The sequence below is a fragment of the Cibotium barometz genome, chromosome 11, assembly GCF_041138505.1.
Source record: "Cibotium barometz isolate CiBa-2024 chromosome 11, ASM4113850v1, whole genome shotgun sequence".
Taxonomy (NCBI): Eukaryota; Viridiplantae; Streptophyta; class Polypodiopsida; order Cyatheales; family Cibotiaceae; genus Cibotium; species Cibotium barometz.
The window spans coordinates 14,816,108-14,888,196 of record NC_141056.1 but is presented as its reverse complement, the minus strand read 5'-3'; the positions used below and the strand labels follow the sequence as shown (position 1 = coordinate 14,888,196).

The 72,089-nt window shown below is 41.6% G+C and overlaps 1 protein-coding gene across 5 annotated transcripts; it reads left to right on the top strand.

Annotated features, from left to right (window-relative positions):
- Positions 1-28,225: 28,225 nt before the first annotated feature.
- LOC147633807 (uncharacterized) lies at positions 28,226-54,367 on the top strand. Of its 5 annotated transcripts, none has more exons than XM_086804868.1 (7): positions 28,226-28,490; positions 36,011-36,143; positions 36,235-36,421; positions 36,533-37,149; positions 37,245-37,307; positions 53,170-53,583; positions 53,708-54,367. In XM_086804868.1, the coding sequence occupies exons 2-7, from the start codon at positions 36,012-36,014 to the stop codon at positions 53,843-53,845; spliced, it is 1,551 nt and encodes a 516-aa protein (XP_086660994.1). In that variant the 5' UTR covers positions 28,226-28,490; position 36,011; the 3' UTR covers positions 53,846-54,367. The 5 variants fall into 5 exon arrangements, with proteins under 5 accessions (XP_086660994.1, XP_086660991.1, XP_086660992.1 ...); XM_086804865.1 differs by having other exon boundaries at positions 36,008-36,143; XM_086804866.1 differs by having other exon boundaries at positions 36,005-36,143.
- Positions 54,368-72,089: the final 17,722 nt, after the last annotated feature.

The following is a 72,089-nucleotide window of genomic DNA, read 5'->3' as shown; positions in this document are numbered from 1 at the left end:
TGTGTTCTGCTCCAATGGCACTGAGATAGGTTTATAGCCTGTCATACCATACTTGGACAACATGTCCAAGCCATATTGCCTCTGCAGCAATAATAAAATGCCATGAGATGATCTCACCACCTCTGTGCCCAAGAAATACCACAGCTTACCCAAATCCTTCATCTCAAACTTTTACTTCAAAAGCCTCCTAACGTCATATATGTACTATCACCAGTGATAATCAAGTCATCCACGTAGATAACTAATAGCATGATCTCTCTATCTGTCTTTTCCACATAAAGTGAAAATTTGCATTGGATATCTGAAATCCAATGGTAACAAGATACCCCTTGATCTTGTTTGACCATGCTCTAGGTGCCTACTTTAAGCCACACAAGGCTTTGTGTAACCTAGGTGTGCATCACTCTCATAACCTGGTGGCTGCATCATGTAAACTTCTTCTTGTAGATCACCATGCAAGAAGGCATTCTTTACATCCATCTGATGTAAAGACCAACCCTTTGCTACAGCCATAGTAATGATAGCTGTCACGGTTGCCATTCTTGTAATCAGGCTGAATGTCTCTTCGTGTAGTCAATGCCATAAGTCTACGCATAGCCTTTGGCCACCAATCTTTCCTTATGCCTGCTCAGTGGACTATCAGTGTTATGCTTGACTTTATACACCCACTTACATCCAATTGCCTTCTTTTCCTTATGCTTGACTTTATACACCCACTTACATCCAATTGCCTTCTTTTCCTTAGGCAAAGGCACTAACTCCCATGTTGCATTTAAATCCAATGCTGCCATCTTCTCATTCATGGCATCTTCCCATTTCTTATTTCCAAGTGCCTGCTCAAAACAAGTGGGCTCCAATCGTAGACCTGCATACACTTAGATCACTGCCATGTGTCCTCAAAATAGCCCTTGTTCTCCTTACACAGATGGGATGCCAAGCTCCTCAAATCAAGGCTCTTCTCAGAGCCACTAGAGTCACCATCCACATATGACTGACCTCCTTACAGACCAGGCCACAAAAGGTTGATCTACATTTTTCTTCCCTTTGCGTGATGCATGTGTATCTACATCTATCCTTAACCTGCTTACATTGGATCCACTGCTAGAGGACTCTCCAGGTCGACGAAGAGTTAACTCCATACCTCGCCATGCTGTCCCATTTGGGCGTCTACCCCAGTGCATCATATTTCAAGGATCAATGATATAATCAGGTAAGAAAGGTTGTGTATGGTTTTGTCTAACTATGCTCATGAAGGTACAACGATGAGGGTATGTATATGTACAAGAGTATGAGATATTTTTTCATAGCAAAAAGTGATGCTCAATGGAAACCTTTATGGTTAGTATTGCTTACCTCTTATCCAAAGGCCCTTTCAATCTGCATTGTACATCGTAGATCCACCAAGGTATCCAAGGAGAAGCTAGAATGCTCGGCGTGAGTTATTATGGTTGCCACTTGATACATAGTACCGATGACAATAAAAGATCCATTATCGTCTAAGATGGTCTCACAAATCTGAAGCAATGCATGCTCCTCTCCATCTATGTGGCATTAATTAGAATGACATACACAAAAAAACGTAAGAATGACATACACACATGCAACATATGCATAACAACACACAAGCTCTTAATGAAGGGAAAATAATCTTTATCACTCACATGTGCAGAGATTCCATGGTGGGACAATGTCATCGGGGTAACCATAAACAGAACCTCCTGTGGGCAACAACCTCACTACAATACAATCACACGATGTGTTTGTATTGACACCTTTAATAGTAAAGGTCATGTCTCCCACGTTGGCCTTCAGTAACATATCAAAGACATGTTCTAGCTCTGGTGGACACTGTAGGTTCAAAAGTGTACGGCCTATCTTCAAAGGATTCCCAACACATGCCATCATCTTTGTAGAATGATGTCCTACCACACCACGTTGAGTAGAGTTATACATCAATTGTTATTACAAGATATAAAAGACACACCTTTACAAGTCACAATTGTTTATTACACTTGTTAACGCCGAGGCTTCTATAATGATATTCTCGTCCCAATTAACTTGCACTAGTCGTCTGCAACACAACACCATAATTAAACTGCAACATTAAAACCATAAAACGTTGTTGCCTATGAAATAGATAAAGGAAATAGTGTAGGATTTCTTACTCAAAGAAACCTTCCCCTTGTGTAGGGTTTGCAATCACTGCCAACCGCCTTGTAGCATATCCACTTTCTTTCATCTTTATAAAATGCCATTCTCCATTTCTCTTCAAACTCTTGTGTAGGAAAACTATCTACTAGGGGGTCAATATCTTGGGTGGCTGATGCGAGGTACTCATCATGTTATTCACGAATTACAACATTAGAGGATGATATGCAAATGTTTATTATATATTGCAAGCGTCTAAAGATTGAAGGTTTACTTGGAATACTATTTGGGAAAGTTCCAAAAGCTTGCAGTTATACCAAGATGAGCGGCCCTTTTTTTTCTGTGTCGAGCCATGCTTGTACATCCATGCCTTGTTCATCTCTCTAGTGCGCTTCATAATTGTTTCTTTGTTTGCTAATGATGCACACTTTTTCCATAAGGGAAAAAGAAACATAGCCCACTTCATTCATCCTATGGCAACAAAATTTAAGGTCATGATGAAAGATTGAAACATAGTACGTTGAATATTCCTAATTCAAAGAGTCTTAAAACACATATTCTCTTACCTGTTTAAGCGAGCGATCACTGTGAGAACCTCCCCCTCACTATCCTCATTGAATTCAATAAGGATAGCGTCAACACAAGGATGTCTTGATGCGACATTCTTGAATGCTACAGTTACATAGTGCAAATGTAATTAGTCCCAAAACTAAAGTCACATTTATTAATCTCCTCCATCCATGCCATAACTCAATGATTTCCGTCCCACAGATACAACATCTTGTTGCTCCTGAATTCTCACTCTGTGCCTTTGATTATATTCTCTAATTCCTCGTTTTTCAATCGCCAAATGTCATCCCATGTAATAACATCATCTTGAGTCATTTCTCTAATAGGATTATGGGATGAGGAGATGGAGTAAATGAACCTGCATCTATCATCAACATAGCCATTCGTATAAAATTCCCTTGCCAGCTTCTTGTACCTAAACTGCACTCTTCGTATAGAGGGGTTAGGCACACGTCTACACAAGGGAATAGGTGGCAAAGGAGTGAATTTCACCACCTGCAATGCACACACACACACACGTTATGCTTGGTAATCCAAAAGATACCTTATGTAAAATTTGATAAAAAGTGATTAATAATTACCATCACTTTGCTAAGACTGTCTTATAGGAGTTCTAATTGCAAAGCGAGTTGCATGAGTCACCATGAAACCCTCTTCATTCTCGCCTTCTTTTTCAATTCCCTCGTCCACCTCTCTTACTTCCTTAGTTTCTTTAATTGTTTTTGAAGAACCACCTTTCTTCAAAGACTTAGCAACTCGACTTGGATTCCTTCGAGGAGGACTCCAATCATCATCTTCCCCCCTTGCACTTTCTTTCTCTTCTTTGGTACTTGTCACTTCTTGGTTGGCTTGCTTGCTTGCCTGGCAGGTGTGCTCTCTTTACATGTTTTGCACGCTTTGGATGTGGGGTTTCCTTTGATGTGTTTGTAACAATCTAAACATATCAGCACATACAAGATAGATTGCTCTTTAAAAAAATTCACTAAAAAAGGACATAATTGAAAAGGTGGAGAGAGATAAAATAAGACTTACACAAAGTGAGGTCCCTATCTCCACTGCGCAATGAATTCACTAAAAAAGGGCATAATTGAAAAGGTGGAGAGAGATAAAATAAGACTTACACAAAGTGAGGTCCCTATCTCCACTGCGCAATGAATTCAGGGGTGCTAGTAGCGGAAGTAGCACTTCTTGCGCGGGGCAGGGTCCCACACTCGGGGCCTCACCCATGGATATTCGGACAAGAGACTAATCCATCGGTTCTTCCAAAACAGAACCCGGAAAAACTTCCCTTGCACGGAAAGCACAGGCGATTCCTCCAAGATAACTTTTCTCTAACGTAGTCAAAAGCCTTAACTAACTGAACTGATCTGACCGAACCCGTAAGTCCCATAGTCAGATCAGGGAAAAGATTGTACTTGGATCATAGAGACCAACGCTTTTTTCGTCATTGAGAGGCACAGCCGTTGATTCTTTTTCATAGAACAATTTTTGTCCGGGATTTACTTCATCTATTGAACCAGAACAGAATTGAGTCTCAATTTAGGGATCCATTAGTCCAGCCTAACCCCATCCTGTCCTATCGGTTAGCCAACCGCCCAACCACTGTAGTGATAGGATCCAATTAAGAATTTGGTTAGTTTGTCCCAAGTACTAGGGAAAAGAGTTCCAATTAAGAATTTGGTTAGGTTGTCCTAGGTACTAGGGAAAAGAGTTCCCAGGCCCCCTAGCCGGATATTCATGCAAACTTAAAACTAGTCACACCACTTACACACCCAATATGAAATTGCCTTTTTCACAGATTCAATAGTCTTTAAAACAATCATTTAATGAAACCATAGTATCACTGATCATAATCCTCTAATTATCCAGCTGAATCCTTATTTCGGTGTACCTATGGCATCATTGGCAACCATAACGCTCACCCCCTGTCCACTCAGGGGCCTTTTCGATAGTTCCTAGCTCATAGTAACTGGCAAGTATTCACTTTAACAAAAATGGAGTCTCCGTTGAAGATCAGCAAGATCAACCAACAGATCCATATAAAAGAGCCATGGACTCATTCGTTGAGGACTAGCAAGGTCAATCAACCAGATCCATGCCCGAATTCAGAAAACAACTCTTACTCCTTGTTCCAATATCTTTCTCGTCGACGTACGTGTGAGTATCTTCGGTGACCCAGAGCCCGAGCACCGTATGGTCAGCACCCTCTAGGATCCTTCTTCGTAGGTCACCTAGCACTTCACTCATAGGCCGCTTCCTTGGTCCCTCATCCACTGTACCGGAAGCTCACCATTTAAATCAAACCGAGGCTGGTCAAGACCTCGACCGACCTTGCTACGCGAGACGTCCTCCGTTGACTCTCCGTCACAACAGTTGTAACTTTAACAGATAGGTCTCCACGACCTCATTCACAAGACGGTCAAAATGCTTCCCCAGCATTCTTGACATAAAACAGTCATTTAAAAACAGATTTCACATACAAATACAGTTCCAACAATATTTCCATCTTTTCTCATCACTCCACATCCTTTCACATTAGTCCCCATCTTTTCTCATCTTTCCATAATTTTTTTTTCATCGATCCCTATCACATCACATCATTCTTACATCAAATCACATCCAATCGCATCATCCACACATCAATCCACATCATCCATACATCCTTCCACATCATTCACATCAATACACATCAATCTACATTATCCACACATCCATCCACATCTTCCATGCATCCATCCACATCAATCTACATGTCAATCCACATCATCCATACATCTATCCACATCAATTCACATTATCCACACATCAATCCACATCATCCATACATCCATTCACGTCAATCCACATTATCCACACATCCACCCACATCATCCATACATCCATCCATATCATCCACATCAATCCACATCATCCATACATCCATCCACATCAATCCACATTATCCACATATCAATCCACATCATCCATACATCCATTCACGTCAATCCACATTATCCACACATCAACCCACATCATCCGTACATCTATCCACATCATCCATACATCCATCCACATCAATCCACATTATCCACACATCAATCCACATCATCGATACATCCATTCACGTCAATCCACATTATCCACACATCAACCCACATCATCCATACATCCATTCACGTCAATCCACATTACCCACACATCAATCCACATCATCCCCATATATCCATCCACATCAATCCACATTATCCACACAAATCCACATTCATTTCATAAGTATTCCCATTCTCATCTTATCACATATTTTTTTATCTCATCACTTATTTCTTCATTTATCCTTCATTAGATCTCATCCACTTGCATCTACCCATACATCTCATCACTTCACATACATTAACATCTATCCAGTTTACATCGCATCTTATCACATCCATTTCACATCACATCTCATTCATTCACATCCCGATTCACATGCTAACACATTCATTCACGTCCCTTATCGTTCATTCACATCCCGATTCACATCACATAACATCCATTCACATGCTATCACATTCATTCACATCCTATATCATTCATTCACATCCCGATTCACATGCTGACACATTCATTCACATCCTATATCATTCATTTACATCTTGATTCACATGACATCACATCTCATCTATTCATTCACATTTATCTGATTCACATCACATCACATCCATTCACATCCCTTATCATTCATTCACATCCCGATTCACATCCTATATCATTCATTCACATCCCGATTCACATGCTAACACATTAATTCACAACCTATATCATTCATTTACATCCTGATACACATGACATCACATCTCTTCTATTCATTCACATTTATCTGATTCACATTTATCTGACTCACGTCACATTTATCTGACATCACATCTCTTCTATTCATTCACATTTATCTGATTCACGTCACATCTCATCACATCTATTTACCTCTCATTCTCATCACTTCTATTCTCATCACATCCATTCTCTATTCATTCTCATCTATCTGATTCATATCACATCTTATCACATCTATTTATAGAATGTAAGAGAATTCTTATTTTGATATAAAGATTCTTTATGCATCTATTTATGCATAAGAACAACTTCAATGGGAAATAACACTTTTATAAAAATCTGTTTATGCATAAATTCAATTTAAGGAGAATAATACTTTCGAAATAAAAATAAATCTTTTATGCATCTTTCTATGCATAAACTCAAAATTAATGAGAATAACTCTTTTGAAATAAAAATAAATTTCTTTATGCATCTTTCTATGCATAAAATCAAAATTGATGAGAATAACTCTTTTGAAATAAAAATAAAATTTCTTTATGCATCTTTCTATGCATAAAATCAAAATTGATGAGAATAACTCTTTTGAAATAAAAATAAATTTCTTTATGCATCTTTTTATGCATAAAATCAAAATTGATGAGAATAACTCTTTTGAAATAAAAATAAAATTCTTTATGTATCTTTCTATGAATAAAATCAAAATTGATGAGAATAACTCTTTTGAAATAAAAATAAATTTCTTTATGCATCTTTCTATGCATAAAATTAAAATTTGATGAAAGTAATGCTTTTATAATAAAAAAAATCTTTCATGCATCTATTTATGCATAAATTCAATTTTAATGAAAGTAACACTTTTATAATAAAAAAATCTTTTATGCATAAAAATCAATTTTGATGAAAGTAACACTTTTATAATCAAAATATTCCCAATATGCATCTTTCTATGCATAGAAATTAATTCTAATGAAAATAACACTTTTATAATTAAAAATATTTCTAATATGCATTTTTTATGCATAGAATAAAAATAACACTTTTAGAATACACAAGCGATGGGGATTACTCTTTTTGAATAATAAAAAGATAAAACTTACTTCACCAAACTTAAGAAAATTTTGCCATAACCTCCTTTGTATGGCTGACCATTTTTTAATTTTTTCACTCTAAAATTTACTAGAAATTATCCAAGATAATTTAAATCATTCTAATCTAATCAATTTTCACTTTATTAGAGTAAACAATATGAAAAGTTTAATTCCATCAATTTGATTACACATCTAGGATAAAGAAAGGCCGAATTCAATAATGAAGAGAAGGGGGAAAGCCTTTCCAGCAAGGCATAACATCCATTTTCATTTTAAAGAAAGTAAAAATCATTCGGCAATTTCAAGTACAGCTACGATCTTTGAGCATTTGGTCATTAAGGTCGGGAAAATAGAAGTGTTTGTAATTGAGACTGAGGAATCAATAGTACGCAATGAAAAATACCGAGTGACTATAGGAAAGAATCCATTATACACATGTCTTGATTTTCAAATCAAGGTAGGTGTTGGACGACCATATTGTGCATGTAAGCACCCTTACTTTGTATATTTGCATATCTTTGGGTTAGATGTGAACCATAATATGTTTATACATCAACTCACTCTAAAAAAGGAGGACCTAATGAGAATGTTCAGGAGCAGGAGAACAATGTAAAAAGGGTCTAATATTGTTGATGATATTGTACTGTAGTTTTGAAAAGATCCTTCATGTTGTAATAAATGTCCGATGTCACAATCCTCTAGCAAGGACTATTTACTTTTAGTTTTTTTAATGTTTTAGCAGGATAATTAATATAGATATATGTCAATGGCTTGAATATGTTCATTTCATTTATCTACTTTTTCAAAAAAAATGTGGATAGACATATGCATCTACTTTTCTAAATTTAGGAAAAAGCCATGCATGTACTTTTCTAAATTTAGGGAAAAACCATGCGTCTACTTTTCTAAATTTAGTGGGTAACCATGCAAAGTAGCTTTTTGCTTTTTTATTTGTGTATCTATAAATTTGACCCCTGCGTCTTACTCTAATCCTCACTTCCAAATCTTATTACCTCCCTCTTCCTCTCCCTCTTGTTGCCTCCCTCTCATTGTATTTCTCTCTCTCACTATCGTTCTCTTTCAACCCTCACGACCATCAACTACCTTTGTTCATCTCTAATGGATTCTTTTAATAACCCTATATATACTCTTAAGGAAACCCTAAAAAGGGTTTGCAAAGATTTATACAACAAAACAAGCAGAGATGCAACATAACATCTCACAATCACGGCACAGAGGCTCACAATCTTTGGACAAAGAACTCTGCCCACATAAACTGCTCTCTCAACTCTCATGTGTCCCTATTTGGTATTGTTCCGCTCCTTAGAGCCTGAGTAGACTCGACAAGTATCTCTATCTAGACAATGATCATTCTCTTCTACAGTCTCAGCCAAGTAGACTAGATCCACCATCACACATCTATCCCCTTATCCAACTAACCCCCCTTTTTCCATTACAACCACGGGTACTACCCGTTCATCAAGAAGGTATTACAAGTTTGTTACAAAACAAGAAGACCCAGTTTGTTGCACAACGGTCAATCCAGCAACGACCCTAAGCGGGGCCAAACGGGTTGGTTGGCTGCCAACACACCTGGTGATCACGGTGGACATTGCGCCAAATAGCGAAGCCCCCCCACAGTTGTGGTTCAAAAAAAAAATTGTTCTTGAATTGCAGCTTGGTCCGAATCCTCCTGTCCGGGTTCCTTTTACTACTTGTTTAGCTACATTCTTCTGGTAATTCCTCCGTTGCAATGTCCCCCTGAGATGAACTTGATAGGACAATTGGGGGAATACTGCGGCTCGTAAGCTCTCTTCATGTTGCTTACCCAGGTGTGCCCAATGTCAAGTCCTTTCATCAGCCTTCCGGAACTACACTTTGATGGGCCATGCCTCTGGATGCCTTGCCCTTGCCCTGTGTATTACTTCGACTGCATTCCTACGTGAAGGCGTTGGGCTCTGTCTGCTTAGGGGTGATGAGGTCTTCTTCAAACACAATCTATTCTCATTCCTTGGACCTTCTCTTCCCACCCTAACCCCATTTCCTCCCATAGGGTGGTGTTCTTGTAGGTTCAGGATTTGGTGTCTCCCTTTTCCTATTTGCTACTGGTTGACTCCATTGGCGAGGGGCTTTAGCAAGGTCGCTCTTTTAATGAAATGTTGCCTCCTCACCCGGATTTGCGAGTCATAAGAGACCGCTACTTCCATGTAACATTTTGGATCCAGGGGAGGGGCTTCTTCCTTGTGATGCCCCCACTTGAGAGCTGCCTTGTCCATGCCTTTCGTCTTCGACCCTTCCAACTAGTTCATGAATTTTACAATCTCCTCCCAGTTGAAAGGCCTCAGGGTGCTTGCCTATTGAGCTATCTGGGATTAAAGTATGCATACAATTTAGGGCAGTGCCCTTCCAGACACCCATGTTCTGTTGTCCCAACTCCTCCTAGACCCTTTTCTGCAGCTCTTCGTTAGCTCCCCTTTCCCTTTTGTCCTAGCCCTGGAAATCTTCCATCATCTTATCCTTGGCCCTAATTTCCTCTGCATGCACTCTCCTCATGGCATCCACGTGCTCCTGCGTCTCCCTCACCTCTTCTACGTGCGTCCTCCCCATGGTGTCTAGTTGTTTCTGTCTCTTTCAGAGGTCAGCATGGATTGTTGTGTCAAGGCGACATTCAGCTCATTGACAATCATTTTTCCTCCTCTTCCTCTTGTATTCCTAGCAAGGGTTGTAGCCTCTACCTCCTTCTTGAGGGTCTTTATGGCCAACCCATCCTGCCTCTAATGCTCTTTAAACTTCTCCACTAGGGCTTCCAGTTCTTCAATCTATGCCCGAAAAGCAACTTCATGATTCTCCTGCTCTTCCAAATTCTTTGTTGCAGCCCACACATGCTCCTTTAGCTCATTGTTGGGGATTAGGTCCATTGATGACCCTCTGTATATCACAAGCTCCTTCCCCTTCCCATCTGTTGGAACGACTATCTTCTTTTTGTTTCCTTTCAGGAGTGTGAATCTGTGTTTGCACACTTCCACCTTGTTTTTTAGCTACTCAATCTCCTTCTGCAATTTCGTTTCCTTGATTGCACTTCCCCCACTAGCTCTGACCTCCTTGCCCCTTCTCGGCTGGGTGCTACTACTTCTAAGACTCTTGTTAGTTCCGAGCCTATTAGCTAGGCTGGGTTTGACCGTCTGGAGCCTTCTTCAGGATTGTTATCTTGCGAGTGGTAAGGGATCATCTATTTACAAGAAGGTGTCGGGACTTGCATTATTGCTAACATTTTCTTTAAATATTTTCCCCACAGCTCCTTTAGTAGATCTTCAATGACCTGCCCTTCCCATTGCTCCTTCTTTTGAGATTCAAGCTCATATACCTCCAAAAATTCATCGGCGTCCAGGACAGCCAATCTAGCTTCGACCTTGACCAGATCAACTCTATCTCTATCAGCCCTCGCCTGCACCTCTTTGATGATTCTGATTTGATCATCTCTAATTAAGGCGATCTGGCCTTCTATTGCGTTCTGGCTCTCCCTAGCCCTCTGTCCAAATCCCCTTGTAGTTGCATGAAATCTTGCTCCCTCCTTGCCATGGCCTCCTTCATCCTTTCTATTTCCTCATCAAACTCCTTGTTAGCCTTCTGGAGGTCCCTGATCTGGAGTTACACCTCCCCTGGGCAGTCTGCCTCTCCTCCTGCACAACTCTTCTTGTAGGAATTCGTGTGAACTTTTCACCATCTAGATGATGGAATCTTTTTCCTTTATTGTAGCCTACAGTTTTGTCATCTCTCTCAATCCATTAATCATGCATCTCTACAAATAGCTAAGAGTTCCTTGCACCCAGTATGTGTCTATGGTGTTCGGAAAGTTCATAGCACTAGTACCACAGGGAGGTCAGCCTGCACTTGGTCCAGCTTTGCAAACTTGTGCTTGTTGTTGTTGCTGCTTCATGTTTGTTGTTGGTCTAGTTGGTGTGATTGGATGGACTTGCCAATATCGGCCAAGTCCTCCTTGACCTGTTTGGTGCTTTTTGTTTCGATCGCCCCGTTGCTCCCATCCTTGGCCATTCTTCCCTTTTTGCTAGACTTCTTTTTGCCAAACTTCAAGATTCTCTTCATCCTCAAGACTACTTTCTCCTTTCCCTGTCCGAAAGCTTGTCCTTGGGGTTTCTTAGCTTCTTCCTCTCTGGGCTTTGTCTCTTCTTTTTGTTCTGCCACTTGTTTTTGGCCCTCCTCCTTTTCGGTTCCTAATTGGGCATTGAATAGAGCTCTCAAGTACGGGCCAATCTTTGTTATGGTGTTTGGGTAGTTGCTATACGGATATCATCCTTTAGATTATTATATAGCACTTTGGCCCATGCCACTTTAGTTCCTTCCTATGCCGCTTTCACCATTCCATAGGCTTTTATTGACATGTAGTATGGCTTGTGGGTGAGCTTTATCATCTCCACCACGTGCGCATTTGCTTCTGTCAATCCTTATCTTCCGTGTCTGTTATTTTGAATTCCTTAGCCTTGCCCTCCAGCGGGCCAAACTCCTTAACCAGGTCATCGTTTCTCAGGAGCTGGCTTGACCTCACCTTTAGCCTGCAATTTGAATACTTCAGCCACATAAAGGGGGTTAAATGTCCTTTCTCACATGATGGGAGCATTATGATATTAGATTTCTATAACAACTGCTCCAGCTGCACCGCGGCCCTGAAGTTGTGTTGGAGCTCCTCCTAGGGCAGCTTCGCAAACTCCTTTAACCCCATCTTCTCCAACCCCACTGGTTGTGCTTACCTGCCTCCTTGTACAAGGTGGATGAAAGGAAGTCAAATTCCACCCTTTTCTCAGCATTGGTTGCACTGGGTTGAGAGACAAGCAAGGGTGGAAGTAGAGCTTAGAACCAGTGTAGCTTAGAGCGCAAGGTAGCAAGAACTTTTTGCACAGTGATTTTTGAATTAGGCTTTTGACGGAGAGGTAGCCGACCATTGTCGTGGTGCACACCTTCGACGAAATTGCTTGACATCTCCATGATTTTCCCAAATCGCTTTCACAATCTAACCATGAGTGCCTATGGCACCTTTTGTGAGATCATTAATGGCTGGGCCGGGAATATGTGAAGGTGACATGACACATGTCCCTTTCCATTCATGCACCCTCTTTTAGGGTGGAAACTTCAATTTTCCTGCCACCTCCATACTGTTGCTAGTTGGCTCCTCTATTTCTGTGCATATTGAAATCATATTTACATATGTACATCCTAATTTTGGATTTTGTTTTCTTCTATTTTTGTTTACTCCAGACTCCTATCCTGATTCCCAAAGAACTCGGACTCTTTCTCGTGGACACCTTCTAGATCCTGATTGGACGCTTCTTCTTGTTGGACAATCTCCAGATCTAGATCTGTATTTGGACACACTTTTCGTTCATGACATTACTTGTCTTGCTAGTTCTGGCATTTTTTCGTAATAAGGCTTCAGCCTGTACCCATTCACCAATTTCCTTAAGCTTTGTCCATCCAGACTTGCCAACTCAAATGTTCCTGTTCCCATTTTCCTGACAATTTTGAATGGGCCAGTCCATCTCATAAATTAATTTCCTTGGGGGTGGGGTCCCATTCTTGATGAGAACAGCAAGACTGCATCTCCTTCTTTAAAGATCCTGAATTTTGTGTTCATGTCCACCTAACTTCCTCCTTTTCTACACGATCTCGGTTTTGGTTGTCCATGCACTGTGCAGCCTCCTTTCATCTAGCTTAAGGAGTTGCTCGATCCTGTGCACCTCTGATTCTTTCAAAGAGAGCCTTTTTGCTATAGTTATCGGCGAGGCTCTGTGTTAGGAACTCCATGGGCACCACTGCCTCAGCCCATACACCATGTTGGAAGGTGTAAGTCATGTTGCATTCTTATATGCTGTCCATAATGCTCACAATGTTGAGTGTAGCGTTGTGTCCAAATCGGTCCTATTCTCATTCACTGTCTTGATCAGGATTCCCTTCAGGATTTTACTTGTGGATTATGTTATGCCCATCTTCTTGTGGGTAGTAGACTGTTGACTTTTTATGTATTATCATGTGTTTCTCTGTCAATTTCCTTATCACTTCATTATCATGTGTTGCTCTGTTAGTTTCATGATCAATTCATTAAGGAAATAGGTCCCTTGGTCACTGACTATCTTAATAGGGCATCCAAATCTTGTCATTGTCATGTGTTTCTCTGTCAATTTCCTTATCACTTCATTATCATGTGTTGCTCTGTTAGTTTCATGATCAATTCATTAAGGAAATAGGTCCCTTGGTCACAGACTATCTTAATAGGGCATCCAAATCTTGTCATTACGATTTCAAATAGAAACTTTGCTACTAATGATGCCTTACAGTCTTTCAGGGCCTTGGCCTCTACCCATTTGGTGCAGTAATCCATGGCCACCAGGATGTATTTGTTTCTTGTTCTTTGAGATGCTGGCTTTAATGGGTCCACAAAATCTAAACCCCATTTCTGGAATGGCTCTAGGAGCAACACTGGGGTGTGTGACATTCTATCTGCATCATTTGGTTGTCCCAGCCTCTAGTACATATTGCATTCCTTTGCAAACTTGTGGGGCACTGCCACATTTTCCACGAACCGATTAGCCTTAGGAATCTTGCAAGAGTTCTTTGGCATTCTTGGGAAGCTACAGCTTTACAACGACCTTGGCCGGATCCACAACTAGCCCTTTTGCAGACACTATATGCCCTAAGAGGAATCCACTTGTTTTACAGTAAAGGCACACTTGGCTAGATTCAAGCTCAGTTTGGCCTTCCTGCAATTCTCCATGCACATTGTGAGCTGTGTTATGTTGTCTTATTTCTTTCCGAACACACTAGAATCATCCACAAACACCCTCATGATGAAGGTGGTTAGATATTCATAGAATATTTCTTGAACCATCCTTTGGAATGTAGCAGGAGCATTTTTCATCCCCAATGTCATTACATTGGAGGAAAATGCCCCCCATTCTATCACAAAGGCTATTTTTTCTTTATCTTTCAGGGCCATCCATACCTGGTTGTACCCACTGATACCATCCAAGAAGGAGTATGTCTCGTGCCCAACTACCCCATCCAGCAAGGAATCTATGAATAGTAGCGGGAACATATCTAATATGGTGGAGGCGTTCAGCTTGTGGTAGTCAATGCAAACCCTTAGCTTCCCATTTTTCTTTAAGACGGTTTACTATGGAAAGTTATTCTACCCTATCCACTAGATAGATGAACCCAACTCTCAGTAGCTTGTCAATTTCCTCCTCCACTTGTTTTACATAGATGGGGTTGATTCTGTATCTTCTCTATCAGATAGGGGTTATATCCTCTTTCAAGTTGATCTTGTATTGGTAGAAGCTAGGATCAATCCCCTTCATGTCCAAGTAATTCTAGGAAAACACATCTTTGTAGGACTTTAACAATTCTAGGAGCTTTCCTCTAAATTCCTGATTCAACTGGGCACTGATTCTTACTATTTTTGGCTCTTGGTCATCGCCCAAGTTCACTTCTTCTAGTTTGCCTTCCTGGAATCTGATGTTCCACTTCTTGACTTGGGCTTCCTCTTGCTTGAGGACCAGCATTACTTTTTCCTACTCGGCTTCTTGCAGTTCTGCCATACTGTCCTGAGTGCTTTCCCCCTCGTCGTTTTCTACCCCTTCTAGGTAATTTAGGCCCTTTGCATGCATCGGTCGGCTGGCTGGGTTTAGCATGTCTTCCTGCAAAACTAAAATGTAGACTTTCTTTTTACCTCTCCTAATTTTGATCTTGTCCGTATCCCAATTGTGCTTTATCCTTCCACTCTTGAGCTACGGTCTTTCTAGGAGCATGGGATATGTACCTGCTATCTCAGTCATTTTGAGAACTGTGAACATGGCAGTGAACATGCATCCTGCCACTTCTATTTTTTCTTCTTTGATTATCCCAATTGGTCGGGACCCTTCTCTAGTCAGCCATGTAGATCTAGAACGGAGCTCGCTGCATGTCAGTAATTTCTAGATTTTTAGCCAGACTATCTTATGTTATATTTACTCCCGACCCTCCATCTAGAATGACCCTTGTCACTGTCTCTTCTTTGATCTTGATGGTCACTTTTGGAAACGGACATGTCACAGTCCTAGACCGCTTCCACATTCCTGCATTCTACTCTACTGGGCTTTCCGGTTCCTGTAAGGGCATCTACACACCAGATTCTCATTTGGCACTATGGCTTGAAGCAGCTTTTACTTGTAATTGGAAACTAGCATTTGGTCCAATGGATGTTCAATTTCATCTTGCTAAGATCCTCCCACCGGTTGTATTCCTTCACAGAATTGCTGCTTTCCTCCCTGTCAGGGCATGCCTTGATTTCTATACATCCTTCCTTCTTCCTCTTTTGCTTCCCTTTCTTGTTCCTAACTTCCCCTTGTTAATTTTTCGGTCTAGATTCCTTCTAGATTTCCTTCCTTTTCTTCTCTCTAGACGCTTCTGCTGCTTTGGGCTATAATTGGCTCCAGTTTTGGCACATCGGCATCAGCTTCTTTCCTACACCAATCTCTTCTCTTTTCTTGACCAGGTTTTTCCTATCTACATTTTCCTCAAGATGCTCTCAGAGGCACGGGATTTCCTGCATTGTCCTCACTATCCCTTGTGTGCTTTACACCAACTTGGTGATTTGTTCTCGAACCCTCTGCCGCTCTACCCACTGTTTTGGCTTCTTTTTCTATTTTGGCTCGGCATTTCTGCCTGTCAACATCTTGACAAGTCCTTGTGATCTTGTCATAACCATCACCTCTAGTGGCTTCTCTTGTTCTTTTCATGCCCCTTGGCTTACTTTTACCATGTTCACAGCTGCATCAGTTCTTGTTGGGTTTGCCTCCATTTGCGGCCTTGCCTCTTGTAGTTCCTGATGATGGCGCTGAAAGATGGGGCAATCATTTTGTCTATGTCCTAGTCCATTGTTGTAGTAATAAAAACACGCTCCCCTCGATCCAAATCTGCCACCTCCTCTTCCATAAGGTCTGTTGACTTGAGGTCTTGTGGTGACCTGGTTAATGGGACTGGAGCGCCTTTCCATTACCCTTGGATTTATATTCCGAGTATTATAGTAACATGTCTCTGGAGTGTGATTGTTCATCCCATAGATAGTGCATATTTGCTAAGTGTTCCTTAATTAGCACTCCTCCTTCATGTGCCCTTGATTGTTACACCTCGTGCACTAGATGTCTGGTCTGAGTTTGGATCCTGCATGTCCTCCGAAAATCTTGGCTAGGGTAGCCTTTAGTTCTTCCTGAACATTTACTCCCTGCTTCTTGCCTTTCTTTTTCCAGGGCTTCCGCTCTTTGACATCCAACTCCTGACTGGACTTTGACTCTAAGGTGTCTTCTCCATAATCCAATTATGAAGTTTCTTCCTCTTTCTTCTTCTTTTTGTCCTTCTTCTTCTTCTTGGGGTCTTTACTTGTTTGCTTCAGGGTCCCTTGAGCTTTGGTAGCTCCTACCCACACCACTTGTTCAAACGTAAGGACATCCAAGTCATATGAGGCTATTGCTTATCTGGAGCTTGTCCCTCAGTCCTCTCACAAATGACTGGCTTAGCGCGACTGGAGCAGGATGGTTGGGCTAATCCAAGCCCATCCGCATTGCTCGGAATTCAACTACATAGTCTTATGTTGGCCTCTTTTTTTGTGTCAGCCTCTGTGGCTTTTCTAGCACCTCCATTATGGTCTTGTCATTCTTGAATCTTTGCAGGAAGGCCTTCTTCAATTCTTCAAATGTCTAGAAGTGCTCCAAACCATATTGTGCATACCAACTATGGTGGCTTTGCTACACAACATTGTCACATGTGGTTTGCTTTTACTCTTCCTATCTCTCCTTATGTGCTAGATATTATGTGCTACTTGGCACTTCAAATGGCCACTTTGGCTATAGCTTTCAGCTGCACTGCATCATATGGCCTTAGAGGCTGATTACAACACTTTTTGTAAAGATAAGAGGGGTGAAGAATACATGATAATGTTCTTTGATACCTTTAGCAGCTTTGAATTGTTGGGTTTATTGGCTTATTCTTCGCTTTAGGCTCAGAGGTATTGAGCTTCATTTTCTTATTTGTGAATGACTCAGTGACTATATTCCTAGATGTTTCCCCATAAATGCTCACACTACAAGTGCCACCTTGTGCTTTCCATGTGCTACCTTTTTTACCATTAACTTCACCTTTTATAAGTGAACATACAAATCAACCTTTGATCTAGGACCCTTAGACTTTCTTTTTCCTTTTTTAATATGCATGCTCTCCCCCTTGCTCTACACTTGTTGCACTATGGCACCACATTTCTCAACACTCTTTATTGTCCCATTCTCTACCAAGTTATGCCATATTTTGGAATTTCCAAAAGCTTCAATCTTACCCCAAAGAAAATACACTCACATCTTCCCACTAAAGTCATTGATTAGTGACAAGAAGTAGGAAAAACTGCCCAACGTAGTGGTTGGCATTTTACCAGAGAGATATGCATGTACAAGCTCTAGAGGAGCCTTTGTATGATTCTTGATTTCTTGTGAAAATGCATACCGATGTTGCTTATCCATCATACAAGCTTCACACACATCTAGCATCTCTAAAAATGCTGGTAAATGTGTCACAATCCTAGACCTTTGCATCTTCTTTAAGATTACAAAACTCACGTTCCCAAATCTCTCATGTCATAGCTTGCTTATCTCATGAGACATCGGCTTAGGTTTTAAAATCTGACAACTCATACAAGTTTTTGCACATTGGATTCCTCTCCCAACAATGTTATCGCTAGCATCTATGATGCACTAGCCTTATCAAAGAGAACCTTCACGACATAGTAAGCTATGGCCGCACAACAAATAACATATTTCTCTTAATGTTTGGCACATAAAAGACATCAAATAACTTCTTAGTATCACCATTGCTAGAAACAAAAGAAATGATACTTGAACCCATGGTTAGGAATTTGGCATAGTTCCTTTTACTAAGGGATGGACTCCCCCACAGGCTTGAGGAGGTATACAAGCCCTTTTGGTTGTTTATATGTCGAGATGCTCCACTTTTGGTGATCTATGAACCATTAAATCTTGAGAACTGTTCTTTCTTTGTACAAGTTTCTTCTATTGCCACAAATAGCTCCAATTCCACTTCATCACTGTTCCCATACTCCTTATAAGGCTTCAAAGTGTTATTCTTCTCATATGCTTCCTTCAGTCTACATGTTTTGACTACGTGACAAGGCTTGTCTCGTAGTGGAAATACTTTGCCTTAGATTTCTTCTTCTTTTTAGAAGCATTGGGTTTACCAGAGCCCTTCCCCTTACCTTGCAAAGAATACAACATCAGTACCATCTCTGGCTTTGAAATGTATCTCCTCCTCCACTAGCATTGCAAGGAACTCCTCAAAAGTAAGAGATGGATTGTGCACCTATGTGTTCAATGAGGTTACAAAATTGTCATACTTTGGGGGTAAAACTTGGATGCACCTTGTGCTACTTCTTTGCTGGTCTTAGTGATCCCCATCATGCTATCTAATCTTGTAGATTCTTTGACCACAATATGAATTACTATGTTACTTCTCCTTCAAAATGCCTTTCTGCTATAAGTTGATTCTCAAGGTTTTGAATCCTTGTTACTCCTCATCTTATATTAGTTCTTTAGAAATTGCCATACTTCATAAGCTATGGTAGTATGCTTAATCAAGGTCATCACACCAAATCAGAGACAACACTACTGAGTGACTAGTGAGACGATGACACATAGGGTATCTACATTCCTTTGCCTCCATGTCAAAGAAACTGTATGATCTAATGGTATGGTCTATAGTGGATCTGTTGGATTCAGAGTAGGAGTCGGCTTTACCTTACCCCCTATGGTAGTATCCCATAACTCATATGAATCAAGAATATACCTAATCTTGAACTTCTAGATAGTGTAAGAGTGTAATTTGTCCCATCCGAATTCCCATCACCAAAAGGTGGAGGGCACAAGTAGCTATATTATTTACAGGTTGAGCCATCTCTCCAAATCTATCTTCAAATAGAAAACTACCAAAATTTTCTTTGCCTAGAGCCTATGCTCTGATATACCATGTAAGAATACACAATAGTCGAAGCAAGATCAACACATATAAAGCATTGAATTATAGAAATAATTGGAGAGTAAATAATATTACTATTTGCAAATTTGCTTACAAACTAATGGCATATTCTCCCACCCATGTGCTTACAAACTAATGGCATATTTGCCCACCCGTGTGCTCCAAGTAAGAAGCTTTGATATCTAGACACACTCTAAGATGTCTTAATTAGAAGAGTGCTTGAACACAATGAATTCGATGATCAACTAAGGCTACCCAACTAGTCTATATATAGTACCTTGGGCTAGCATGGACGTAGGTTGACCACGTCAGCGGTGGCTAACCCATGCCTTGGTCCAAAATGACCACACCTAGTCTATATATAATACCTAGGGTTGGTCAACCACATTGGCCAACTCATGCCTTGTTCCAAAATGAGTAACCCACTATATCATCCGATTAGGACCATACTAGACTATCTCGTAAGGGACTCTACATAACTTCAGTCATTTGAGACTATCTCTAGACCCTTAATACCTGAGAACAATGTGTCTTAAACCATTCTCGCAACCTGAGAACAATGTGTCTCCTATCTAGCACTCATTAATGCGGTCACATAGCTCCCATAAGCATGCATCCTACTTGGTAGACTACTAAGTCTACAATAGCCCCATCGTAACCATCTGGCCACACTTAACCACCATTTAGTGTTATCTAAAGTGGGAACTGACGGATGTCCTCGTTACTCCTCATAAAGGGGGCCTTATAAATAGAGCACATCACCACCTATAGAAACAACATGAGGGTGGAGCATTAAGCAAATTCTTTTCTAAGGCTCATCAAGCACATCAGCTACTAGAGGACCTCCACATCTTCAAAAAGCTTGAGCTAGAATCCCTATATCCTAAGAAGTCCAAGAAATATGTTAGCCTTTTATCCTTTGAAATTCCTACCTAAGGGTGGCAACAATACTCAAACCCCCTCTAGAAAGAAATAAGAGGCTCCCATTCAAGAGCAGCACATAAATACCTGAATCATCAGCCTCCACCTTAGTAGCCCACAACTCCTCAATAAGACCTCCCAGAGACTATATGTTTGTGTTTCCCTCATCATGAAAAATATATCCTCCCACCTAGTCCATATATTCTCCCATATGAGTCTTTATTTGTGCGACTCTGTCAGCTCCTCTTTTGGTTACTTTTTAAGAGCTCCCTATATAGGCTTCATCAAGGTTGACTCTTCTTTAAAGTCGAAGGATCTGATTCTATCATATACTCTTGAGTCGAGGGAAGCTTTTTCTTTCGAGGTTCCATCCTTTCATAAAAATAGAGCAACAAATTGGCCTCATTTTTATTAGGTTGGTAGGATCGGGGCCTAGATGTAGCACTTTGAGGTATGTTGGAAGTATGTCAATGCACTTCTCTACACAGCCTTTGAGTTGGGAACACCTGCATTTTCATAGCATGAGAATGAAAACTTGTATTCTCAATGGACTGAACCTTTGGAGTTTTTGTGCTTATGTGATGATTATGGGCACTTGACATTGTAGCGTGAGATTGGGCTTGAATTCTTACGGTTTGAGAGTACATGATGATGGATCCTCTCATGATGTGAGAATTGTGGTGGTTTTTCATTGTAGATATTGAGGGTGATGCACTTATATGTATTAACTTGTGAAGATGCGACTATCAAATGATGTGAGAATCAAATGTGAAGCGAGGATCAAGGGCATAATAGTTTGGGAGAGTAGTTAAAAGATTAAGCATTAAGTTATCTACGTAAGAAGCAAGCCAAAATTCTCACGACATTAGAACATAGTCTACGTTCTCATGGCATTTGAATGTAGGATTTGAGTTATGATTCAATGTGTAGTCCCAACTCTCGACATTCATGATTTCCCTCTGACATGCAATGATTGTATATGCACATGATTTTTATAGATTTTTGAAATCAAACAGGAGGGAATATTTATGCTCATTTCATGTATGCAAGGAAGGGTGACATAATCAAGCATAGGACATGGAAAGGATATATTTGAAAGATAAAAAATAAAAAGTAGTAGGCTTAAGAGATCCTACTGATATTGTGATTTAAGATGACATAGGGCATGGCAATGGCATTGATGCTATGATAATGATGATGATGGCAATGGTCGTGCTCCCTCTCTAGGCCTAGCTATGTTAATGACATAACAGATACAAGTGATGATGATGGCACATAACACTAGTGGGGAGAGAGAGAGAGAGAGAGAGAGAGAGAGAGAGAGAGAGAGAGAGAGAGAGAGAGCATTAAACTTAAGCATAATGAGGAAAATATGGTAAAGTCATAGATTTTGATATGGCATGAAAACCTTTCACACATGGTAGCAAATAATTGGCCAAACTGAAATGACCATATTCATGTACACAATTTTCATGACATGAGAATCTCTCAGCATTCTCGCAAAACGAGAGAATCTCTTGGGATTCTCGTGACATTAGAATGCTTAATGAAATCTTGGGATTCTCGTGACACGAAAATGCTTAATGATTGTAATTTTCATGACATGAGAATCTCTTGACATTCTCATGATGTGAGAATCTCTTGGGATTCTCATGACATGAGAATGCTTGATGACTGTAATCATGATGGGGCTAACTTATGCAGACCGAGAACTCCACCATAGATTATGCACTAGAATAACATGTAGGGAGAATTGGAATCATGGGGTGCAAAAATGTTTCTCATAACTATGTATTTTCACATGAGAACCCAATGAACTGAAGCTTGAACTTATATTTGGTGTTAAAAGAATTGGAGATATGTAAATAATTTTCCCCAATTAGTAGATACCCCCACTTTGCATGTTAGTGAAATCTTCACGACCATGAGAATCAAGATGTTTCTCATGATGTGAGAATTCTAAGTGTTAGATTTTTATGAGTTAGTGAATTAATTTGATTTTCTTGTTATTAGGAATTAGAAACGCCCCTCGTGCATGTAGGTAGCTTCTTGCATTCCACATGCAATGGATTATCATTGCGTGGTGAGAATTATGAATGGTCTTAAAAAATGCATCCCCTTTTGATATTTTGAAGTAGAGAGCTAGGGTACCTTTCATGATGCACACCATTGATACCTGGATGTTTCCCTTGAGCTTGATGGAAGACGCTAGTGAAGACTCAAGAGTTCCACTTTGGAGCACTTGAGCTCTTCTTCCATCCAGTATCAATGTATCCATAGACACTGTGGTACATTCTTGTGTATCCACCCTTTCTTGTGTATCCACCCTTTCTTTGGAGGTGGGTTCTTATGGTTCTATCACCTTCTCTTTCCCCTTGGAGAAGGATTTTAAAGATATTACCTATTTTACTGGAGCAGTTATAGCTCCTTGGACATTAGTGCCACTAGTGCAAGAAGGTTCTTGCGGCTTTGGCCTCTGTATTTGTTAAGATTGGTTCTCATGGAGTTCTTCTTGTCGCCATTCCGTCTTAGCATTCTTATTCATTGATCCACTAGAATGGTTTGGTTTTTTACCCTTCTTTTTCTTGGGTAACAAAACCCTCAAAATATCCAAACATTAGTGCACCTTCAAAATATCCTAACATTTGTATTCAATTGATCCATTAGTATTCAATTGATCCATTAGTTTTTTACCTTCTTTTTCTTGGGTATCCAAATGTTAATGACACCCTCAAAATATCCTTGGCCTCTAGTACCTTAATTGGTACCCAACATTTCATCATGCCCTTCTAGAGGATTCATTCTATTATACATTAACTAGTACATAACATTTCATCGTGTTCTTCTAGAGGCTTCCATCTATTATGATACTTTGATTAGTACCCAGCATTTCATTATGTTCTTCCAGAGGTTTTAGTCTATTATACCTTGATTGGTACCCATCATTTCATTATTTTCCTTCACTATATCTTAGGCATTGTGGGTACACATTGGTGTGTCACAAGGTATCATTGCATTTACTATGGTAGCACTTCCTTCAGCCATTTTTAGAGGCGTAAAACTTTTGGTCGCTCGAAAGACAATATAGATTGATGACTATCTGAGCTACTTTCAATACTGAATGTATTTAGGATTAATAGCCTAAGAGGCTTTCGCTTAGCATGAGCATAGAGGTTGATGGAACATCATCTTTTAATGCCTTATCTCACATACCTTGTATGACTTGGTAGAGGTATCTCAATATACATGCATCTAATTTTCATAGAATTCTTGGCTCAAAAAAGTAAAGCCTATAAATGCTCTTCTATAGAGTTTATCTCTAGCTCTTTTGTTAGCTCACACACTTGTACTAAGGTTGTTTATGCGGTAGTATTTGAGCCAGTTATAATCCACCATCCATTGGGTGTGTCTTTCATGTCCACAAGTCTACGTTTAGAATTTTGGAATCCTTTTGCAAATAAACATGATTAGATGCACTAGTATGGCCTCCCTCATAAAAGGCTTGCCTAAAATGACATTGTAAGAGTCTGATTGGCATAAGAAATTCATAGATGTGTGGCAATATAGAAGGTAAAGATCTTCACCTTTAAGTCCCACAAACTACCATGGGTCTTGCTATCATACTGTCTGCCATTTTTACAATAAATAGGATTTCCTCACTCCTACTACCCCACATTTACAATAAGTAGGATTTCCTACATTTCCTCACTTCTACTCCCCCATCTATTATGTTGCCTTTAACATCCCATGTAGAGTGTAAGGATGCTTGCATTAGTATCAGCTTTTTTGTGATGATTTTCTAGCTGGTTCACATAGATTTAACCCTCCTTAGGTTGAAGAAACTCTTTCACATTGAGTGGAGATACATCCTTATTGAGGTTGGGTCATCTTGCCCGCAAACTCCCATCTACCCAATCCTTCACCTTGATGCATAGCCTAGGATTGCCTCGTATCTTTATCTCCAAAGAGAGGAAGGAAGTGAGACTTGCCATATCTCGTAGTAGTGTCCATACTGATACCTTTATCTCTAAAGACAATAAGGAAGGGAGACTTGCCATATATCATAGTAGTGTCCATACTGATACCTTTATGTCCAAAGACAATAAGGAAGTGAGACTTACCATATCTCATAGTAGTGCTCCTACTAGTACCATTATAGGAAGAAATCGAAACTTGTCATATCTCATAGTAGTGTCACTATTAGTATATTTATCTCTAAAGGGAGGAAGGAAGTGAGATTTGCCATATCTTATGACATCTTGGCTATTACTTTGATTGGCTCATAGAAATAAGTTTCAATAAGGGGAAGATCTATGAGGAGAAAAACCCTTGTCTTTTGCAAACATTCAAGCTCTGAATCAATCCCGTACCTCAGATACCTCCTCAACTTTACCTCCTCCTTTTATTCTAAAAAGTAGATTTATGAACGTCCTATTGTCTACTCTTTGTTGGCAACTTTAGCATATGGATACATTGTGTTGCCTTAATTGCCTTTAGCCTTGCCTCAAAGTTTTCTTGGCATTCCTAGACTAAGGCTTTATATTTTTCAAGATTCCCAATTTCCTACTTGACATTTGGGTATTAACCCAGTCTACAAGGTGTTGCATATCATTTATTGACCTTTTGTTGATCCTTATGCCTTTAATTCTTATAAAATTAGATCCTCTTCATTACATCGAGTCGATCTCATCTCTATGGTCCCTTTATCCAAACTATCATAAATTTTAACCACAGATTCATTCTTACCCATCTTCTTCTACCTAGTTTAGGACTGAAGCTGATAATAACTGAACATCTACCTTGTCTTTGCTCTTGGGCCCAAGTTAGCACATTAAGTGGGGTTGTTACTCATCTAGGTTATGTGTACACTAATCATGTGGAGGTTTGTTGTGAGATTGGTAGAAGTTGAAGCCTCACTTTTATGGACAATTTTTGATAAAAAGATCCACTCCACACTTTGTACATGTAAAGGTTTGATCTGGAGTTGGTTGCATAGGTGCCTAAGGTTTGTTTTGCATAACATTCTTCGGAGGGCACTCCACTATTTGACTTGGGGTCCTTGGAAATTATAAATTGTAATAGAGCCCTCCTCATAGTATAGTTAATGTCTCATTCCTTCCACTGGTTCATAATCTAAAACATCGATATTGTTGTAGCACCTTGTATGATATAGAAGCTTGGAGATGTGAATATTCTCCTTCTCATGGTAGCACCTCGGTGTTAAGTTTGGGTGAAGGTGGTTATAAAGGTACATGTACATTAAGTATCCTATAATTCCCTTGGTCGGTTTTGGCTTAGTGTTAAGTTTTGGCTTATGGGAATATTCTCCCTTTCATGGTAGCTCCTCGGTGTTAAGTTTAGGTGAAGGTGGCTGTGGTGGTATGGTACGTAAAGTATCCTATAGTTCCCCTTGGTTAGTCTTGCACATTTTGTTTCATTAGTGACATTAACAAGATTGGGTGGTGCTGGTAAAACTAGAGGGTTTACCTTACAATTGGCAATTAGGCTAGCAGTTGAGCATGAGGGTATCAACATCACATGCTGGTGTCATGATTTACCAAGTGCATGCAATGAGTAAAACAGTAAAGCAAATGTCTAGTTTGCAATTGTGGAAATTTTTAACTCATATGGTTTTGCCTATAAAACAAACAACATATTACCTCTCTTCTGGGATAAAGATGCTAGTGGTTCTCTTCCCTTATTTAGCTTTATCTTTTCTAGTACGGCCGCGCTTAACTTGTCTATAATCACGTTGTTTACTTATTTCTCATGAGCTCCATAATCATGATGACTCGAAACTCGAGATGGTGCAGCTGAAGATGGGGACTTAGTATCATCAAGCTATGGTAATTTCAACAGGTTAACTTCAAAGTTTATAGTATAGTTATACTAGATAAAGAGCAGTTAAATCATGCATTTTTGAGTGATGCACTCCCCTATGGAAGCACAAAAATAGATGCATGTTTCCTGAAGTTTGCACTATGAGCTCAAATGTTTTCATAGGCTCATCTCATGTTGCTTAATGTTATGGAGTTGTGCCATTGGACTCCATTTGTCACCACTTTGTGCAAAACTTAGTACAAACAAGTTTTAAAGCCCACTGAAATTGATTTTATCTTTAGACTTTAGAGTTCTATACTAGTAGTGTGCTTTCCCATCTATCGTAAAAAGGAGATTTTTGTCAAGTGATCCATAGTTACACAATCTTACAGATTGACTAAAAAATCTCTAAATGCTGAATGGGATCTCCATCACCTATAAACTTCTACATGAGTTTAGCAATGTTGAAGGGCTTGATTTGTAATGTTTTTAGTGGTTCTTTAACTCCTTAGTAGCCCTCTTATTTATTTTTTCAATCCTCCTTAATTAGTTGGGGTTGTTGTAGCTAGGTGATGCCACCTGGGTTTAGTATGTGTATTGGTCTTCTCTTCCTCTTTTAGGGTATCGATCTTACTAGTGGAAATACATCTCTTACTCTTCCTCTTCTAGGGTTAGAGGTGCTCTTGAAGTTCCTTCTTAATTTGGCAGCAACATTGCCTGCATTTGAACTAGGAACTTAGGGTTAGGCAACATTTGGTGAATGTCAATATATGTATATAACTATTATGTGGGTTCCTTTGATTTGTCATCACGATTACAACGTATGTTTTAGAGTAGCTGAGAGTCCCAACCCTCCTTTGAACCTTCTTGAATTGGTTCGAAGGGTGAACCGTTCTTTTAATGCTTGAGCTAGAAGCTAGAGCTAGAGCTTGGGCTCATGTAGACATTCCAAGGGTGGCATCCTTTCTGCTAATGCTTGAGCCTGGGCTCATGTAGACATTCAAGTCTTGAGGTTAAATTGAAACCCAACATTTTCTAGGGATTGCAGTCTCTCTATATCCCTCCTTTTTGCATCAGCTTGTCTCAAATCCAAGCTTTATCTTGTCACCAACCACCCCCAGATCTTAATTGCATGTAATAGTTTCTTGACATGCAAAAGTACACTCAAAACACAAGGTTTTCACACACGTCATTACAATGTTTTCTGTCTCTGGATCACACGATGTGAAGATCACGTGGGTCTCATAGGATCTAATTCTCATGAGCGTGAGAATCAAGCACGTTGAGTAAACTTATAAAATTTCATCGGTCACAAAATGAACAGGGATGCTTCATAAAAATAAGTTTCTAAAACTCTTCTTCCAAGCTCGAGAGCATGGGAACAAGCTCTGTAAGTGTTGTCACAAAATGAATAGGCAATGTGGATCCTTCATAAAAATAAGTTTCTAAAACTCTTCTTGCAAGCTAGAGAGCATGGGAACAAGCTCATAAAAATAAGTTTCTAAAACTCTTCTTGCAAGCTCGAGAGCATGGGAACAAGCTCTCTAAGTGTTGTCACATCAACATGAGAAATCATTCTTAAACGATCAGGATCATTTTATTCTATAATGAATAATAATAGATAAAAGTGAATCTATTTTGATATATGTGGTTTTGAAGGGGCCGGCTATAATAAATAATTAATTGCCAGGAGTTGGCGGGTTTCATTTACTACATGATAATGATGATGATGACTGCAAAAGCATTTTCATTAAAAGATAGCAGACAGACACAAATATATATAGGTGGGCTGTGTAAAATATGGGAACTCGTGCTCTACAAGCAATTTGTTCAAACTTTCAAAATTGTGCACTGCCCACAGTGACTCCTCCGAGGAAACGTTCATCTCAAAGAAAGCTCTTTTATGAGCCGTCAACGCTATTCATATGCTTGGAGGATTTCAGTTCTTCGGGCCTGCCCATGCAACTGAGCTGAACCCGCTTCTGTGGTTCTATTTAGGGTTTTGGGCTGCAGCCCTTCATGCGTTTTCTCTTCTCCATCGCCGTTTAACAGCGACCCGTTCACCACGTAAGGCATCGTTTTGTTGCGTTTTGATGCTTTATTATCTGCTTTGTGATCGCCCAATCCATGTTTGTTAATGCATTTAATCTACATCATTTAAGTGAAGGTTTGAGGAGTCCGTCTTCGTGATTCTGCCTCAGAGGAAGAGATTCTCTTGTACAGGAACTTCTTGTTACTGGGAAAACTAAACCCTTCTTGAGCCAATCCAGCTTCTTTGCTTTCTTTAATAACTGTGAATCAGGCTGGCCCTGGGCAGTGTTCAGTAGAAGTCAAGGCAACACAGAATCACGACTCCTATTTTGAACTGGCTAATGAAGGGTAAACACAAACGTGCTGCGCATTGCTGTGTTTGCTTGCTCTTAAGCCTCTGGATTCTACCATCTCTTAGTGGCCATGTCCTGCGCTCCAACCCATTTCCAGTTGCAGTAGAGCTTTGTGACAAGCCGATGAGGCTTCTAGGAAAGCCAAATAATAGTCCCGAAAGCTTTGAATTCCGTTAAGTTCATGGGCCTGTGTAATCGCAAGCAAAGTCATTTAAAATACTTTTCCATATCTGTTTGGATGACTGAATTAGTTCCATTACGGATGGTGATTGTGTACCATAGAACTCTGTTGGTTCTCCTACTGAAGGCAGTGTATGACATAGATTATTAACATGTGTATGTGTAGGCAAGTATGTCGATTTGGCACATAGAATCCCCATCAGGTGGGTCATGTTACATGGTTTACTCCTACAGTGTTTCAGTTTGGCCCTTGATTAAGGGTGTTAGTCAGCGTGAAAGACTGTGACATTCTGTTTGTGGTGGTACAGTGGTGGAGTCAGGGTAATAAGGAATCTTGAATAATGAAGAGTAATTTGCCAATGAAGGGTAATTTCAGACCAATGAAGGGTTAATTTCAGACATTGCCAATGAAGGATAATTTCAGGAATTGCCAAAGAAGGGTAATTTCAGACATCACCCAAAGTTTTAATGAAGACCACTGGTTCTTCCTGTTGAAGGAGGATTGATGTCTTCTTATGAGTTCACAAGAGAAGATTATCATCATGTGCATTCTAGGCACTCTTATACTTTGTGGCATGTGCAATCTTGGTGCTATAAAGCATATTGTGATGCTAGTAAAGCACACATTTCGGAGCAATTAGGTTCTCGTTTTTTGGAGCAGTAAAGCTTATTCAAGTACACATCTAGACCTTGGTGCATTTTGGTCGCGATATCCTAAATCTAGTATATTTTTGGTGTAGTTGGCACATTCCCGATGGATCCCACACTTTTCTGGTGCTATCAAACACATTCAAGTCAACACCTAGTTACCTCTGACCTTGGACGAGGAAAGACTTAGCTAGCCCTTGATTTGGATCCCCCTCCTTAGGATGCCTAGTGGCCTCCTCATGGGCACTTGCTCTCACAGCTATTTTGCCAAGGCCAAGGTGGCTTGGAGGGTTATTATTAAGCTTGGTCATTGTGGTGGGTTGATTGAGCTATTTAGAGCAGAGACCTCTTGGGCAAGTCGGTCATTAGAGGTCTTCGGCGAAGGGGTGAGCTCTAGAAGGCTTTTCTCATCGCTTGGATCTCGGTCGGCATGCCGACTCTCGGTGGACCTTGGACCCGTAGTGTGCGGTGGATCTTTACGGAGGCTTGATCCCATGGTCTTAGGTTCTCCCTCAAGGATGGCTTTACTACCATTTGGTTCATGTCAAACTAGTCCTCACCCAACTACCTTTGATCTTGGATGAGGAGAGACTTTGCTAGCCCTTGATTTTGGATCCCTCTCTTGAGGATGCTAGTGGCCACCTTGTGGGCACTCGCTCACATTGCATGGGGGCCCATTTACTAGTCATCTTGCTCAGTCGTTTTGCAAGAGTGGGCCAGCTTCAAGAGACTCTCCCTAGAGACTTGGGATAAATGTCTCGCAGGAATTTGGGATGGCGATTAGATTACCATTGTTATCGACTCTGCCATGCCCCTTGATTGGCAAACTCCCTTCCAAGTTCTTACTTCCCTCGAAGTGGCTTGGCGCTTTCACTCAACATGATTTCCCTCTAGTAGTTCTTGATTTTGATGGGAGGTTGGCACTTATTTTCTCAATTGGTCCTCGAGATCGATTAACCCTTTCCCCCATAGAGAACTACAATATGATGGCTCTCTTCAACGGGTGTGGATTCTTAGCTTTCATGATCATTAGTGGCACATTGATCCTCCTCTTGCCAATGTGGCATGCGATAGTTCTTGGTGCCTATGGTTGTAGATGAGCCGACCTCCCACTTGTGCCCAGTGGGATCGAGGCGAGTGGGAGTGGTAGGATCCCCTAGCCTAGAGAGCCCGACCACACCCTTATTTCATTACTTGGTGAGGATGGGTTGTAGGATCTAGATACATGATACATGCGATTGATGGCACTTTGACAGCAGAAGATCATTGGGCATTCTAGGGCATCTCTCTCTCTCTCTCTCTCTCTCTCTCTCTCTCTCTCTCTCTCTCTCTCTCTCTCTCTGCTTCCTTGGAGATTTTTGGAGGTGGGTGTGGGATAGTTATCGACATAGTAAGTTCACTTTTCCTTTTGCAATTAGCCCAATTTAGTTGTGTTGTTAGTACTTGGTTGGCCATTGGTGGACGGCTAGCACAGTGTGCGATGTAGCTATCCTATAGAGACGCAATGGCTTTACCTTTGGGACTGCCCGAAAGGGTAATTGGTTTTGGTATACATGTAGGTGTGGTGCATGCCGCGTGTTATCACATGGGGGGTTGCTGCCTAGGTGTTGAGGTTGACCTCGCTTTTTTTTGAGAAGGCAACAGGTGGGCATGCCCCTCTGTCATTCTCATTGCAAGATTAATAAGATTTCCCACCCTCGACAGGTCACGTAGCTCTCGAGGCACCCACCCAAGATGGGTTCCATGGTCAATGGGGGAAGTTGTAGGGCAGGTCAGATCGCATACGGTGAGAGGCCTTCTTGTGCACATGGTGTTGTACGGGTTCCTTTCTCATTGATCGGGCCGATGAGATTACTTGGCATTATAGGACACTGGTTTGGCACCCCTTGCCTTTGTTTGAGGTAGTTTCCCTCCGAGAGCAGTTAGCCACGGAGGGAAACACTCCTCCCTTGTTTGTATTTTGTCCTTTGAGGGTGTTGAGCATGTACGTCTAGTCCTTGGGCTACCATTTCTTAACTAATGGAAGGATCTTTTTCTCCAAAAAAAAAGGGAAAGGCATTGTTGGATATAAACTCAAGCCTTTTTAAAGGGTGGGGGTTTGGTGTGACGGCTTTTTGATGTAGGATTGTTAAATGGCAGTTCTCTCTTTGCACTCATTTGATTATGGACACTCATAATAGTTTTGATGGAGTGTGAGCACTAGAATGTGTTGAATTGAGAGAGAGAGAGAGAGAGAGAGAGAGAGAGAGAGAGAGAGAGAGAGAGAGAGAGAGAGAGAGAGTCATATTAACGTCCGCGGAATGCCTTGAAGGCATATGGGACCAAAAGACATGACATCACAATCATTACAATCCACTTCGGGGTGCACATAAGCGCGAACACTGAAAATAAAAATGAAAAAGCTAAGGGTCAACTACCATGTGTAATATAGTGCAATAATTAGTCTCATAAGTGAAGGATACAAAAGGGAGCAAGTGTGTCAACACATGAACCACAATCCAAGAATGAAGATATGGAATGGGAGAGGTCAATCCACCTATTTATAGGTAAGGAGGTGGCTGATTGGAGCTATAAGAGCTGGCCGATTGGACATCACCACGTGACCTAGGAAAAATACTAAGAAAAATAGGGGGAAAATAAGGGTGGCCAACCAACAATCAAGCGCCATAAAAAGGGAACAAATATGGGTAGGAAACAAGAATGAAATGCTAACACCTCCTCTTAGCACTAGATGTTGAACAAACTCTGAGAAGCTGAAGATGAGGAGCCAAGGAAGCCTGATACACTGGCTTGGTGAACAAATCTACTACATTTAATACTCCAAATGCAAATCTCAAGCAAGAACCCGTTCACGCGTATGAGCATGAGACACAGGGTTCTTGGTGATGGTGCAACTTTGATTGTCACACGAAAGACGAGTAGATCCGGTAGGAGGAAAGACAAGCTCTCCCAATAATCTCTGCAACTAAATCGCCTCACATGTAGCATAGTAGGTTGCTTGATACTTCGTCTTTGTAGAGGAAAGCACCACAATAGGTTGCTTTTTATTGTTGCATGAAATGGCTCTCGACCCAAGTAAGAAAACACAACCAATGGTTGAACATTGAGTATTCGGGTTTTCAATCCAATCTGAATCAATCCATCTAAGAGGAGTGCATCCTTGGTCATAGAATATGTCAAAATCCAAAGTACAACTAAGTACCGAAGCACACCTTGATAGCACACTGCCAATGGTATTGACGGGACTTGGATGTGAAAGAACTCAATAAGCTGATTGTGAAACAAATGTTTAATCGAGAGTAGGTCAACCATACCAAACATTCGACGAAAATCCTATATGTTTCAAATCAATCCTTGGAGAAGCATCAAGAAGAGAAAGCTTCTCACTAGTATCCATAGGAAAAGATGTTGGTCTACACCCAGTCATTTGAAACCTGTCAAGAATCCCTCGTGTGTACTTTTGCTTAGAAAAGAAAATTCCTTGAGGGGTTTACCAAATCTCAAAGCCAAGAAAGTAATGCAGAAGACCAAGATTTGTCATCTCAAACTCTTTCTCCAAAGAATCCACGATTGAATGGATCCTCACAAAATAAGAATTTGTAAAAATTAGGTCATAAACATAGACCACAATGATAACAACGAACCCCCTCTTAAGGACGGTATAAAGGTTCGAATTTGCATGAGTGGCGCATACCGAGCTTTTGAAAGAACTCATCAATCTGTCAGTACCAAGCTTGCGGAGTTTGCTTCAGACGATACACGGCTTTTTTCAGCTGACACGCTTGGTCCTGTTTGCCAGGAATCTCAAATCCCGGAGTTTGATCAACATACAATTCTTGTGTAGGCTCTCCACCATTCAGGAAAGTTGACTTGACATCCATCTGGAATACGGGTCATCTATGATATCTTGCAAGATCAAGAACGGTGCGAATGGTAGTCATCCAAGCCGTCAGAGTGAAGGTTTCATTGAAGTCGACTCCTGGGCGTTTAGCATATGGCAACCAACCTTTCCTTGTGCTTGTCTAAGCTACCATCTGCGTTGTACTTCGTTTTGAAGATTCATCGCATACCAATCGCCTCATGTTGACTAGGCACCAAAATCCAAGTGCCATTTTGTTCTATAGCATCCAGCTTGTTGGATGAGGGAGAAGGTGTTTTGCACACTCACACGGACACACACGCACGCATATAGCGACAGAGAAGCTTAGAGAGCGAGAGAGATGAAGCTCGATGCTGAAAAGTACTTGATAATGATGATAAGGAATGAATGGAGTATAAGAGTTAATAGCCCTAGCCCTAGGGCTGATGTGGCTAACACACGAGTGAGTTCACATGGGAAAAAACCCTTGCTAGCACAAGGTAAACAGTGCTCGTGTGTAGGATTGTTCACACTATAGACTTCTAGGCTAACAAATCCCCTTGAAGTGAATGGTGTGAACGTGTACAGAGTGTAGCAGAAATTGGGTAAACCCATCTGCCACGTTGGCCTGCGTAGGCACAGAACTCAAGGCAATCTCAAAAAGGCAATCTCAAAATGGTAGTAGAAGATGGCTGTCTAATACCAAGAGCTGCCGATAGATGGTGGAGCCAACGCATGTTTGAATAGTTGTGACTCTATTGTACTCAGATTTACAACTTGAAGTGGTTGCTGTTGGAAACAATTACCACTATGTGACACCTAAGTGTCAGATCATCATGCCCAGTGATTGTGAGGCGAACAAGCATAAAGAAGATTGAGTGCTTTACTTCTTACCAATGCCGAGTACTAGGACAATGTTGAAATCTAATCAACTGACATTGCATGCTGAATAGAAGACGGGTATTGCATAGAGGAAGGCATCTGACAGTGCGTTGATAAGGGGCAGCATCAAAAGTTGATATAGTAGGAGGTCCCCTCAATTGGTATGAAATGTATATCCAAATAGTGCAAAAGCCCGACCCCCTCTGCAAGTGATACGTGTCCACTGGAGAAGAAAACACAGCCAAGAAAATGGCTGCTGTCCTGAAGAAAACAGGCTGACCGGCTTCCACCGGGCCGAGTGCAAAACGTTGGTGAAGATATACTTGTTGCCTGCAACGATGAAGTACCAGGAAGAGGAAACCCAACCAACAGCAGGAAATCTGAGAAAACGCAGCAACGATGAGGTGCCAAGAAGAGAAAACCGAACCAGCAGCAGAAAATCTGCAGCAAGGAGAGGCTGAAAACAGGGCTGAAAATGAGGCAAAAAAATGCACAAGCCTAGAGCGATGATGCCATGATACAGTGTGCACAGAGCGGAAGCAAAGGGAGCACTAGAATGTGCTGAACTGAGAGAGAGACGAACCCAATAGGCTGAATATACTGCAGTCAATACAATCCCAAGCAAGAGACCTAATAGTCTCATAAGTGAAGGATACAAAAGGGAGCACATGAACCACACAGTCCCAAGAATGAAGATATGGAATAGGCTGAATATACTGCAGTCAATACAATCCCAAGCAAGAGACCTAATAGTCTCATAAGTGAAGGATACAAAAGGGAGCACATGAACCACACAGTCCCAAGAATGAAGATATGGAATGGGAGAGGCCAGCCCACGTGTTTATAGGCCGACTGGAGCTACAGAAGCTGGCCGACTGGACATCAGCACCTGAGCTGAGAAAAATACCAGGAAAAATAGGGGTGGCCAGTGCACAATCAAGGGCCATAAAAAGGGAAAAAATATGGGCAGCATATAGGAATGAAATGCTAACAAGTTCCACATGGCTGTGTTGTGCTCAACCATTTTCATTTGTAGTTGATCTATGTGGCAAGTCAATGAGAGAATGTGGTAAGTTGAAAGACAATCAGCAAAGATGATTTAAAGACATTGATGGCCCAGATTTGTTCGATTGACCAAAATAGTCCTATTACAGATGGTGACTTTACCATATAACTATCTAGTTAATACTCTGTTGGTTTCTCCTATCAAAGGAGGATCGTTGTGGTATTATGAGAGTGGAGTTGATTATAAATACATGTATGTACATGCAATAAATGTTGATTTGGCATCTAAAATTACCATAAGGTAAGGCATGCTACGTCTTAAATAATCTTTGTAGTGTGTGTTTGGCCCTTAAATAAGGGTGACTCATGGACTGCATGCTTATGTATGATTGGGTGGAGTAGATATGTGCACTATGTTAGTATGCACCTTGTTGTTGGTCTCGTCGCTAAAGATTTATACCAGGCTTGAGGGGCCATTTTTAGAATTCTCGCCAAATAGTGTCTTGGTAGTCTCACCTAGCTTCATATGATGGCCAGTATTCATTTGCTAGTGAAATGATGTTTTGTGCTCAGGCACTACTAATGACTTGAATTGATACAGTTTTCATCCCTTGTTTGTGTAGCAGCAGAATGACATGGTTTGTTGATGGGCGGACTTTTGCGAGGAAAGTTAAAAATCCCACTTATGGTGTCTGCGGCCATGGTGGGAGGGGAAGAAGCATAGAATGCCCTTCTTGTGGTTATGTTCTCGATCAGAGCAATGTATATAGCAGGCTAATCTTCTGGTTAAAATTTTTTTCTTTCTTTGTCATCGCCCTTGCTTGCCAACCATGCTAATGAAATTACTATGCAGCTGACCCCTGAGTGGCCCGGGCTCCCTGCTGGAGTGAAATTTGACCCTTCTGATCAGGAACTGCTCGAGCACTTGGCAGCCAAAGTGGGGCTTGATGCAACTAAACTCCATCCTTTCATTGATGAATTTATTCCCACCTTGGATGAGGAAGATGGTATTTGCTACACACATCCTGAAAAGCTGCCAGGTACTCACAACTCTCACCTCTTTATGTTAAACAGCAAGAAGATAAGCATCATCTTCCTTAATAAAGGCCTGGATACCTCCATGTAATTGTATAATTTGATGATGCTCACAGGGGTTCGGCATGATGGTAGCGGTATCCATTTTTTCCATAGGCCTGCAAGGGCATACACCACAGGCACACGGAAGCGCAGGAAAGTCCAGTTAGGTGAAGATATTGGAAATGGATATGAAATGCGTTGGCATAAGACTGGCAGGACGCGTCCCATAGTAGAGAATGGGAGGCAGGTTGGATGTAAGAAGATCATGGTTCTCTATGTTAGTTTTGGGAAGAAAGCAAAACCTGACAAAACAAACTGGGTTATGCATCAATACCATCTGGGCGTGCAAGAAGAAGAGAGAGAAGGGGAACTTGTGGTGTCCAAGGTCTTTTACCAGACCCAACCAAGGCAATCTGGAGTAGGGCGCAAAGAGGATGGTGATGATTTGGAACGTGCTGTTATGGAGGTGGCAGAGCAGCAAGCTTATTCTTTTCATCACTCCAGCACCAGTAACTTTACCACTAGCATAAACTCACAAGCAACACCTCCTACTCCCAAGAGTCCAGCCGCTTTTCAGGGGCAGGCGGTCAAGCAGCATAAAGGGCTTTTAGCAACGATAACTGAAGATGTAGACCGGCTCAATGCGTCCCTTTCTGCACATTCTCGAAACACAGTCCAGAGTCCTGATCAGGTATCATTATCTATTAAAGCTGAAAGCATTTACTTTTATTTTTACACACACAATCAGATAACATATATCTTATTCTTAGTTTGCCTGATTCCCAGAGTATTTTGGCCCCACGATGCGACCCCACAACCTTAGACTACAAATCTGTCAGCAAAAATCAGGTACTCTTTTTACATTCTGAAATGTGGTACTTTGTGGACTCGTTGTATGCTTCTGGTTCTACCTGATCTCTGTTTGTTGGATAATTATTATGTCACGGGCACCAGTCTCCCGGTCTGTGCCTGCAGCCAATGTAGGGCAGATCCAGTAGCCACAATAGGGCTGTGCTAGACCAGTATAGGCAGGGCAGGAAAGGCCCAGCTAGGTACAGGATGGGCTGTTTCGTCCAACCAAAGCTGACTGGTTTACCAGGTTGCTACGAATTGGCCATACTGGCAATAAACCCTTTATCCATTCTCAGGGTATCCTTTGCCACCAGAAGGAACAGCAGCTCTCAGCCAGTTCTGAACCCCATTGCAACCTTTGGGAGTCCTACTTATTAGCAGCCCTGCTGGCTATTGACCTACTCTGCAATCTTGCTCTGTAGTCTTTTTAAATTTAGCTCTGTGCTCTTTTGAGGTTCCTCACTATATTCTCTAGTGGTTTCTTTTACAAGGATTCAGTATAATTATTGTGAAAAGAACATCATGAACGTGTAGTTAATTGCTTCTAAGGTCTGCCCCTCCTTAATCCAAGAGTGCAACAGTTTTATGGCGTTTGGGACTTTTTTGGAATTCCTTTTCTGAGCGATGCTAATGTAGGAGAATCATCACTTTTGGTTGTTTAACCTCCCTTGTTATGGAGAACATTTTGGCCAGCTTGTAGCTAAGAATCTGGATTTGTGGGTCTTGTGTAACCTGTACTTTGTCCCTTTTGTCTTGTCAGTCCTCTACATGGTGTAAAAGTTTGTAGGAAAATTGAGATGCCCAAGAGATCAGCTACCAGTCTCGAGCATTGCAAGGTTTCATAAGGGTTAAGACTTGGGAGCTGAATAGCCAGCCAAAGTCAAAAAGGTCACGAGATGGAGTTATAGAGGGATCTCTACATGTCATTTTCAAAGAGTTTTTGGTTTCATTCTGTTAGGACTTTTTGACAACTATTCTTTGCTGTTTATTATTCATTTTTGACAAGGTGGTTGTTCTTAGTTTGTTAGGGGATGCTTTGGGCATTCTTTGTACATGAAAAATGTACTTGACAACATTATTTAAGCATTATTACGATCAATTTAACCGGATTTAGCTTGCTAAACACATAACAATTTTTTAGATGAATCCAAGTCCAAATAGGAGTGGAGACTCCAGAGGGACCAAAATGGGAGAGAGACCAAAATGCGGGGGGGAGGGGGGGGGGGTGTTTGAGTAGCTACTTCGAAAGCTTGTTTTTAATGAGGTTGTGCATCCCTATCTCTCTACAAATAAACTGAGCTCTAGGGGCAACATGGTATCATCGGCATGTGAGATGTACTTGGCCCTCAAGTCTCGGGTTTGCCCATTGCGTAGTCTACGGATGGCCTTGCGGACCATGCCCTTTTTGAAAAAGGGGAAGGTGGTGGGGCGAGGACTTGATGTGGGGGCAGATTTCGTTGATGGGGGATATGATAGAGAGCGTGCATAGGAGTGCCATGTGTTTGACCAGGTGGTAGGTGTGGTGGGGGGGCGATGTTCTCGAAGTTTCATCTAGGTCTCTTTGCAGTTAGGTCCTAAGAAGAGTAGGTACAATTCATCCTCTTCTCGAGTGTAGTACTCCTGTTTCTTGCATTGGGTGTGGTGTTGAGAAATCCGTTGTGCTTGGCACTTCGTGATTTGCCCAATCCATACTTATGCTTAAGACGGGATGATAAGTACGGTGATTTGCCATGCTGTGCAATGTGGATTACTTTGTTGTCGCCAGTGAGCTATAGCTGCACCCAAAGATACCATGTTTCCTTGTCCTCTTGGCCAATGCTGAGAAGTTGTCGGAGGTGGAGTCTAAAAAGGATAGCTTTCCCTCTCGAGCCACGTACTCCTGATGAGTCCACCGAGCACATCGCAAAGGATTGTCCAAAGACCTTAGAGGAGCAGTCCAAGGAGGATGTTTCTTCAAAATGGTAGTAGTAGTCTGAGGAGGAGGCTTCTTTATAATCGGAGGATGAGTGTGAATGACATGGGCATCTTCTTAGTAGCATTGGTGGATATGCTTGCAAGTCTTCCATCAATCACTAAAAATGTAGATGCATGTGTGTGCGTCTTAGCTTTTTTTATTTTCGGGTTGAGCACACACCGAGGGACCAGGGTGCTTCATTACATTAGGACACATGTACGAATAGAGGAAGTTTTCAGCTATGTATTCAAGGGAGAGTCTTGACAATTGCCATTTCCACTCAGTGGAGAATCTTTGGCTTCAGTGGCGGTCGCTTCATTTTTTGGGGTCGTTCAGGAGGACTCTTCTCATTTGCTGTTTGCATTGGGTGGAGTATCTTCAATGTTTGATGTCATGTAGGCACCACGGGAAGACGTGTTCTCTCAGCTTTGGGGTTTTAGTTCTTCGGCAAGTCTTAGCTTTATTTTGGTCTTCACTCTCAGAGGACTCCATGGCAGTCGCTCCGTCATCCTTGACCGAGGTCGCCGTTACTTGCTTATCCTTTATGGAAGTGGATCTTCAGCTTCTCGCTACGACTGTTGCATCACTGGAGGCATCCACTCTGGTATGCAAGATTGTCGATAGCCGTTGAACATGCGGATAGCTCAGGGATCTCTTGTAGGCCAATATCATCGGTGGGCCTGCAAAGATTATAAACATTCATCCGTTGGGACATTAGACAGAAGTCCCTTGCCAACAAGGTGTCAGTCCACATGACCCGTGGCGTAGACATATGTCCCCTGCCAACTAGACGTCATGCCCACTCTACCACTTGCACTTCGTGTTGGTACTCTGATCACACACCTTGGAGGAGAGGTGGGCTGAAGTGTGTAACATAAAATAAGAATCACTCATAGGCATAGATATCTTGGTCCCCCATAAACATTTCTGCTACACATAGTTTTACAGGCATTTCGGCCACCAATAGTTTTACAGGCATTTTGGCCGCCAATAGAAATCCTCAATCCATGAGAGAACCATGAGTTTTATAAGTCCAATGCATCCCAAATAAAGGGAGCCAAAAGCATAATCCATCTCAATAAAGGGAGCCATGAAAAGAATTCATCCCATTAAAGGGAGCCATAAGTCCATAAATCCATCAAACTGAAGAATGCAAGAGATGACCATATATATATTTGTAGTCCTCGAGCATCATGCTCATAATAGAGATGACCTCTAGATTCTAGGCTTCTCAGCCATGAAAAGCATTTTTCTTGAAACACATTCAAGAAAACCATGGAACACTTCTCCTTGCATTTACACATGAGGGGTAGGTGTTCAAAACACATAAACCATGAAGAATCAAAAAGTAATAGCTTTGTAACCTCAAAGAATACTTAGCTCTTCTTCTTTGCCGAAAACATCATGAAGCCATGAGACAAATAGAACTCCATTATAGCTTGCTTTGGGCTTGAGAAGTAGCTTCCATAATACAAAGATAGTAGATAGACGTCTCCTCACAGACTCCAAGAAACCATAAAGTTCACTTTCAATTATGCCTGGAACTGTTATGTATAATCCTACCAATGGCCATAGTATGCACCTTAATAAGATCGTTCTCACATAAGAATGAGAGAAAGCCTTATGCTCTGATACCAATGTAACTCGCTTGGGAAGCGCGGGAGTGGGTGTGCATCGCTTTGACCACAAGCACAATTAAACATTTTGGTACTTAATCACAGTCATTAAACAATCCACAATGCTGAAAATAAAAGTTGCACAATTGATACCACATAGAGGCCGGAATGGGACGACCCCTCCTTGGAGTATTTCATTATCCAAGGAGAAATATAACATGTACAAGCTTTGAGGGCCTTACTCTCCCCTACCACATAGAGGCCGGAATGGGACGACCCCTCCTTGGAGTATTTCATTATCCAAGGAGAAATATATTATGTACAAGCTTTGACGGCCTTACTCTCCCCATGGGAGACGCCTGATTATCCATATACAACCATAAACCTGTCCTTCATCCAATAAGGCTATCCAACACGTCCTTCCATAGGCGCACAAACATGTATAACAGCCCACATAGCTCTTCCATACACGCATAAACTTGTATGACAGCCCATATGGCTATTCTACGAGCACATAAACTTGTAAACTAGCCCATATGGCTCATCCATGAACTCAAAAACCTGCAAACGAGCCATGTGGCTCATTCATGAGCTTATAAACCTGTATAACAGCCTCTATGTCGCATCCATGAGCGCCAAAACCTGTAAACCAGCCCATGTGGCTCACCCATGAGCACATAAACTAGTATAACAGCCTGTATATCACATAAAACCAGAAATTTCAGCAAGCTTTAGGACTGTTTTGCTGAAAAACAGCCATCCAGGGTGTGCAAGATGGTGTAGAGTAGTGAAAATCATCTTCCCCAAGCTGGATATGGCTACGGTGGGATTAGAAAGGAAGAGAAATATCAGAGTTTTTAGTCTCCAAAAACTTACTTGAAGCTCAAACTCGTCCAAGAGATAACTCTCTCATGTTCAAATAAGCAAGAAAATGCTACAATGCCATGTGTAGAGTTGAATCGACAAGTGTGAGGAGTCAGGACACTTGTCTCAGTTTTATCCTCTTATTTGCCACATGTCCCAAATCCAAAGACCAAAAATTTCACAGTCTTCAGCTCTAAAAATATCCCAACTGGTAGTCCATTTGTCATAGGTACTTTGGAAACTCTTGGTATTTGCTCAATTGATTCCAGATGTAATGACGCGAACAAAATTTCCATCGGAGTCGGGCCAAAATTAGCAACTCCTAAATTTTAGGAGTGTGATCCTTTGTATTCCAGGATAATCCCGCATTCCCAAAGCTTGTACTTTCCAAATATTTAGACGTCTTGGAGTCCATCACACTTCTTTTATATCGGGAAATGTCCACGCTAGTGACAGATAGTGTGGATTGGAGTTTTTTTGGAGGGCATGATAAGTCGGATGGGATTCCCCGTGGATTGGATTTGTGGGATATCAAGACTTAGTCTCGCATAGCCAGGTTCTCATTTGGGGAGCCCGTGGTGATAGATTCTCCCTTTCTTGCTCGGTTCGATAGGGTTGTTCTCTGGCACCTTACCTCTTCTTGTTTGTCGTCGAGGCCACGAGTTGTTCTCTTTCAACCCAAGAGATTAGGGTTCAGAGATTGCGTCTCTCCCTCTGCACGCAGGAGGAGTTGCTTGATTCAGAGTTTGTAGATGACACAACAGCTCACCTCTCAAGGGATGTGGGGAATCTCCAGAGATTCGCAGAGGTGATCGAGATCTTTTGTCGCGCATGAGGAGCACATATCAACTGGCACAAGTCGTGTGTTTGTGGGTAGCCTGTGCACCCGTCTCGACTTGGTGCCCAGTTGAGGCTTTCTAGTGGGTCTCGAGAGGCACTCTTGTTTGTTATCTTGGATGCTAGTGGGCATTAATATCTCCCCTAAGCAGCAGCTTGCCTCTCTTCTTCTGAGTATTCAAAAGAAGCTTTTATATTGGAGTTTTGCGAGGCTCTCCTTAGTAGGTAGAGTGGTGGTGGCAAACTAGGTTCTTCTTGCCACCATGTGGTATATCACTTCATGTTGGGCCTTCTGTCGAGCTTGTATTGGCCAGGTACAATGATTAATCCGGATCTTCTTATGACGGGAGGCTTGTTGGGGCCAAGGTGGCATGGAGGGTGATAATTCGGCCATGATGTAGAGGGGGACTTGTTATCATCGACCGTGTTATTCAGAGCCGTGCTTTGTTGGGCAAGCTGATTACTAGAGGACTCCTTTTCGGTGGCGAACCTTGGAAGGATTTCCTCTTGGCGCGAATTTCAGCTTGCACCTCGAGTTTAGGGGACCCTTGGCCATAGAGTACCAGATGGATCTTCACAAAGATGTGGGCCTGCGGTTTTAGTCCAGCTTTTGAGGACAAATTTACAGACAGTTTACTTTGACCTTGGGATCACTTGAGATTGGCTCTTAGGCAGATTGCTCCAATAGCCTCAGAGTAGCGGCATAGGTAGCTATTGGTCTGGAATCCTCTGAACCGTTTACCCAGTGGCCACATGTTGGGGACCCGACCTCACGTTTCATGGGACGCGTTGAGTATTGGACTTGCTAGGTCTCTAGGCAATTGGATTGCACACAGGCAGTTCGTTGCCCCCGGAGATGCAGGAGAGAGGCTTGACAGGGATCCGGGGTAGAGAGTCAGAGACAAGCTCAGCTTCGACATCGACTTAGCTATTCCTCAGGATAGGTTGACTCTTATCCTAGACCCGACTCCCCCAGTTTGGCTAGGCATGTTTACGAGGCATGATATTCTTGTGGTAGTTGGTAGTTCACGAAGCAGACAAGGGCAGTGGGCTGCTCACTTTTTCTATTGGATCCCATGGCAAATTAGAGAGATCTGAGCTTCTCAGTGGTTGCACCTTGAAGAGGGTGAGGGTGATTGAATTTCAGGCGCGGGAGTGGCACATCGATCCGCCACCAGCCAAGGTGGCCAAGGAGAGATTCTGGCGGCTATGGATATGGGAGTGACGACCTCTCACGCGCCTACAGTGGGACCTAGGCGAGTGGACTTGGCATGACCCCGTTGATCAGGAGGAGACTATGGATGCCCCCTTCTTTGCTTATATAGCGTGGCTATGCCGTAGGATGTAGATGCAAGAGATAGATGGCACTCCGGCAGCATCAACACATTGGCCTTGTTTTGCGAGTCTTTAGCAATCCACTTTGAGAGATAGATCTATACACCTTATTGGGTCACAAGGCCTCTCACAGTGTTTCCTCTCAGATTTTTGGAAGAGGCTTTGGGACAATTTTTTACTTTAAAAAATCACCCTCTTTCTTTGGTTAATGGCACACGAGCTTGGCAGTCGGCACTTGGTTGGTTGTTGGAGGTCGGCCAGTAGCTTGGCCGAGATGTGAAAGAGTGCACAGAGCGGAAGCAGAGTGGCACTAGAATGTGCTGAACAGAGAGTGCAAGAGAGAGAGAGAGATATGGAGCAAACTATGCTGAATATACTGAACCAAAACAGTCCCAAGCAAGAGACAGTGATAGTCTCATAAGTGAGGGAGCAAATAAGTACAAGACTCTGAAAAATGAGAGGCCAGCACCCACTATTTATAGTGGGGAAGAGCTGGCCGACTGGAGCACAGAAATAGGCCGACTGGAGCTGTTGGACATGGCTCACTAGAAAAATGCCAGAATGGTTGGAAAAAATCCCAGAAAAATACTAAAAAAGGGGTGGCCAGCCCACAAGCAAGGGCCATACAAAAGGGGACCAAATGGGCACAATAAAGAGTAGAAACTGGGGATGAAAGTGCTAACACCCCCTCTCAGCACCAGATGCTGAACAAACTCCGAGAATCCGAAGATGAGGAGCCAAGGAAGCCTGAGAAACCGGCTTGGTGAACAAATTTGCAGCATTCTCCGCGGAAGGACAATACTCCAAACGCAAATCTCCAGCAAGAACCCGTTCACGAACATAGTGATACTGAATCTCAATGTGTTTCGTACGAGCATGAAACACAGGGTTCTTGGCGATGGCGATGCAACTCTGATTGTCACACCAAAGAAGAGTAGATCCGGTAGGAGGACAGCCAAGCTCCTCCAATAATCTCCGCAACCATATCGCCTCACATGCAGCATAACAAACTGCACGGTACTCCGCCTCGGTAGAGGAAAGCGCCATAGTAGGCTGCTTTTTACTGCTCCAAGAAATGGCTCCAGACCCAAGTGAAAAAACACAACCAGTGGTCGAACGCCGTGTATCTGGATCTCCAGCCCAGTTTGAGTCAGACCATCCAACAAGAGTGCGTCCTTGGCCATAAAAGATGCCAAAATCCAGAGTGCCACGTAAGTACCGAAGAACTCTGAGAGCACACCGCCAATGCTGTTGACGGGGTTTGGATGAGAAGGAACTCAATAAACTGACTGCGAAGCATATGTCCAATCGGGAGTAGGTCAACCATACCAAACAACCGACGAGAACTCGACACTATCCCTGATCAATCCCTGGAGAAGCATCAAGTGAAGAAAGCTTCTCACCAATATCCAAAGGAGAAGATACTGGTTTGCACCCAGTCATCTGAAATCTGTCGAGAATCTCCCGATTGTACTTCTGTTGAGAGAAGAAAATGCCCTTCGAGGTCTGCCAAATCTCAAAGCCAAGAAAATAGTGCAAGAGGCCCAGATCCGTCATCTCAAACTCTGTCTCCAAAGCATCCATAACAGAACGGATCCGCACAGAATAAGAACCTGTAAAGATGAGGTCATCAACATAGACCACAATGATAACAATCAACCCCCTCTTAAGGAGGATATAAAGGATCGAATCTGCATGAGAGCGGCGCAGGCAGAGCTTCTGAAATAACTCATCAATCCGCTGGTACCAAGTCCGCGGAGCTTGCTTTAGACCATATAAAGCCTTCTTCAGCCGGTACACATGATCCTGTTTGCCCGGAACAACAAATCCTGGCGGCTGATCAACATAAACCTCCTGTGTAAGCTCTCCATTCAAGAAAGCCGACTTGACGTCCATCTGGAAAACGGGCCATCTATGATGTCCTACAAGTGCAAGAACGGTACGAATGGTAGTCATCCGGGCCGTTGGAGCGAAGGTCTCATCGAAGTCGACACCAGGGCGCTGAGCATAACCCTTGGCAACCAACCTCGCCTTGTGCTTGTCCAAGCTGCCATCAGCTCGGAACTTCGATTTGAAAATCCAACGCACACCAATCACCTTACGCTGCAGAGGCCGAGGCACCAAAATCCAAGTGCCATTCCGTTCGATAGCATCCAGCTCTGTCTGCATAGCATAACGCCAAGACTCATGTGAAAGAGCCTCGTCTACAGAAGTGGGATCAGAAGGACCATTAATGATTGTAGACATAAGAGCATAATTAACAAACATGTTGCCCTCATGAATTTGTTTCCCTGTAACTTTGGAAGAACGCCGAAGAGAACCAGGCGGAGGAGCAGAAGGAAGCTCACGTAACCCAGAGTCACGAACTGTCTGATAATACCAACCAGGTACAGATCTGCTCGAACTCGTCGGAGGAGGAGCAGGGTCATCATCATCTGACTGAGAATCCTCAGCTGGAGGTGTAACAGTAACAGCGGGAGCAGGAGGAGGAGTAGGAGGAGGAGAAGGAGGTGCAGGAAGAAGCAGCTCACCACCCCCCTCTGAAGATGTAGGAGTCTCGTCGAACACCACATCACAGCTCACAACAACTTTACCGGCTTGAGGATCATAAAGACGATATGCCTTGGACACAGTGCTGTATCCGAGAAAAGTCATGCGCTGAGACTTCGAGTCCAACTTGGAGCGGTGCTCCTTAGGCACATGAACATACGCGGTACATCCAAAAATCTGGAAATGAACAACGGAGGGCTTCTCACCATGGAAAGCCTCATATGGAGTTTTGTCGGGAAGAGCAGTAGTAGGAGACCTATTCTGAATGTAGACAGCAGTGGAAGCCGCCTCAGCCCAGAAACGTCGAGGTAATGAAGAATGCTCAAGCATAGCACGGGCCATCTCCATAATGGTCCTATTCTTCCTCTCGGCAACTCCATTCTGAGATGGAGTATATGCTGTAGTAAGCTGTCTCCGAATGCCATGTGTCTTGCAATATTGCTTAAACTCCTGGGATGTAAACTCACCCCCTCCATCGGTCCTGAGAGCCTTGACCGAGTGACCGGTCTCTTTTTCCGCCTCGGCTTTCCAATCACAGAAGTGATGAAAAGTCTCATCCTTGGTCTTCAGAAAGAAAACCCAAGTATATCTGGTAAAATCATCCACCATCACGAGCATGTACAACGCCTTACTCAAAGACGCGGTACTCATAGGACCACATAAATCTGCATGAATGAGAGCAAGTGATGTTGAAGATCTGTGTGTCGCCTCCTTCGGAAAGGCGGCTCGGTGCTGCTTCCCCTGTAAACAAGAGGAACAAGGAGAAGACGGAGCCTTGATGGTTGGTAATCCATCAACCAACCCATCCTTCGAAGCTTGCTGCAGAAGCTGATAGCTCAAATGGCCAAACCGAGCATGCCAAAGAGCAGAAGAAGCACCAGAAGAAAGCAGAGCGGTCAATTTGTAGAGGCCACTATCTTGGACTCCCTGAGCCAAGATGCTACCAGTCGCTTTATCACGAATGGTAATCTCATAACGAGAAAAGATCACCTCCGCACCCTGAGCTGTAAGAGCACTCACTGACAAAAGGTTAAAAGCCAAATCTGGAATATACAGAACGTCAGAGAAGTACCTCTTGTCCTCTTCAGAACGGAAGATGGGGATAGTGCCATGACCATGCACTGGCACAGAAGAAGAATCACCCAGAGTGATCTCGCCTGATCTGGCAGTGAAGTCCTCGAACCAATCTCGATGGGGTGTCATATGAGCAGTAGCACCGCTATCAACAATCCAAGACCGTGACTGAGAAGTCACAAGAGCAAGTATACTCCGAGTACCTGCTAAGAGAAGAATTCCATCATCCTTCTTGGGTTGAGACACCGCCGTTGAGGAAGAGTTCTTTGCTGCTTCATCACGCTTCTTCTTGTGACATTGGGGTGACTTGTGACCCTTCTTGCCACAATAGTGACATTCAATGTCCTTATTCTTTGAAGATTTGTTGTCTTTATCCTTATCGGAATCCTTGGAGTTCTTGTCAGAACCCCCTTTACCTTTCTTTTGTTGAGACTTTCCTTTATCTCGTGTTGCCAAAGCTCCATCAACGCCACCGGAGGTGCCAGTCCGCTCCTCAAAGCGAGACTCTATCTGCATAATGGAGGGGAGAACTTCCTCCCAAGTAACTGGAACAGGACGAGGAGAAGAAACCAGAGACTGAAAGTATGCATCAAACCTCTCTGGAAGTTTGGAGAGCAGCTGAATAGCCATATCCTCTGTGGAGATGTCCTTGCCACAAACAGCAAGCTCGTCCCGGAGATCTTTCATCTTCGAGATGAAAGCAGATAAAGATGGAAATGCAGAAATTGATAAGTTCATAAGTTGCTTTTCCAATGCCAAAATCCGACCCGGAGACTTAATCTCATAGAGATCTGCAAAAGCCTTCCAAACTTCATGTGCAGCATCTGCTGTACGCACATGAGAGAGAACAACATCCTGACAGTTCAACATCAGGAAGGAGAAAACACGTCGATCATTCGACTGCCAAATATCAATCTGTGCCTGAGTCACACCATCGGAAGCAAGGGTGGGAGGGGTGGCATTGGTTGGTGTAACAAGCCAATCCCAGAGATCCATGCCACGCAAGGCCGATTTCACCTTCACCTTCCATAGGGTGTAGTTGGAACCATCCAACTTGGCAGACTCAGCAAACATATGAAGAGAAGTGGGAGCAGCCATCACAAGAGCTTGGGCTCAATCTCAAGAAATGCACAATCTCTGAAGAAAAGGTGTCCTCCACAGGTACCAAGTGTGCCACCAAAGCCTGCAACACCACAAGCCCCCTCTGCAAAGGGAAAGGACCACTGGAGAGGAAAACGCAGCAATGAACAAGTGCTGTCCTGTAGAAAACAGGCCGCCTGCAGTCCAATCTCCAAGTGGGCAATGAAACGCTGATCTCCAAGAGCCAGACGGCTGAATCGGTGAAGCCAATCTGAAGAAAAACCGACCAGCAGAGTGCTGTCCAGAAAACGCAGCAGCAAAAGCTATGGATCTGGAAGAAAACGCAGAGGAGAAGGTGCTGAAAACAGGGCTGAATCTGGGGCAGCAGAAAGGTTGCTAAACCTGAAGCGATGAACCATGAAAGAGTGCACAGAGCGGAAGCAGAGTGGCACTAGAATGTGCTGAACAGAGAGTGCAAGAGAGAGAGAGATATGGAGCAAACTATGCTGAATATACTGAACCAAAACTCCCAAGCAAGAGACATTGATAGTCTCATAAGTGAGGGAGCAAATAAGTACAAGACTCTATGAAAAATGAGAGGCCAGCACCCACTATTTATAGTGGGGAAGAGCTGGCCGACTGGAGCACAGAAACAGGCCGACTGGAGCTGTTGGACATGGCTCACTAGAAAAATGCCAGAATGGCTGGGAAAAATCCCAGAAAAATACTAAAAAAGGGGTGGCCAGTCCACAAGCAAGGGCCATACAAAAGGGGACCAAATGGGCACAATAAAGAGCAGAAACTGGGGATGAAAGTGCTAACAAGATGCGGCGGTAGTCTCAGCGACATTGTCTTTGGGATTGCCCGAAGGCTTAGCAGGTTTGGTGGCGAGATCCTCCGCATCTTCACTATGGATAGGGCCTCGACCCGGATCATTACTTGGGGCACTTGTCTCGCTTGGGTCACAGAGGTTGGGGTGCTCAAGGCCTACAAGGAGGATGGTGGGGGCTAGCTCTTCAGGTCTCTGACCACTGCATTTCAGCAGTACTAGTCACTGTCCCACCTATAGTCCACTGGCGATCAGGTTCATGCCAGAGATGAGAGATTTGTAGCGGCATTGTAGCCTGGCATATATGGCTGGCGCGATGTAGCGAACCTATTGAGAGCACCCACACTTCGCCAACAGAGTCTATTAGGAGAGTTTGGCTCGATATCATACATACCTTCCACGATCAATGGGAGAAGTTGTAGGGTGGATCTGACCGCATGCGGATGCGGCGGGAAGCTTTCATGAGGCTTTGGCGGTCTGGCTTGTTTCTCATTGATAGAGGTGGTGACCCTACTTGGCATTACAGACCACTGGTGTGGTTGTCCTCCCCCCTTCCCCTATATGAGATAGCCTTCTCCTCATAGAGTGGCTAACGGGAGAAGAAGCGTCTCTTTTTCCTCCTTTGATTACTTGATCCTTGTACATGAGGTGAGTTTGTATATAGCCCTTCATGGTTGTTTTTTCAGCAACTAATAGAAGGATCTTTTTTCCGGGGAAAAAAAAGATCTTTAGGTTTGCCACATTAGGCTTTTGTCTTGTGAACTTCTCTTCTAAGTTATGTTTGGATCAGTTGATGTTGGAGATCGATCGTACAATGGTAGTCTGGCATGTTAATCTCATATAACATGGATCTTACCATCTTGGCGATGTGCCGATTCTCCCTTTTTGCCACTCCATTCCTTTGTGGTGTCAATTGCCTTTTGACACCTAGTTGGTCCAAGTATTTGTTGAATTCCTATGACTTATACTCTCCTCTACTTCTCAAGATTTTGATCTCGAAACCACCTTGCTTTTCCAGTTTTTCTTTGAATCGTTGCAACTTAAAGATATCCAAACTTTCCTTCAATAGTCATCAATGAAGGTTATATAATATCTTGCTCCTCCAATGCGTTGTGTTTGTGTTGATCCCCACGGATCCGTGTGTAAAAGCTCCGATGGATTTTGATGAATAAATCCTTCTTTGTTGAAAGGCTTCCTCGATGACTTTATGGTTCACATAATTCGGACAATGCTTGTTCTTCGAGAGTTGGCAATCCCTTTACCAAACCTAAAGGTTTGGTAATCTCCTTCAATCGAGAGATACTTATGTGACTAAGTCTTTTGTGCCAAAGCTCAACTTTTGTCATAGATGAGCTTCTCGTATATGCACATGCTGTTGACGTGCGGGTTGCATCCAAAATAAACATGCTTCCATTCTTCTTGCACAACATACCCATCTGGATTCATTTTTACTTTCATATTTTGCTCCACAATTTGTCTAACTGACACCAATTCTTTGTAATGCTTGGAACATCAAGAACATTGCTTAAATGTTGAACTCCTCCTTCTGGAATTTCTAAAGGTATACTCCCAATGTGAGTAGCAAGATGTGGTGTATCATCTCTAGTGGTTACATTCGTCTTCTTAGTGACTTATTGCTATGATGCAAACAAGTCTTCTCTTGCAATCATGTGATTTGTACATGTAGAATCTATGTACCATTTGTGTTTTTCCTACCATTGACCGATGAGCATAGCAAACAAGTTATGTTCTCTTCTTCTTTTGTCTCTCCTTTTGTCGAGGAATAATTTCCTCACTTCAAAGTGTTATTCGTAATGTCTCTTTGCTTCGAATAGCAATCTCGAGCCCAATGTCCTAACTTGCTACAATAGTTGCAAGCATCTTTGTTGTTTTGTCTTCTTTTGCCATTATAGCCTTCTCAATTTGAGGATTGTCTTTCACCTCAGTCTTTGAGTGTTCCTTTGACTCCTCGTATTTGTGGAGTCCTGATGGCTATTTCTACTGCAGTCTCTTTTGAAGTTGCCACCTCTTTGGCCTTGACGTCTTTGGCCTCGGTCTCGGCCTCTTCCTCTGGCTTTTCCATCATGAGTATATAGAGCATTTTCATCCCTTTGATTTGCATTTAATGAGCTTCCCCCAAGTATCTGTTCTTCAAGAATCATCTTTGCCACAAGTTCCTCAAAGTTCGGCAACCTATCTCGAGACAAGATAGATGTTTTGAACATCTTGAAGTCTCTTCCAAGACGCTAATGTGTATCTCTACCATCTCTTTGTCTTTTAGTGGCTCACCAATCATGGTCAATTGATCACATATATCTCTGATCTTTGCAACATAGTCAAACACCGATAAGTTCTTCTTCTCAATCGTATGCAAGTCTCCTTTGAGTTATATCTTGCAAGACTTTGACACACTCTCAAACATGCTTGAGAGTGTCTCTTACATATCAATAGCCAATTCACAATAATTGATGTGTGGAATTATTGCTTGACTCATTGTCTGAGAAATAATACTCATCACCTTCTTCTTTTTTAATTGCCATGCTTTCACATCAATTTCATGCTGTCTTCGTAAGCTTTGTTGAGTCTCACGAACTTGATCATCTCTTTCTTCAGTTTTCTCCTATTGCCCTCTAGTTGTTCTAGAGGCATGTTTGGCGCTCCTTTGAGTATATCCCAAAGATCATATGAGTGAAGGAATATTTTGATTTCGAATCTCCAAGCTTGATAGTTGTTCTTTTCAAGCGAGAGATCTGAAACCGCTCTCCTCTTATCTCATCAAGGAAGGACACTGCAATGTGGCGTCGTTTCTATTTGACCCGAAACCGATTGATCTAGCCACAAGCAAGTTGAATCGAGATCATTGTGGTATCACAATACATGCACGGAACTCCCCTGATCCATCTTTGAGAGAAACCCATATAGCTAAGAGTACCCTCAAGGAAGTCCCAATCCACTCTATCATAAGCCTTTTCAAAATCCAAAAGAAGAATGGCTACAGGTTGATTACTTGTTTTGGCCCATTCCACGGCCTCCCAAAATGAGAAAATGTTATCAAAGATGCTCCTTCCATGTAAGAATCTATTCTGAGTATCATGAATGACATCCTACAAAATTGTCTGCAATCTAATGCTCACTGCCTTAGCAAGAATCTTATATGCAGACCCAAGTAAAGTGATAGGTCTCCACTTTCCAATCAAGGTCTTATCCCCACTCTTAGGGATAAGGAAGATAAGCCCCTCAATGAGAGAAGAAGGCATAGAACTTGTGTCCCACAGCTCTTGGAGAGCCGCTGTGATCTCTGCCCCAATCTCATCCCAAAAAGTAATGAAAAAAAGCAGGGGAGAGACCATCCTCCCCTGGACTCTGCCAGACTTTTGGGAAAAAAGATGCAAAAAAAATTGAGGTTCTGTTTGTGGCTCTATCTCAAGCAACTTTCCAGAAAGTGCCATGCAGCTTTGGTCCTTATACTCCATGACTTGATGAATGTTGTCTCATATGACTGTTCAGTTCCTGCCTCGGTAATGCACAAGGCTGCATGCCTCTTTGGATAGACTACATGCCATCATCCATATGTGTTTGCACATTTTTCAAATCGTATATTGTTACTGTGATATATTCTATTCCTATGAGGGTATACACACATACTCATAAAATTTCTTATGGTAACACCTGGAAATGCATATTTAACATCCGCTTGTGTGTATTTTGTTTTCATGATAGAGAGCTGCCTATGATTCAGCTCGAGGTAGCCCTGAGCTTGGAGAGAGAGATACATGCTGTTCTGTGGAAAGGAGTGATTCACAAAAGGAACGTGAACCTGAGCCTATCAGTAGATCTACAACTGCTGGCATCCACACAGCTCTAGTTGACCACCATTTATCTGACATGCGCGGTTTGGAGGGTCATCAAGTCTCAGATGTACTTGATTCTGAGGTGTTGAAATTCCTTGGCAATGAGAATCTCCAGATGTCCTTAAAGCCGAAGAGCAATTATGATGTGGCAGCACAGAGCATCAAGAGTGAGGCTGGTGAAACTGGCTGTAAATTGGACAGCAACAATGTAGAGGAAGCAGGACACAAAGTGGATTCTGCTCTTGACAACATTATTCTTGACACACCACCAGAGTTCTTATTGGTAAGTGGCCACATAGATACTCAAAGTTTCCGGATGGCGAATATGCTTATGGTAAATTGTGCATGTGAATGCGAAGCTTATCTTCCCTTTTTTCTGTTTCTGACCTGGTCACCTATCGATGCAGGAATCTTTTATAAATTCTCAAGAGACTTTAGACTGGCTTGGAAAGAAGAAGTTCTGGAGTGATTCTTCTCAGAAAACTTCAGGGTCTGATGATGGAAACTTCCTTGATTTTATAAGGGACAGCCAATCTAGTATGTAGCTCGAGTTGAGGCTCTCTACTCATCTAAGGAAGCTCTGCAATTGTGACATATTTTCATTTTCTTGACGAGATTGTCGGGAAGAACGGCAATAGCCAAATGCAGCCGCAGATGCAGCAACGTTAGCTAGCGGGTGCCTGGCGTATATATGTTTAGTTTGCAGATGTTTTGGCATACTCTGAACAAGTCTGAGTCAGCAATTTTGGTTTTGGGTAAAATAGCCTTTTTCACAATTTTGTATCTTAATGTTGTGTATATCAAGTGCTCATGTACAATTGAAGCATCCGGGACTTGTGGGACTCCATGGTTTTGGGACCACTTTTAAAGTAGCTAGGTCACCATCACTTTGAAAGGACGAAGTGAAGGCAAGACTTAGGGAAATCTGTGTGTTACATGGACCTGTAATTAAATTATGCCAAGGCTTACATGGCTTACATTGTTGGGCAAAGAATATTTAAGTCATTGGATTTTACTCGAGAATGGTCTTCCTTTGTTAGCCTGTTTTTGATATCATAAGCTTTCAGTAACATGTACCCTTACTCAGCATGAACACATGAGGCACACACTTTGCATAGGGAGAGAGTAGAGAAAAAACACTCCAATTTTATTTGCATGAATCGGGATACACTTATAACATTTAAGTGCTTAACACTTCATGTGAGGATCTTGAGCATCATTTGCTGCTGATAGGGTGCCAAACATGATCTAATTATAAAACATTAATGAGGCGAGACATGTGATTAATGCTGAAAATTGGAAGATTTGATATTTTCTAATATGATTTTTAAGGTGCCTTTTTTCAAATGCACTTTACTTGGAACTTGTGGCTCGACCATGGGCTCTGGGCTCTCAGCTTGTTCATATTTGCACCATACATAAATTATTCCAGAAATGATAATAAGATATAAACTCACTGTTTTTTCCAAAGGCAGATCCTTCTACTAGACTTGGTTAGGAGGCATTTCTTTTCAATGGTAAAAGAAACAGAACATAGAGGGGTGCTTCCTCCATGGTTGGCTGCTCTCATCGGAAGGCTACAGTGCTAATACAAATATAGAGATCCACACCAGGGGTCTACTTTGAGTGTTGATGCTTGCCTCCCACCGTCCAAAGAGTGGGGCTAGCATCCATCTGAAGAAAGGAGACCCTGGCATTCTGAGGATCCACAAAGGTTGTCCATACTTGGAAAGAGTGTCTTGAGGGCGGAGTCTCTTCTACTAGATTGCGACAAATCTGAAGAAAGGACTCTCCGGCATTCTGAGGATCCACAAAGGTCGTCCATACCTGGAAAAAGAGTGTCTTGTGGGTGGAGTCTCTTCTACTAGTTTGCGTTAAATCTGGAGAAAGGACTCTGGCATTTTGAGGATCCACAAAGGTCGTCCACACCCAGAGAGAGTGTCTTGAGGGCGGAGTCTCTTCTACTAGATTGCGACAAATCTGAAGAAAGGGCTCTACGGCATTCTGAGGATCCACAAAAGTTGTCCATACCTGGAAAGAGTGTCTTGAGGGTGGAGTCTCTTTTAGATTGTGACAAATCCGAAGAAAGGACTCTCTGGCATTCTAAGGATCCACAAAGGTCATCCATACCGAGAGAGTGTGTCTTGAGGGCTGAGTCTCTTCTACTAGATTGCAACAAATCTGAAGAAAGGACTCTCCGGCATTCTGAGGATCCACAAAAGTCGTCCGTACCTGGAAAGAGTGTCTTGAGGGTGGAGTCTCTTCTAGATTGGGACAAATCCGAAGAAAGGACTCTCCGGCATTCTGAGGATCCACAAAGGTCGTCCATACCTGGAAAGAGTGTGTCTTGAGGGCGGGAGTCTCTTCTACTAGATTGCGACGAAATAAATCAACAGAGAATTAGCGGGAAATCCCCCTTATTTACTCCCCCAGGTGCAGTCCTGGGGCCTGATATTGGTCCTGTGTGGCATCGTTATCAATATCAGGTCTTGGTCTTGGTCCTGGGAAGCAGCTCAGCAGCAGCTGAGGACGGTGGGAAGGAGGATGAGGTTGATGGGTGGTGAAGCTGTGTCAGGGGGTGCATGCTCCGCGTGAAAAGGTTGCACCACAAGAACGAGCAGGCAGTAGATGAAGCATTGACGTGGGAAGCTTGAGAACTCCATCGGCCGAAGAAAGGAGGAGCCGTGCAATCGAGGAATGAACCTGCTACTCTAGGCAAAGGGTCAGACTGGAGGACATGTCCAACGGTGAGCCTGATCATCGCAGGAGTAGCTAGATATTCCTTGACAAGATAACCTGCTACTCTAGCCAAAGGGTCGGACTCCGAAGAGAAACCGTGGCGCCAACGACTCCAAGAGGGCTGACAAATCAAATCGAATCAGAGTGTAGCCATGGCCACAGAACTGGATGTTTGCTGATCCGTCCATGTTGGCTCACTGGGGTTGCCTATAGCAGGTCCCTGATCTGCTTGCAAAGGACTGTAGCAGCCATGAAGAGCAAAGACAAACAAAAAACAAGAAAACAAAAATGCGGAGGAGCTGTAATTTGTAACTTCCCATGTTTTGAGAGGTGAAGAAAGAGCTCCTATACCTTAATAGAGGCAACAATGGTTCTCTCTTACAAAAGACCCAAGAAGAAAGAGGAAGCTAATGTAAGAAGAAAAAACTTGCACAATGAAACCTATCCATCAAGCAAGCAAGATTCAATAGCATGTAAGAAGAGGGAAGAAGAAGAGCTCACAAGAAAACTATTACAAAAGGGAATGATGGTGTATTGCTTATTCTCAAAAATGACAAGTTTTCACACTAAACCAGTCAAACTTTAAAATAGTCCGACTTCTATTTTACTAGTCTTGAGCAACTATGTATGCTTTTCCTATTCAACATTAAGCGCATGGTGAGGTTGCTTTATATGTTCTAGTGTTGTCTTACAAAAGTTTAGTGCTCATTTACGTGGGAAAGATGGCAAAGCACTTTACAGTATGTTAGGCGGGCCAAACTATGTTAACCCAATGGAGTGGTTAACATAGCCTCCTTCCTAACGGTGACCACATTCTTGTATCACCTAAGTCAGTAGTGAAGTTGCTATCAGAAAGTGGATGGTCCAAGATACGCCATAAAGGTGGTGGCTGATGTTAAGTGTTATAGTTTGGGACCGATTTGCAACTAGATGTAGGGCAAAGTGATGAGAAGCTTTGGATGTGATGGGAGGTAGCTTATTAAGGTGGCAAGGAAATTGATAGGCAATGTAAAGTTCCTCATGCTAAGCCTTTGTTAGTTGTGACAGTGGTGTGGATTCGTCATCATGAGGTAGTTGGTAGAAGTGGTTTGCATCTTGTGATTGGTGAAATGAGTGCTAGGACTCCATAGAATGATTGGCATAGATAGATGGAATTTTGGGACGTCTTGTCCCAACATGGTAGTATGCCTAGATCTCATAGTGTGAGGTCTATAAATTAGACTTTTACATGATGAATACGTCAGCTAGGGTGAGGTGGTGTTGGTATCGAGTTTAAATCGCTTTGGAGGTGCTACAAAGTCAAGGGTTCTATATGTGATGGGTCGTACCATGGGTCAGCTTGCATCCACCCATGGTTTTCCCATCCAGAGATGGACTTGGAGTATTAGTGTTGACGTGAATGTGTTTGTGCATGATGTGAGATGCGAGAAGTTAAAAATTTATGGTGACCATAGTCAAATATGTAAGTGAATGAGCATGGACAATGGGCGAAAGGTGTGTCTGTGTATGTACACTTGTCCAAGGATGAAGAGTTCTCCAACTCAACTTCTTTCTTCGACTCTCTTTGTTGCTTTCCTCGACATTTACTTGACATTCCTTGTTATATGGGGTGTCATATGGAGTGGTTGACACATGGTAAAAGATTTGCACATGGTTGTGCCCATAGCTATAAGGGAGCTAGGTGGCCTTTGTGTGGTAAGAGGGATGTGGCATTGTTGAGTCTCTAGGATAGAGGCGGTGTGGATCAAGGGGTGATGTGGTCAAAGACGAGGCCACGGAAGGTGCTTACTGATTGTAGGAAGGTAGGTGATGGGTTGTCAGAGACGTGCGCCCGCCATGGTCCCCTTGTCCAAAAATGTGCATGGAGGGTTTTCGATGATAAGTCTCATTGCAGGTTCATGTATGAACAAGGCTTATGTGTCTATAATTTACAAAGCTTGTGTATATATTGCAGGTGGTGTGCATGGGGATTGGGCAAAAGGTGGGCTTCTTCTAGTGAAAACTCTAACACTCTGTTTCTTCGACACTTTGTTGTCAGCTTTCTTCAACTCGTACACATGGTTTGAGATAGGGAATTAGTAGTGATGTGTAACGAGACTGGCCAATAAGGCAGCTAGGAATGAGGTTGGGTTGTCCTATTCCATGAGAATGGAATAATTTAGGATATCCAATCTAGTAGGTATGTATATGGGCGAACTATGGGTGGCTTGCCGGAGATGGCCATAGGAATCCGGATTCTGGGTGTTTCTTGGGTATCTTTTGAAATGTTCGTGGCCATTTGGTCCACTTGCTTGAAGCACGGTGATGTCGGCAGAAAGAAGGGAAGCATTATTCACCTTCCTTGTCTTGGAGGTGAAATTTAGAGTGTCGGACAATGCCGACCTTGGGCATGTAGCTTTGCTATGACACTTTTGGGGCATCTCTACCTTGCTTCAAGAGTAGCACTCATGAAGGCAAGTGTTGTGCCGTGGACGGAGATGCAGAGTGTGGTTGAGTGAATTTGGCAGCTTCGGTTGTGTTGGTGGCTCTTTACCCTGGTTACGTGGAGGTTTTCATGTGCCCTCTCTCGCCCTCTTTCTCTCTCTCTCTTTTTCTCTTTCTCTCTTCTACTCTTCTTTTCACTTGCTCATATTATTATGGTTATTATAAAAATGTATTATTTGAGAGTTTTTTTTTCCAGTAAGTTTTTTTAGTGACAACATGGCAACGTGAGTCTTTTTTTAAAAGTTTTTTTTCTTGGGTGATGTAGCAATGTGAGCCTACATGATGATGTGAGCCTTTTTTTAATAGATTTTTTCCCTAGGTAACGATGTGGCGACGTGATGATGTGGCAACATAAGCCTACGTGATGATATGGTGACATGAGCCATTTTTTACAAGACTTTTTTCCTGGTAATGACATGGCAAGGTGAGCTTACGTGACGATATGGCAAGGTGGCAAGTCTATTGATAAGATGGCAACATGAACCATTTTTTAAAAGATTTTTGTGGGGGTATTTTTGTGTGTGGAAATTTTCTTCTAGAGGGGGGGAGTTTTAAAGAATCTAAGGGGGAGAAAAATCAAAAGGACCTAAGGAGGGGTAATTTATAGCGGGAGGGTTGCATGTGTGTATGTATGGTGGGTGCACATGTGAGTGAGTGGTGTGTGTATGTGCTATGTGCTTGTAGATGCATGTGCATGATTGCATGGGAAAGGGTAAGAGGGTGTGCATGGGGGTGGTGCTATGGGGTTGTGGTGTATGGGTGGGAGGTGTAAGGGCATGATCATGTAGGATGATGTGCAAAGGTGTGTGCATGTGCAAATAGGAATGTGGGTGTATGCACAGGGGTGTGGGTGCGTGCATGCATGCATGCGAGGGTTTGCGAATGGAAGTGGTTGGGCACGTAGGAGAAGGTGTGTGGGATGTGGTGCATGTACACGAGTGTGTGCATGGGGGGTGCTCATGTGGGTGCGAGTGTATAAGGTTCACATATGTGAAAATGTGTAGAGAGGGTACGCGTCCAAATAGATGTTCACATGTGCGTACGAGTGAATATGTGCATGTGTAAATATAAGTGCATGCACACACGTATGTGTGCAGGTGAGAGGATGCACATGGATGACTGTATAGGTGTGGATGTGAGTGAATGTGCATGTGCAGGGTGTGAGTGTGTGCATGTGTGAGCGACTGTAAGTGAATATGCATGTGTAGATGCATGCACATGTTCATGCAGATGTAAATCTTGGTGCACTTATGCATGCATGAAAGTGTGTGAATAAAATGGTGTGTGCACGTGCATGGGTGAAAATGTGATGTGTATAAGAGTGGGTACAAACATGTGCAAATGGGTGTGCACAAGGTACAAATGTGTGTGCATGTGGTGTAAATGTTTGTTTTTATTTTTTTTCAGTTTTTAGGATTTTTAGGATTTTTAATCATTCTCGGTGAAGGTCATGACGCTGAACATTTGGGCGGAGGGCGGGCTACGTTACATATGCACACATGGGCTAGGGTTCGAGGATTATTGTGCATGTAGAGGGACAGAGAGTTGTTGCCTATCCAACGGTAGAGGCTTGAACCATTATAGGGGCTGGCATGCTTGTGTCTTTCTAGTTCCATCTTGTGAGTTAGTGTTGCAGCATGGTGCACATAGGTGTTCTACGGTCGTGATCTTTTTAAGCCCAAGGGTTGCTCGGTGGTGTCACAAAAATGTGTGCATGGTTCTCTTTGGGGTTTGGCACCATGAGCCGCACTTCTTCAATGGGAACAAGGATGGGAAGGGCCACTGCACATGGGCCTGGTAGAAGCTTAGGCCAAAGGTCTTAATCTTTACATCCTAAATCATGCCCAAAGGTTTAGGGGTGTCCTTACTGTCGGCAAGCTTGAAATAGGCTCGTTCCTATGAGTGATGGGCTTCCCCAGGCCTCCCAACAATCCTTAGTGATTATGCTGACATGAGCACCACCATCCAAGATTGTGCAAATTGTTTTTCCTTTCGAAATGAAAGGTCAAGTTTGAATGTGTGGGATGTTAAATTTCCATTCAGCCAGTTAGGAAAGTCTCTCCACCCCAAAGTTGAGAATTTCCTTGTAAAAGAGAACTTATCAGGACTCGGACTTCCGAGGATAAGAAGGCTATGACATCTGCTATGTCCCTCTTATGATGTTCTTGATCTCTTAGCTCGTACTCACTGTAGGAGGTGGCCTTAGACGTGCTAATGTGTAGGGGATATGCACTAAACCTTTCCTAGGAGCGATCTTTTTGATTTTTTACGGGGTCGAAATAAAGTCGCCACCTACTATCACATCAAAGAAAATATTATGGTGATTATGATGACCCATGGAAGACCAACTTTCACCTCCCATTGAGTCCTCCTTCGCTACATCTAGCAATGTGAAATTTGGTTAGATTGGTTCCAAAGACATAGGCTCCTTTTGCAGCCTCTTAAGAATGGTTACGGTTTCAGTCTCAATGCCTTTGGCAAGCACTGAGGTCTAGGATCATCTCATGCGGTTGATGGTTTGACTCAACTACTTGCTCACGTGTACTGGTCTAGTTCAGCTTGCACCACCTTCCTCAATCTCTTGGGCTTGTTTTGTTCACTCTTTCTCCAACACAGATTTAGGGTATTGCTTGAGTTTCTTTGGAAGGTCTATGTAGTAGTGGGTTTGAGGAAGTGTGGTTTGATGCGTTCCAACAATTGATTGTATTTTCATTTCCAATAATTAGTCTAGATCAGGTTTCCATCAAAGATATCTAGTGTTGTGTAGGTCTAATAATGGTTTCAAATAATTTTTTCTTTGAATATATATGTGTGTGTGTGTGTGTGTGTGTGTGTGTGTACATGCACATGTGTATTTGCTGCTATTGTTATACTCATGTGTCTAGGTTCACGCCTCTAGACTGACGTCTCTAAGCTTGTGTATCTGATTTACGTTTACAAGCTCACGTATAGAGGTTTACATATGCAAGCTCACGTATCCAGGATCATGCCTCTAGACTCACCTCTACAAGCTCACGGATGTAGGTTCACATATGTAGGCTCATGTCTTCTTTTTGTATGAACTTGACCCACGTACTTCCCTTGTATAAGTTTGTAGGCTCTTATGTCTAGGGTTACGTCTTTTTACGTAAGATTGTGGACTCACCTCTCCTACCCGAGAGCTAGTTTGGCCTAGTTTTTGGTGGTTTTTGAGATTTTTTGGACTTGATGGTGTGTGATTATTAGTCGTAATTCTAGTTAATTGTTGTGATGCAACTAATTAAGTATTTTTTGATGGTGTGGCATGCTTCTAATCTACAGTTACAACAATGTATAAACAAATTATAAAATACATGAACAAAAACTGACAATCCCACTAGTTCAACCTAATGGAGCTCAATGCTCATGTTTTCGTATTGGATCCCACTCCTATTCACAATTGCTAAGTTGATTTGCAATGAAATATAAGTCTCTTGGGTTTCAATTCCATGCAAATCACAAAAAAACTAGGGTTTTATCCTACCAATACTTGAAAATAGAATGCCCTAATGCAAAATGAACTTCAAATCAAAATCAAACACACGAACACACACATCCAATGGCTTCAAAACCGTATGTTTTTTGGAGTGTGACTTCTAATAATAAACACTAGGTAATATTGGGTGATCCCAATAGCTTGAAATGTAAGGTAGTGTGTATAAAGACCCGATATGCATGACAAGCCCTCCTCAACATGCGGTGTCAAAAATGTTCAAGTCAAGAGCTTACCTTAGCCATTAGGAAAAATATGGACTTTAAAAAGAGTACTTTAATATTAATTTTATTGACCTTTTAATCAAGTTTGGACCGATGGAAGGGGGGGTGCAAATTCTATCTACTAGCTTTAGGGCTTAAAGGAGAGGTATTTATTGCTCTACTCTAGCTTTGTTCCCCTAGTAACCCCAATCACATTTCTTTTTAAACTAGTGCCCTTAGGGGTCACATCCACCTTTTTACTCTAGTATCCCCACCACTAGTGCCCTTAGGAGTCATATCCATCTTTTTCACCTCCCTTGGACCACACGATATTTGCTCGGCCAAAAAGTAACCCTAAAAATCAAAATTTAGTTTTCCTCTAGAAAAGCCATTTTACCTCCAAAAATGCACTACCATATTATTCTATAGTGAAAAAGGTTTTTTCAAGCTCTCTAGGCCTTGTTTCTGCTCTCTAGGCCCTTTTTATGCTCTCTAGGCCCTATTTATGCTCTCTAATTAGTTACACATACAAATCTTTCCTTTAGTCCTTCTAGAGCTCTCTAATCTCCTCTCTAATTATTCTCTAAACTTTTAACCTCTCTCCAATCTTCTCTAACCTTTTAACCTTTGTAATCTTATTACAACCTTCTAACCTCTCTCTAATCTTATTACAACCTTCTAACATCTCTCTAATCTTGTTGCAAGCTTCTAATCTCTCTTCTTAATCTTGCTACAAGTTTCTAACCCTCTTTGAAAGCTTTCGTATCTATCTAAACTCTCTACTACCTCTAAATCTATTTGCATGCTTTCTAATCTCTTCTCTAATCCTTTTATATCTAAGATCTCTATTCCTCCTCTACGTCCACTCCAGTCACTTTATCCTCCTCTAAGAATTCTCAGCCATGGCAAACTCTAGTAGGAGACTTAATGACTCCACCTTTGACTATCTTCTTCACAACTCTAGGGGGATGAGCAAGGTGTGTGGGTTGGAGAGATATCTAAGGTTAATGATTGGGTTTTTTATAGACAAGTTCAAGAGGGCCACACATGGTCAAAGCATGTGGTGTTTTGGACCTTCATTGGAAGGGAAGATTACTAGCTTTTAAGAAAACTAGAAATGAAAGTGTGATGGCAATGGTTCAAGGTGTGTACATGGCTTCGGACATTTACCTTCCTCCCCAAATGGTGAGAACAAAGTTCCTTGTAATTGTAAGTATTTTTCTAATAATGTGGTTGTGTTTAAAGCATTTTGTTATACCTAAGTTGTTCTCACTACTTTTGTTTGGTGGCTTTCTTTGTACAGACATACTCTCATCAGGTTACATAGAGGAACAACCATTGAAGAGCTTAACAAGGATCTTCTAGGATTTCCATGCCATCATAGGGTGAGGGTTGTTTCCTAGCAATCCTAGAACACTTCTTGGGTAATAGAATATTTTTTTTCACACACACTTACATAGTTCCTCTAGGTCTAAGTACTATCAAAGGCAGACTTTCCATTGCCTTCATTAGATAGTACAGAGTGGCCAATCCCATATAAATGGGATTGACCACTCTATGCTTTCAAACACAAGATGATTTATGATATCTAGTCCTCTTTATGATAGTATAGAGTGACCAATTCCATATAAATGGAAAGAGAGCCCCCAACTCAAGAAGACTCTAGAATACCTTCCCCGCAAGCCAACAAACTTGACCCAATCTCTAGTAGTTGGATCCTCGTGCGTGGCCCCAAAACCATCCACACCACTGTCACTCACGAGTGCCACAAACACACCAAGAGCATACATCTACATCGTCTCAAGTGCAACAACGTGAGAGGCGAACAAAGAGACGTCTTGACATTATGCATGATGTTCAAGAGGGAGACCCCACAAATGAAGATCAAGAGAGAGACCCTCCAGAGCCTCTTCAAGAGGGGGAGGTGTTAGGAAAACGTGACATCATGGACATGACTAGTAAGAGTACTTTCCATCGTAAATTTATTTTGAGAAGTGTGTGCTTTCGAAATGCATCTCATTTTTTGTCTTGTTTACTTGCAGGTGAGAGATGTTCTTCACACATATTGCTGGTAGACGTCCACACTCTTTCGGAGGGCTCAGATAGGTAAAAAGAATAATTTTACCATATCATTAGTTTTCCAAGTTATACTTTACCAAAACCAAACATCATAAATCTTTTATGTAGTGTGGAAGAGTTCTTGATGAAGATTCCCAAGGCTCTATCTCATAGAGGTGCTCCCTCAGATAAAGTGGCTCGCCTCGTATGGGCTGACTTTCCTATAGGTTTACAGGTTGTTGATGATGTAGATACAGATGGGTGTCCCTCATGGAATCAAGTTTCTTCATCATTGATATGTGCCACACTCAGTTTTGTTGGTTTGTTTGTGGCTGATGAGGGTTGGTTTGTGTCTTTGAGTCTAATGGATCAACTTCCTAAAATATATTCCATGGGAAAGAAAGTTGGATTGGTCATGCATCGAACAATGTCTGTTCATGTGGAATCAAGTTATTTGTATGAGAATGGAGAACGGGTAAGTCATACTCTCTCAAATATTTTCCTTTATGTATACATGTTATGTGGTATGGATATCCAAACATAATGTTTTCTCGTTATGGTAGGTGGATACATTGGCACTTAGTATGTTCTATCGAGTAAATTGCCATGTCCCTATTATTGATCGTGAGGCTGGGAAAAATGTTTCAAAGAAGTTATTCAATGCTCAACGAAATTTCATTTTTGAGAAGAATAAGAAGCATCCATTCCAACGCACGATGGTCTTGGAGTGCTACATTCGAGGTGGTAGAAAGATCTCCTATGTTCTTTAGGTGAGACAATTTTCATTCTGTTCATTTTCATAGCTACTTTTTCAAAATACTTAGATGCACGTTTATGATTGCATTTCATTGTAGGTGGCTAGTGGAGACCTTCTCAAGTGAAGGAGATGGTGTCTTGGACATTTTTGTGGGATGTGGAGGCTTGGGATGTGCATGCCAAGAGTTAAAAAGGCACTATATGGGGATAGAGAATGACATGGAGGTAGCCAAAGCATGTCTGGGAGATTTCTCATTAGGTCGGGATGACACGTAGAAGAATGCTATAATTTGTGGATCAAACGACTTTGTAATCGAGATTGTCATGGTTTGGAAGTTTAAAGATCGATATATACATTTTTGATCTTTAAAAAAGATTGTGTTATATATTTAAGTAAGTAAGTAAGAAAGTATGTATGTAATGTATGTATATATGTTAGTGCTACGTAAGTAGCTCTTGTATGTATGTATGTATATGTATATGTACGAGGTGTATGAATTTAGGTAGATATATGTACATATATAATTATATCAATAAGTATGATGTGGATCAAAAGACTTTGTAATCAAGATTTTCATGGTTTGGAACTTTAAAGATCGATATATACATTTTTTATCTTTAAAGGATTGTTTTTTATATTTAAGTAAGTAAGAAAGTATGTATGTATGTATGTATATATGTTAGTATGTAGGTAGCTCTTGCATGTATGTATGTATATATATATTTTGTATGTGTATATGTATGAGGTGCATGAATTTAGATAGGTATATGAATATATGTTATTATATCAATAAGTATGATGTGGATCAAAAGACTTTGTAATTAATATTTTTATGGACTAGATCTTTAAAAGACTGAAATTTATATTGTTGATCTTTCAAAGCTTGTTATTTATAGGTAAGTAAGTTCTTGGTCCTTTACAAAGCTCATAGTAAGTTCATGGTCCTTTGCAAAGATCGGACTCCTTGTTGCTCCAAAAAAGCTCGGCAAAAAAAAGCTCGCAAAAAACAATCCCCCGTTTTCTTGCACAAAGTAGCTGAAGCTCACCCTCTCCCCATTCTTCTCATGGTATTAGATTATTGGTTTTGAAGAGCTCAAGAGGTAAGCAAAGAAAGTGGTACATGGTAAGGGTAAGTCCATCTCTTTCCCCTTGATTTAGAAGAAAATATTTGCGAGTAGTTGCTAGCGAAGAGTAGTAGGCATGCATAATAGCAAGATGCATTGTCACATCTTGAGCCACCCTTCATGGTGAAGTAGAGAAACATTATACTATGTTGAAGAGGTTTTATGGTCCTTTTAGTGATTTTAAAATTTAGATTTGAGGCCATTTCAGACCCTGTACTTGTTATATGTAAGTTTTCCACATGCACAAAAGTGTCAATTTTGATTATGTATGCATAATTTCTGGTTTGATGCATAATCATTGGTAAAAAATTGTTGTGTATCCATAACATCAATCCAATCCCATACTAGCTTCAACAAGATTGTTCCCTTCGCTATGAAACAGCGCAATATTATTTCCTTTACTATGAATTAACTAAAACAATGGGGGTAGGTTATGATTTATGCAAGGCTTCGCGAATATAATTCTCCAACAAGGTACCACATTATGGGCAAATTTCATAGATCAACTCATGGTTGCTCTAAAGAAAAAATATTTTTTCTCATAATTTGTACAATCATTTTAATCTTGGAGAATTTGAAAACTTAATAAAGAAAATAACATCTTTATTACATCATTGGGGAATTTCTTAACCTCTAAATAAATGAAATTATCTATTCGGTCCCACAATTACAAACTTCTATTGAGGGAGGTACATACTTAGATGATTCAACCTAGAAAAATATTCCTCTTAGGTGTACTAGCTTTTACCTTAAATTATATATTCCTTTACTAAATTTATCCTTTCTAATACCATGGCTAGACATAAGTTTGAGACATAATAGGGTAAATAATCAATGTCAATTTCTATACTGAACTTTACTTCACTTTGGTCCCAAATATGCCTCCACATGAAAGGAGGCTAAATACGACAAGCCAAAATAATACTCTTTATAGCTCTGATAAAAGGTAGTTACTAGAGGTCTATTATTGGACAAATGTTGAAACACAACCTCAAGAATCTCTTCCTCTTACACGAATGTCAAACTTTGAGTGATTACCACACCTTTTAACGTTACACACTTAAAATTTGCACAAAAGACATTAACAAACAAGAAAAAACACCATATATTTCATTATATCAAGTTTATTTATGTACAAAGAGATTCATAAATCTCATCAATCCTACTTCTATGCCCTCTCACACAAAAATCACATATGTAGGTTCATGTGTCCAAGTTCACATATGTAGGCTCACACCCTTTTTGTACACGTACTTCCTTGGTGTGAAATAGGCCTATTTGGGACACGAAAATAGACCCAACAAGGTTGGTTTGTGTTGGAAATAGGATTGTAGGAATGCACACACACACACACACACACAGTGGAGAAGATCAAGGGATCACACAATGAGATGATGATACATAATGAATGTGTGTTGTACAAAGATGATAAGCATACCCCAAGATGGGTGTATACTAGCACAAGGGGAAAAAACGTATTAAGAGGGAAAAAGTGTCCTAGCTAGTTCTAGTGTGTTCAAACACATCACTACCAAATATGGCTATAAATCCTACCTGAAGTGATGATGTGAACATGGGGTGAGCTAGAACTAGAAGTACAGAGATGTGCTAGGCTCGTTGGACTGTGATGATAGGGAGCCCATACTAGTCCCAAAAGGGAAGTAAGTTTAAAGCTTTGCAAAAAGCTTCAAACTTCTCTCGTGGGAGAGCCTTTGTAAATAATATTGCCAAGTTGTCCTGTGTTGATATATATAAGCCAAGCTGATTTTCCCTGCAGAGTATCTTTCCCTGACATAATGATAATGCACCTCAATGTGCTTTGAGCGAGCATGAAAAACTAGACTCGTTGCAATTGCCATAGTGCTCTGACTGTCAGTGAAGATGGTAGTGCTTGAGGACTCACCAGTACCCAAATTAGCAAAAATAAGGCACCTAAGCCAAATACACTCAACTATAGTTGTAAACTCTGCCCTGTACTTAGCTTCACAGCTAGAAGTGGCCACAGTGGGTTGCTTCTTACTGAGCCATGATATACATGAATCACCAAGGTGAAAGAAAAAACCACACATGGACGCTCATGTGTCATAACATCCAGCTGAGTCTGAGTTTGTAAATGCATGCAGCTATTATTTTTCCCCCTTGGGATAAAATAACCCAAAGTGCTTAGTGCCCTTTAGGTGATGGAACACCCGTTTGACAGACTGCCAATGCTTTGTGCCTGGGCTATGCATAAATCTGCTTAATATTGAGACCACATACTGAATGTCAAGCTTGGTGTTACACAAAAAGATAAGGCATCCATGATACAAGCCAAAATTAAAAGAGTCACTTGTATCTTTAAGACTTAGTTGTAAACCTGGCTCCATAAGTGTAGCTCCATAGGTTTACAGTCTTCAAGATTGAACCTTTTCAACAATGCAGCGTAATAATGTCATCATTGTGCTGCCTAAATAATAGTGTAACGGTCCAAGATCTGATAGCTCAAAAGACTTCTCTAAATTAGCTATATAAAAGTTGAAATATGATCATCATTAGGGCGTGTGAGCAGCATCTCATCAACGTATAACACGATGACCAATAAAACATCCTTAGTCCTCTTAATATAGAGGATATTTTTAGTTAGGCTATTGCAAAAACCATATGCAACCAAGTATGCATGTATGTTTTTGTAGCATGCTCTCGGAGCTTGCTTAAGACCATATAAAGCTTTCTTTAATCTGCATACTTTTGATTCCTAACTTTTTTGAACAAAACCATGAGGCAGAGGTACATAGACCTCCTCCATGAAAATCTCCATTCAAGAAAGTAGTTGTGATATCCAACTGACGTACATTCCAACCTTTATGTGCTAATGCAATGATACTCTACATGGTAGTCATACAACATGTGGGTGCAAAGGTTTCACCATAGCCAATTCCTTTCTCTTGCGCATAACCCTTTGTAAGCAAGCCTAGCTTTGTATCGCTCAACACTGCCATCTACTCTACGTTTGAGCTTCTAAACCCATTTCGTACTAATGGCCTTCTACCAAATCCCATGTATCATTTTTTAGTATTAAATCATTGCATAGCACTTGTCCAATTTTCAGATTCCTTTGCTTCATCAAAGGAGATAGGTTCCTCTTCATCACATAAACTAGCAATGAGATCATAACTTACATCAACATGAGATGCATGATGGGAACTTGCACATGTTCTCCTCGACAAAGGAGTGGCCAATTTGTTGTCACATAGTGTTTGTACCCCATTTTGGCATACTTTTGAACTCCTAAATTTTCCTTATTTCCTCATCAACTGCATCATCCACATTTACCTCATCAATAGGCTAATCTGTGGGCTGAAAAACTTGCTGATTTGTAACATGCATGGGCTGATTTCCAGCATTCCTTTGATTACCCAAATTCTCTATATTAATGTGTCCTGCATTGAACAATGGAATGAGAGTGTCGAATATGTCATGCGAACATACATTTTGTTGCTTTTTACATGATATAGCAAGGCCTAAATTGCATCTTCCACAAATACAACATCTTTACTCACAAGAATCTACTTGTTGGTAGCAAAATGATAGAGATAGTAACCTTTACTTTTTGAGCTGTGTACCCCACAAAAATACATTTAATAGCCTTATCATCAAGCTTGCTATGCGAAGTTTCTCAAGCACACGTGCATAAGAAAGAAAAAAAATGCATGAGTGAGCCACAAAGGGCTTTTTGCCATTCCAATCTTGAAAAGGCGTAATTGTTCAAAATATATATTGCACACATGACTGCTTCTAGCCAAAAACCATGAGGTAACTCCTAACTTTTGACCATACAACGTGCCATCTCCATGAGAGACCTATTTTTATGTTTAGCTACATTGTTTTGCTGAGGTATACAGGGCACAATACATTGGTGTTTTATCCCTTAATCAACCATGTATGCATGAAAATCCTTAGATATATAGTCCCCCCCTCGATCAATACACATGGTACTAATCTTACATGTAGAAGCATTTAAAACCATAGCAGTAAAGTGCCTAAAGCACATAAAAACCTTTGATTTCTTTTTCAGTGGATATAGCTAAGTATGTCTAGAATAATTATCAATGAATGTGACAAAAAAGAGGTAGCCCCTATGGTACTAATCTTACATGTAGAAGCATTTAAAACCATAGCAGTAAAGTGCCTAAAGCACATAAAAACCTTTGATTTCTTTTTCAGTGGATATAGCTAAGTATGTCTAGAATAATTATCAATGAATGTGACAAAAAAGAGGTAGCCCCTAATAGATGGTGTCCTAAGACCACATACATCACTGTGTATAAGCTACAATTTTTGGATAGCTCTAATTGAACCATCTTGGGAAATGATGCTTGCTGCATTTTTCCAAAAATACAACCCTCACAAATATGTTTGATAGGGGCTTCAAGATGTGGCAGCTCAGACACCAAGTCATGTTTATGTAAACATAGCAAATTGCCAAAGTTCAAGTGACCAAAGCGTGCATGCCACAACTTAGCATCACCCATTATCTTTGTAGAAGAAATTATACATACAACATGCCTTTGTCTTTCCTATGCATCTAGCCTATAAAGGCCATGAGACAAAGTACCAGAAGAAACATTTGTACATCTGTCATCCACAAACTCAACCACTAAGCCAAACTTAGTAATGGCAAAAATAGATAACAAGTTCTTCTTGATCCATGGTACATATAATACATCTAAAAGTGTGATTATTCCACCATTTGTAGCAGTGAGAACAATTTTACCAATGCCTTTTACATGATATGAGGAGTTGTTTTCACAAGTAATAGTGTTTCCCTGTGGAGAAGATTCAAGTGATGAAAACAAACTGCGATGAGAAGTAATGTGCTTACGAGCACTCAAAATACCAAACATGTACTATGCAAAGGGTCAAATTTGCACTGCATAATGAAAGCTCAATCATCATGTGCATGGTTTGTTGCAGATTCTTTTTTTTTTGTATTAGATGCTCACGCGTGAGCATCAGCTATAGCCATACCTGAGTCTTTCTTTTTCTCCTTCGCTAGCCATTTCCTGAACTCATTAATGTAGTGACCAGGTTTCCTGCAATAGTTACATTTGCCTTTTTTCTTTAGCTTGTTGCCTTCCTTATCTCCAGGCTTGCCCAATGATTCTAATTTTGGCTTGTAACTACCATAAGGAAAGGATTTACCTTTGCCTCTTTGTTGATTGGCAGTAAAAGCACGATCTCATGTATGCATGACATATTTGTTTTGCCTGGATTACTCTTCTTAATTACAAGAGCACATAAACCAACTCCTCAAAATTTAAGGCTTTTGGATTACGTTTCATCATGAGTCTGATGGTAGAACCAAAACCTTGATACGAGTTCGGTAACGCATTCAAAACAATAGGCACTATTAGAATATACTTCATCAACACTAGCCAACTACTCCTTAAAATCCTTGATTTTTGTAAGGAAACTATCCATGGAGTCTCCCTTATCCATATGCTCTAGCTCTAATTACTTGCGTATATAAGCAATATGTACTTCATTACGCACCTGGTACAATGATGCAAGTGCATCCCAAGCATGTTTAGCAATCCTGCATGATCGAATGTGAGAAATGATACTCCTCTTGACTGACAAATCAAGCAGTGCATGTGCCTACGCATCTCTTCCATTCCACTTTATTTGTTCTTGTGTAGGACATATGCTATGTTGTGGTAATGTGCCATGTGAAACTGAGTCCGTATCTGTAGATGCGCCTTCTGCATCATGTTCATTAGAGGAACCAAGACATTTCTCAGTAGCGACCACAACATTCCACATGGGTAGATGATAAGCTTATCCTCGGTGGATAACAACCGAAATACATCATTGTTTACCATTTCTAATAATACCCAAGCAAGTAATCACACAACCTACAAAGTGCTAAGTGCT

Bases quoted from the DNA above. Each gene is read 5' to 3' on its own strand.
- LOC147633807 (XM_086804868.1), top strand. From the start codon at position 36,012: ATGACATGGTTTGTTGATGGGCGGACTTTTGCGAGGAAAGTTAAAAAT. The intron at 36,144-36,234 runs GTATATAGCAGG...ATTACTATGCAG, and splicing joins ATGTTCTCGATCAGAGCAAT to CTGACCCCTGAGTGGCCCGG. The intron at 37,150-37,244 runs GTATCATTATCT...CCTGATTCCCAG, and splicing joins CAGTCCAGAGTCCTGATCAG to AGTATTTTGGCCCCACGATG.